Source organism: Oncorhynchus mykiss, chromosome 17 (genome assembly GCF_057628025.1).
Source record: "Oncorhynchus mykiss isolate SJ-2025 chromosome 17, ASM5762802v1, whole genome shotgun sequence".
Classification (NCBI taxonomy): Eukaryota; Metazoa; Chordata; class Actinopteri; order Salmoniformes; family Salmonidae; genus Oncorhynchus; species Oncorhynchus mykiss.
The window spans coordinates 11,256,430-11,317,377 of NC_143038.1; the positions used below are offsets into that span (position 1 = coordinate 11,256,430).

Sequence of the window (60,948 nt, forward strand, 5' to 3'; positions counted from 1 at the left end):
TAAAATATTGATGAACTTTAGAAGCATAAATCTTTGTATCTCTTTAAATTACTGTATTTAAATCAGTCTTCCTTTGAGACATTGACCGTTGCTATCACAGACAAAATTTGGCTTAATTAGTTACACCTGCTGTGAGAAGTCTAGGCATGCGCCACAAGCCTCGGTACTGTATGCAAATTAGCATCACCACGAGACAATAGGCTACCTTTCTCAACTGATAAGGTATTTAGCACAATATACTGCACTTGAGTGAGCCCATCTTGGGACCTTTTTACTTTACAAGGCATATCCCTTACAAAGTACTGTATTTCTGTCTTGTTTCGATAGCCTTACACCATAAATCAAATAGAAGCTCATTGTAATTGTGCATATTAGGAATGTTAAAAACACTGAAAGAAATATGTATGCAGATTTTCCCTATATGTCATGAACACAGACAACACGGTCACAGCTTTCCAACATAGAAGTAAAGTACAACACACTGTCTCCACCAATAGCTGTGGTTGGTCCATGTGCTTCCCCCTGTCCCCATCAGATGCATTGTTTCCTGTCTCATATGAGGAAGTGGCCGGTTGAACGTTAGGCCTGTAGTTCCTCTTTCTGTCCAGTTAAAACATTCTTCCGTACTCTCCCCCTAGTCATTCACAGAATGGACTACTGGAGAAGAGATCTCTATACACACACAGTCGAACAGGTACGTAGGCCTTTGAGAAACAAGTGTTATTCAATGACACATGACTGAGGCGTTTTAATTGTTATGCCTAAAATTGGTTCTCATATACAATAATTTTGTCTGTGATGAGTGATTACTGAATGCAGCCCTACAGCCTACTGTATTGAAATGACTTGGTTTATTTTGTAGAGAATCGAAATACGTTAAAAGTACATATCGTGTCCTCAGTTCAGATGGATTGTCCAGTGTCTCTGCCCCTAGACTTGGTCTAAGCTCCTCAGCAGTTATTTCAGAGAATCCTGAGGCGTTTAGAACAAGATCAGGGTCCCGGACTCTTTTTGACGACTACAATGCATCTCAAGTTAAAACATTTGCTATGAAATGTGATGTGTTCTGTGAAGACAGATAAACAAGCTGGTTGAGACAATACACAAACTCTCTTAATATACTGCTTGCACGACATAGTCGGTGCCGTTTGACTCCACATTCTATCCCATCCCCTGATCTCTCTTTTGAAGAACATATCAAGACCATTTCAAGGACAGCTTTTTTCCATCTACGTAACATTGCAAAAATCAGGAACTTTCTGTCCAAAAATGATGCAGAAAAATTAATCCATGCTTTTGTCACTTCCAGGTTAGACTACTGCAATGCTCTACTTTCCGGCTACCCGGATAAAGCACTAAATAAACTTCAGTTAGTGCTAAATACGGCTGCTAGAATCCTGACTAGAACCAAAAAATTTGATCATATTACTCCAGTGCTAGCCTCTCTACACTGGCTTCCTGTCAAAGCAAGGGCTGATTTCAAGGTTTTACTGCTAACCTACAAAGCATTACATGGGCTTGCTCCTATCTATCTCTCTGATTTGGTCCTGCCGTACATACCTACACGTACGCTACGGTCACAAGACGCAGGCCTCCTAATTGTCCCTAGAATTTTTAAGCAAACAGCTGGAGGCAGGGCTTTCTCCTATAGAGCTCCATTTTTATGGAACGGTCTGCCTACCCATGTCAGAGACGCAAACTCGGTCTCAACCTTTAAGTCTCTACTGAAGACTCATCTCTTCAGTGGGTCATATGATTGAGTGTAGTCTGGCCCAGGAGTGGGAGGGTGAACGGAAAGGCTCTGGAGCAACGAACCACCCTTGCTGTCTCTGCCTGGCCGGTTCCCCTCTTTCCACTGGGATTCTCTGCCTCTAACCCTATTACAGGGGCTGAGTCACTGGCTTTACTGGGGCTCTCTCATGCCGTCCCTGGAGGAGGTGCGTCACCTGAGTGGGTTGAGTCACTGATGTGGTCATCCTGTCTGGGTTGGCGCCCCCCCCCCCCCCCCCCTTAAGTTGTGCCGTGGCGGAGGTCTTTGTGGGCTATACTCAGCCTTGTCTCAGGATGGTAAGTTGGTGGTTGAAGATATCCCTCTAGTGGTGTGGGGGCTGTGCTTTGGCAAAGTGGGTGGGGTTATATCCTTCCTGTTTGGCCCTGTCCGGGGGTGTCCTCGGAGTGGGCCACAGTGTCTCCTGACCCCTCCTGTCTCAGCCTCCAGTATTTATGCTGCAGTAGTTTATGTGTCGGGGGGCTAGGGTCAGTTTGTTATATCTGGAGTACTTCTCCTGTCCTATTCGGTGTCCTGTGTGAATCTAAGTGTGCGTTCTCTAATTCTCTCCTTCTCTCTTTCTCTCTCTCGGAGGACCTGAGCCCTAGGACCATGCCCCAGGACTACCTGACATGATGACTCCTTGCTGTCCCCAGTCCACCTGGCTGTGCTGCTGCTCCAGTTTCAACTGTTCTGCCTTATTATTATTCGACCATGCTGATCATTTATGAACATTTGAACATCTTGGCCATGTTCTGTTATAATCTCCACCCGGCACAGCCAGAAGAGGACTGGCCATCCCACATATGCTCTCTCTAATTCTCTCTTTCTTTCTCTCTCTCGGAGGACCTGAGCCCTAGGACCATGCCCCAGGAATACCTGACATGATGACTCCTTGCTGTCCCCAGTCCACCTGACTGTGCTGCTGCTCCAGTTTCAACTATTCTGCCTTATTATTATTCGACCATGCTGGTCATTTATGAACATTTGAACATCTTGACCATGTTTTGTTATAATCTCCACCCGGCACAGCCAGAAGAGGACTGGCCACCCCACATAGCCTGGTTCCTCTCTAGGTTTCTTCCTAGGTTTTGGCCTTTCTAGGGAGTTTTTCCTAGCCACCGTGCTTCTTCACCTGCATTGCTTGCTGTTTGGGGTTTTAGGCTGGGTTTCTGTACAGCACTTTGAGATATCAGCTGATGTACGAAGGGCTATATAAAATAAATTTGATTGATTGATTGATAATGAACTGTGGTCTTTCTACTTTTAGCGATATACCGTAGTTGCTATTAATGCTGTATCCTCAGACAACCAGAAGTAAAATTGTGTGATATCACTTGCACACGTGGCAAAAAAATAAATAAAACTACACAAAATATACATGTCCTCACTTCTTTAACAGACTAGTTGCCTAGTTGATCCATGCACTTGCCTCATTGCCATACATTTAAGCCAGTACCACTTGCTTTCATGACACGGTTCACATGGAAAACAGACAGGCTTCATTTGAATTTATAGAGGAACCCAGATGTTACACACGCAACCAAAACCAGCGTCAACTTTGAGAGAGACAATGTTTCCATTGAGTCATTGAGTGTGTGGTAGATCATAAAAGATGAGAGAAGTAGGCCTATTGAATAAGCTGGCAGAAAGAGACAACTGACAGAGCTATTCAGCTTGACCCTTCAACATCAGCTCGACAGGCTTATGAACATTGGATTTCATTCCACGGATGGTAAACACTTCGCTGTGTGAGGGAGACAAAAGGAGAGGCACGCAATATCTAGAAACCGAACAGGCCAACTCAATGCACCTCTGCAGAACATAGAGCCAGTACTTCACAATTCAGACTATTGTTTGCTCATGACAGACTTCAGCAGAACACAAAGCTTCAGGGGAACGAGAGAGAAGAGATTATCGCTACACGTGAAAGCATGTAAGAGCAGATTTAAGCGTTTGTTCTCTTCAAAGGCTTAGCCTCGTCTACTTCCGTGTGGTTAATGGGTTCAGTAAATTCCTTGATGTGCATATTCCCTGTTTAAATCTATGAGCAAATGGAGATCAAATCCCCATGAAAGCTGACAGACTGAGGTCCTCGTGATTTGTCCAATCATCATTTGCAAAGTGGCAGATTAAATAACCTATTCATGTTTTTTTGTGTGCAGAAAACAGACTGTGTTGCAAGTGTCTATTCTTGTCCGATATCAGTTAGAGGTATCAGTCTCTGTGACTAAAATAGGCATTGCCACTTGTTACAATACTGTGCTCTAGTTCAATGGCTGCAAAGGGCTTTGGGCCATGGGCATGTAACTTCAAGCCAATTCAGTAACCCTTCGAAAAGACTAACCATGTACCAGTCTTGCTTCAATATTGAAGTTCAATTGATCGCAAATACATATTAAATCAAAAAGGCTTAATTAACCAAATGCTATGCTGTAAAAGTTGCATACAATACACACAATATGGGATTAAATGAAATGAATCCAAGATATATGTGCAGTTTGTGCTTCATGAGAGTCTGCATGGGTGATGTATTTACCATCCACATAGTATAGCAGAGTACAGTAAAGGACTAGTGGTATGCATGAACAGTAGACATTTATTGAGAATGCAAGATATTTTGTTTTACATAGGAAGTCAATTAGAATGAAAAGAAACAAGTTCCTATGTAACGGAAGTGAACATCCTTGGTCTCACGGTGTGAACGCAAGGTGTTTGTGCATGTAGCTCAGTCATCTACTGTGATGTTACGGAACAGGTAAGCCATGGACTCTCCATTGTGGATGCGTCGGATGGCCTCGGCCAGGATCATACTGACGTCCACTGTCTTGATCTTGGGACACTGGAGCTTCTGGACCTCATGAGGGACTGTATTGGTCACCACTACCTGGGGGGGGGCACAAGGACACAAAATAGAGAGCTAGGTTACAGCAGGCACTATGCTTAAGAACGCAAAGTTTTTTTTTGTTGCATATGCATTGCATATTACTGTATTTGGGTATCGGTGTGTGAAAGCATAGATTTGTTTGATTTATCCAGCAAATAGACATAATTCCGACCCTTGTGCAGCTTCAAGTATCGGAGCAGCACAGACTACCTACAAAAATTGTCACCTGTGTCGATGTTTGAAAAAACAGCAATTTCAGGCTTAATAAAAGCCTGTGCGAGTACAGCCTGTGTCCTTCCTCTTACCTCATCGATGGCGGATTCCTCTATGAGTCGCGGGGCCTCTGCTGAGAGCAGGCCGTGTGTCGCCATGATATAGATCTTATAGGCCCCCCTCTCTTTCAGAATCTCAGCCGCCGCGACAAAGTCCTCCACGTCATCTATGATGTCATCCTGAGAGAGGGAAACGACAAGGAAGGACTTAGAACAAAATAACAGTTATTAGCATCTAAATAACACACGAGATCTGTATCATACAGTATGTCCAAATGCATCTTACATGAGAACTTCCTCAGAACAGTGAGTGTGAAACTTAAATAGTTTATATACAGTTGAAGGCAGAAGTTTGCATGCATTTAGGTTGGAGTCATTAAAACTAATTGGGAGTCATTAACTCCACAAATTTCTTGTTAATTAACAAACTATAGTTTTGGCAAGTCGGTTAGGACATCTACTTTGTGCATGACACAAGTAATTTTTTCAACAATTGTTTAGATAGATTATTTCACTGTATCACAATTCCAGTGGATCAGAAGTTTAAAGGCACAGGCAACTTAGTGTATGTAAACAGCTTGGAAATTCCAGAAAATGTAGTCATGGCTTTAGAAGCTTCTGATAAATGATGTCAATTAGCCTGAGTCAATTGGAGGTGTACCTGTGGATGTATTTCAAGGCCTACCTTCAAACTCAGTGCCTCCTTGCTTGACATCATGGGAAAATCTAAATAAATCAGCCAAGACCTCAGAAAAAAATGGAAGACCTCCACAAGTCTGGTTCATCCTTGGGAGCAATTTCCAAACACCTGAAGGTACCACGTTCATATGTATAAACAATAGTACACAAGTATAAACACCATGGGACCACACAGCCGTTATATCGCTCAGGAAGGAGACGCGTTCTGTCTCCTAGAGATGAACGGACTTGTGCGAAAAGTGCAAATCAATCCCAGAACAGCAGCAAAAAACCTTGAAGATGCTGGAGGAAACCGGTACAAAAGTATCTATATCCACAGTAAAACAAGACCTATATCGACATAACCTGAAAGGCCGCTCCGCAAGGAAGAAGCCACTGCTCCAAAACCGCCATAAAAGCCAGACTACGGTTTAAAACTGCACATGGGGACAAAGATTGTACTTTTTGGTGAAATGTCCTCTGGTCTGATGGAACAAAAATAGAACTGTTTGGCCATAATGACCATCGTTACATTTGGAGGAAAAAGAGGGAGGCTTGCAAGCCGAAGAACACCATCCCAACCGTGAAGCACGGGGGTGGCAGCATCATGTTGTGGGGGTGCTTTGCTGCAGGAGGAACTGGTGCACTTCACAAAATAGATAGCATGATGCGAAAGGAAAATTATGTGGATATATTGAAGCAAGATCTCAAGACATCAGTCAGGAAGATAAAGCTTGGTCACAAATGGGTCTTCCAAATGGACAATGACCCCAAGCATACTTCCAAAGTTGTGGCAAAATGGCTTAAGGACAACAAAGTCATGGTATTGGAGTGGCCATACAAAACACTGACCTCAATCCCATAGAAAATCTGTTGGCAGAACTGAAAAAGCATGTGCAAGCAAGGAGGCCTACAAACCTGACTCAGTTACACCAGCTCTGTCAGGAGGAATGGGCCAAAATTCACCTAACTTATTGTGGGAAGCTTGTGGAAGGCTACCCAAAACATTTGGCCCAAGTTAAACATACTAATTGAATGCATGTAAACTTCTGACCCATTGGGAATGTGATGAAATAAATAAATCACTACTATTATTCTGACATTTTTCATTCTTAAAATAAAGTGGTGATCCTAACTGACCTAAGACAGGGATTAAATGTCAGGAATTGTGAAAAACTGAGTTTAAATGTATTCGGCGAAGGTTTATGTAAACTTCCGACTTCAAATGTAATTATTGCTTATTAAAATAGCTTGAACAATGCACTTTTTTTGTCCCATAGGGGTCAAAGTTAAACATTGATAAGAGAGACGATAGAATCCTTACAACAATGATAGCGATGCGACCTCCCACATCTCCCACTACAGTGATAGGCGGTTTCTCCTTGGCCATCATTACTGAAAGAGAAAAGGAGAGAGGTTGATCATTACTTTCAAACCAGTGGTGCAGAGGAAATTAGGGGGAAAAAATGAGATTCAAATTATTGGGTTGAGGAGAACGAGTAAGAAGGGATCAAGTTCAACACCTGCAAAGACCATGCAAGACAGCTCTACCTCAATGTCCACAGACTGCTACAAGCGCTACAGAATAATCCTGAAAACTCTCATTTTGACAGAAGGGACAACAAGGTGAAATGATTTTGGCCACTGTAAGTATGGAGCCGCTTCAGGCATATTGGGATGGTAGCAACACATGGCTCACGAGTATAGAGCTGTCTTCCATTCCACAAATCAAACATCCGGTTTGGGATTTAGGGATCCACACAGCAACCCCATGCCATGCCAAATCACAACCAACTTCAAACCAGCGTCCTCATCGTCAGTCCAGAGGCGTCCAAACCAGATGTCTGTGTATTTAAAAACTCCCAGGGTTGAATCGTGAGGCTCTACACTTGGAACTCTGAGGTGTTGACATTAACAACAAAATAATTTTGTTAAAATATATATTTTTTAAAGGCTTCAGGGAGAGGGATGAGTTTTTAAATAAACAAGAATCATACCGTTGCTGAAACAGCAAGTTAGCTCAAAACATTTGAAACTAGGAATTGATCAAGAAAAAGGATGCAGGGGAACACAACCAAGCTTTTCATCATGCCTCACTGGGCCTCGGAGGTGCTTGCAATGTTTCCTTCATCTCCATTTGGAGTTATAGAGACATAGTTAAATTGCCCAAATGGCATAACGTTTATGGGGAAAGGATTGGCTCCATAAAATGTATGCCAATCACCAGCCTGGCAGTGGAATACAGTAGGTGCCCTCTGATAAGACATTTGCAGTAGCAGCCCTTTTGTTGGTTGCTTTGAAGAGGTCAAAGGTCAGATAAATGCTACATTTGAGGATGAGAGGCATGTTGAAGGGAATGTTGACAAGCCACACGGTTTCAAACGGGTATAAATTGTTGTGCAACTCCAAAGTATACATGGGAAGAGGCATGTATTTTTCCATGATGCTTGCATGAATGCATCCAGCAGATTCTTATTGCTATCGGTAGGGTTGAATGCAATGATTTTATTATTAGAATTTTGGAAGTTCACAGTTAAATTGTGTATTAGACCTAAAGGCATGTAAATGTCACAAATGTATCAAGTGAGGAATACCGTACAATGTAAACTTGGGATTCTCTCAAAGACCTTGACACCAATTTGGAGGTGAAGAAATCTTCTGTTTTACAGGAGGGGTCTTCAGGCTTCACTGAGGTCCGGAAGGCCGCACTTAAAATTGACTACATTTCCTCACCGTCCAAATTTTAAAAATAAAATAAATAGTCCTCTATCCATTGCTTTTGGAATTTCCGATGCTCCCACGACTGTCTGGCTTTCGTTTCGATGACTGCTAGCAGGCGGACTAAAAAGTGAAGAAACTATAATTGTAGGACCATTATCATCTCTACACAGTTCAGATGTGGTTTTAGTCATTCCAATGTCGACTGAGCTTTTCCCCTGACTGTTTGTTTGTTTTTGTTTTAACTCAAACCCCCACATATGTTCGCCCTCGGTCTAAACACTTAACTGAGATCTTCACAAAGGGGAATTTAGAAGGTCAGTGCTGCTAGAAATGGAAACTCCCTCAGTAGACATCAACATTACATGCCGGCAGGTATAAAAGATCAGATAGTATTGCAGGATAGGAGGTTAGAGCGTTACGGTCGTACTTGGGAGCTCTATGCCTGGGAATGAAGCCTGGTGCCTCCCTGTGTCTTCAAAAGATACATGGTATACGTCAACACTCATATACAGAGAGTATATAATAGACAGACAGACCAAGGCAGCATACAGACAATTCCAGAACTGAAGACAGGCCTTCTGGTCCTATTTATCCAAGGAACGCAATAAAATAAAAGTTTAATATAAAGAATAACACAGGGAAAAAAAGCAAAGATTAAACGTGTCACTTTGCTCCGTATCTGAATTTAGCTGCTGTTTTGATAATGTCCGTACCATGTTCCTGTATAAAGGAGGGGAGAAATGGAGAGGAGTATGAGAGAAATAAATACAGCCGCTGTATGAAAGGAGGATGAAGAAAGGAAAAGAGGGTGAGAAGAGAAATCCAGAGGCTCTGTGGAGGAGAGGAACGAGGAGGAGGTTAGAGGGGAATGGATGCCTGTTATTGCCTGCAGTATTTCACAGGCATCTGCAGTAGTGTCAGGCTGCTGAGAAGGAGTGCTTTGTTGCTGAACCAACACATACTACAGCCCTGACTGGCTGAACACTCCAGTTGTCCACTGTCAGCATGAGGACAATGTGTGGAGGTCCTCTTTGCTACTGGTGCCTTAGGGCATTCAGGGCTGGATATTTTTACAGCATTTCTGTGACAATTGGATTTGTAAAAAATGTACTTGCTATGGGTTGTTATTTGGAGAGATTCCCACTTTTCCAGTCCATAAATGCAAAATATAGTTTGTTCTCTTTTCTGTAAATACTGTTCCATTAGATCTCTGTAAAGCCGTTTGACCCAATGCCATGTTTTACAGTGGCTCTACAATGGATAGGATCAGAGTCTGGGTGTATGTCAGTTCACAAGTGTATGCATGCTACATGGGAGGCCCATCCCAGTGCCGTCTACTCCCATAAGCAGTGAGGATTTAGCCCTGCTGTTCAGACTCATTACGTCTCTATGGATTCCTCAGATAGACAGCAGTCAGGGCTCAACTCATCCTGTCCTGTGACACTAGTGGTTACATACCACTGTATGCTGATTAGGCAGATTATATACGAGAGCAACGCAACAGTGATTTTTGTGTGTTAGGGTCAAAGGCAGGGGTATTTTCTAGTGTGTGTGTGTGTGCACATGTGTGTGTGTCTGGGGGAGGGTATCTTACATGGCAGCTCCAGACCAGGGTGGCCAGAGGTGGTGCGTCCTGAAGACATTGGAGGGGGTGAGTGTGTGTCTGGGGGGGGGGGGGGGGTGTATCTTACATGGCAGCTCCAGACCAGGGTGGCCAGAGGTGGTGCGTCCTGAAGACATTGGAGGGGGAGAGTGTCTTCCGTCGGCCATGTCAGACTCTGAACACTGGGCCTCCCCGTGCATCACCGCCAGGCCCAGCCGCAGCCGCTCAGCATAGGATTGAGCTCTGGAATGAACGCACACACAAAAAAGGATTTAAATACATACAGAGCAAACAGTTACCCACAAATCTGCAGCCACAAACACACTTCACATCATTCGCTATCCATCTTGCTGGAAAACTCCCAACCTTTATGTTACCTCTTGGCCGCCGAAGGAGACTTTGCAACGATAATGGCATTTCTGTAGTCTGGAATCTAGAAACAAATAAACATTATCCAACATGATTTCACAGTTCAACACCACATTAAAACTAAACTTTAGTCAACAAATGCATGATATAATGATTGAAATGATACAAGTGACTGGAGGGTTCTGGGTAATGTAGTCTTACTTCCTCCTGGATGTACTGTAGCAGGAAGGGCGAGGCACGCAGGTTATCAACAGGGAAACTGAAGAAGCCCTGGATCTCCTTCTGGTGTAGGTCCATGGTGATGATATGAGTCAGCCCTGTGATAACACCAGTGGGTCAAGCCAGTGGTCTAAAATACTTAAGTAAAAATACTTGGGGGGGGGGGTGTACTTTACTATTTATATTTGACAACTTTTATTTCACTACATTCCTAAATAAAATTCTGTACATTTTACTCCTTACATTTTCCCTGACACCCAAAAGTACTCGTTACATTTTGAACGCTTAACAGGACAGGAAAATGGTCCAATTCACGCAAATATCAAGAGAACATCCCTATTCATCCCTACTGCCTGTGATCTGGCAGACTCACTGAACATAAATGCTTTGCTTGTAAATGATGCATGTTGTCTTGTGACCCTGGTTATCCTTACATAATAATAAACAACTCAATTGTGCCGTCTGGTTTGCTTAATAAGCCATTTGAAATGATTTATACTTTTGCAATTCCATTTACTTTTGATAGCTAAGTATAATTATAACCAAATACTTTTAGACTTACTCAAGTAGTATTTTACTGGGTGACTTCCACTTGAGTAGTTTCCTATTAAAAGGTATCTTTACTTTTACTCAAGTATGACAATTGAGTACTTCATCCACCACTGGGTCAAGCAACACCCCGGCTAGACTGGCTTGCGTAGGTTCTGTGTGCGAACTATAATTTTGTCCATCCCCACCCGACGTGTGTGAAAACCAAGTGTGAATCAATTATATTAATGATGTCGGGGCAGATCAAAACAAAAACATTCAGACATTTATCTAGCCAGCTGTTTACAGCTAGTTTACCTGGGAGATGAACATTCAGACATGTATCTAGCCAGCTGTTTCCAGCTAGTTTACCTGGGATATGAACATTCAGACATGTATCTAGCCAGCTGTTGCCAGCTAGTTTACCTGGGAGATGAACATTCAGACATTTATCTAGCCAGCTGTTTACAGCTAGTTTACCTGGGAGATGAACATTCAGACATGTATCTAGCCAGCTGTTTACAGCTAGTTTACCTGGGAGATGAACATTCAGACATTTATCTAGCCAGCTGTTTACAGCTAGTTTACCTGGGAGATGAACATTCAGACATGTATCTAGCCAGCTGTTGCCAGCTAGTTTACCTGGGAGATGAACATTCAGACATGTATCTGGCCAGCTGTTGCCAGCTAGTTTACCTGGGAGATGAACATTCAGACATGTATCTAGCCAGCTGTTGCCAGCTAGTTTACCTGGGAGATGAACATTCAGACAATTATCTAGCCAGCTGTTTACAGCTAGTTTACCTGGGAGATGAACATTCAGACATGTATCTAGCCAGCTGTTTACAGCTAGTTTACCTGGGAGATGAACATTCAGACATGTATCTAGCCAGCTGTTTACAGCTAGTTTACCTGGGATATGAACATTCAGACATGTATCTAGCCAGCTGTTTACAGCTAGTTTACCTGGGAGATGAACATTCAGACATGTATCTAGCCAGCTGTTTACAGCTAGTTTACCTGGGAGATGAACATTCAGACATGTATCTGGCCAGCTGTTGCCAGCTAGTTTACCTGGGAGATGAACATTCAGACATGTATCTAGCCAGCTGTTGCCAGCTAGTTTACCTGGGAGATGAACATTCAGACATGTATCTAGCCAGCTGTTTACAGCTAGTTTACCTGGGAGATGAACATTCAGACATGTATCTAGCCAGCTGTTTACAGCTAGTTTACCTGGGAGATGAACATTCAGACATTTATCTAGCCAGCTGTTTACAGCTAGTTTACCTGGGAGATGAACATTCAGACATGTATCTAGCCAGCTGTTTACAGCTAGTTTACCTGGGAGATGAACATTCAGACATTTATCTAGCCAGCTGTTTACAGCTAGTTTACCTGGGAGATGAACATTCATACATGTATCTAGCCAGCTGTTTACAGCTAGTTTACCTGGGAGATGAACATTCAGACATGTATCTAGCCAGCTGTTGCCAGATAGTTTACCTGGGAGATGAACATTGGATTGTTATTTAACCGGACATGCATATGGTCCTCTTTTTAGATGTTAGACTCCGGGTTATGCAAAATTGTGTTTCTCTACTCTGACGATTAATCCACAGATCAAAGATAACCAACTGTTTCCCTTCTATTATTCTCTCCTCGTTAGTCTTTCAAGCACCCACGTGGGTTTGTAAACTTGTGAGGACCAACCCAAGTTCTATTTTGGCGTTCGGCAACCCAGTCGCTCGTTGACGCACAAGTGCAATGTGGATGAAATTATTGAATAACATGCGTGTACATTTGAGAGGACTTTTTTTTTGCTGAGTTTATATGTCAGCATAGCTCAAGCAATAGGAAGCGCTCTCATCCATTTATATGCAGACGATAGTCTTAATCTCAGCTGGCCCCTCCCCGGATTGTGTGTTAAACGCTCTACAACAAAGCTACCTTAGTGTCCAACAAGCTTTCACTGCCCTTAACCTTGTTCTGAACACCTCCAAAACAAAAGGTCATGTGGTTTGGTAATAAGAATGCCCCGCTCCCCACGCGGTGTGATTGCTACCTCTGAGGATTTAGAGCTTGAGGTACAAGTACTTAGGAGTATAGGTAGATGGTACACAAAGCTGGAGGCTATCGTAGTCGCTCCTCTTTCACCCCAGCTGCCAAACTAACTCTGATTCAGATGACCATGCTACCCATGCTAGACTACGGAGATGTAATTTATAGATCGGCAGGTAAGGGTGCTCTCGAGCGGCTAGATGTTCTTTACCATTCGGCCATCAGATTTGCCACCAATGTCCCTTATAGGACACATCACTGCACTCTACACTCCTCTATAACCTGGTCATCTCTGTATACCCATCGCAAAACCCACCCCAGCCCTATTTATAAAAACACTCTTAGGCCTCACTCCCTACTGAGATACCTCCTGCAACCCTCATCCTCCACATACAACACCCGTTCTGTCAGTCACATTCTGCTAAAGGCCCCCATGCAAACACATCCCTGAGTCGCTCCTCTTTTCAGTTTGCTGCAGCTAGCGACTGTAACGAGCTGCAAAAAACCCTCAAACTGGACCGTTTTCTCTCCATCTCTTCATTCAAAGAGTCAATCATGGACACTTACTGACAGTTGTGGCTGCTTCGCATGATGTATTGTTGTCTCTACCTTCTTGCTGTGCCCAATAATGTTTGTACCATGTTTTGTGCTGCTACCATGTTGCTCTGCTGCAATGTTGTTGTCATGTTGTGGCAGCACCATGATGTGTGTCCTATATTTTATTTTTTAATCCCAGCCCCCGTAGGAGGCCTTTTTGTAGGCCGTCATAGTAAATAAGAATTTGTTCTTAAGAGACTTGCCTAGTTAAATTAAAGGTTGAATAAAAAATAAGTTACAAATTTGCAAAACGTATGATGCGGTTAAGGATAGCTAAAAGGGTTAAGGTTAGCTAACATGCTAAGTAGTCGAAAAGTAGCTTAAATGCTGAAGTTATCCGTGATGAAATTCAAACTCGCAACCTTTGGGTTGCTAGACGGTCGCCTTATAAGCCCACCCACCCGACTTCAAATTTTAGCCTGAGACCATCTGTCTTATGTAAGCATACGTAACATATCATTCAATTTCCGTGTCCAGGATTTACATTTCCTGCTACGTCTAATAGATCATCAAGGACAACAACCACCCGAGCCACTGCCTGTTCACCCAGCTATCATCCAGAAGGAGAGGTCAGTACAGCTGCATCAAAGCAGGGACCAAGAGACTGAAAAACAGCTTCTATCTCAAGGCCATCAGACTTAAATAGCCATCACATTAGAGGCTGCTGCCTAAATACATATACTTGAAATCATTGGCCACCAATAATTGGAACACTAGTCACTTTAATAATGTTTCCATATTTTGCATTACTCTTCTCATATGTATATACTGTATTTTATTATACTGTATTTTATTATACTGTATCTTAGTCTAAGCCGCTCTGACATTGTTCGTCCATATATTTATATATTCGTAATTCCATTCCTTTACTTATTTGTGTGTATTGTTGTGATATTGTTAAGATTTACTTGTTAGATATTATTGCATTGTTGGAACTAGAAACACAAGCATTTTGCTACACCCACAATAACATCTGCTAAATATGTGTATGTGACCAATCCAATTTGATTTGAGACCAGGCTGCGTTACCTCACAGTATGTGGTAAAGCATTTTTTTCTCTCATAATAACTGTGTATAACTCCTACCAAATTATCCATTTGTGTACAACTTATCTTAGCAGAGTTTCAACCATCTTCCTACAACATTGTAATCATTTACACAATAACAAAAATGATTGGTATCACAACAACGAGAAAATACAGTAGCCATATAGTAACATACCAGCTTTAGCGAGCATGGAGGCCAGCAGCTTGCAGACAATGGAGCCCCTCTTCCTCATCTTGCACTGCTTGCTGTAAGGGAAGTAGGGGATGACCCCAATGATGTTCTTGGCACAGTTAGTCTTGAGAGCATAGGCCATGACCAGCAGCTCCATGATGGCCGTGTTCACGTCTCTGGGTAGGACAAAATAACCATTCAAAAAAGGCAAAGGAGACAGATGGATAGAGGTAAGATAAGTAAGATAGAGTCAAGAGTAGTTATTGTAGATATTACTGGGGCGAGATTACGCATATATTCATTTTGGGGGTGGGTAAACAGTAGTCACCAAGTTCCTGACATCTATTGCCACTTGTGGTTTAAGATCAAATCCCCCTTGGGATGCAAAAAATATAGATTTTAAAATGTGGACTCACATTTATTGCAGTATTGTGTTGGGGGAAAATGCAATCGTCACCTTGAAAATTAAGATTAGGGGCTCAATTCAATCCAACCTGTATTGCATTATTTACGCAGTAGCTCTTTTTCCAATGGTCAAATTAACTCACAGATTGTTCTTGGGTACCAGGGCCGGCCCGCTCATTAGGTAGGATTAGGTGGCCGCCTATGTTGGCAGATTGACTAGAGCGCTATTTTCGGAGCTAAATTGACCAAGATTCACCTCCAACAACATCAGTAATTCTACCCAAAAACAATGACAATTTCTCTCAACCTGTGGCATTTGGGCTTTTAAAGTGAGCGCTGATGCTGCCCTATGATAAGCAGTGCAAACTTTGTCAAAAGCAGGGACACAAAATATTTATCTTGTCCATTCCAAGTGCACCTCTCCAGGGCGCTGTTGGAGAGAGACAGCGCTGTGGAGTTCCACCAACATACCATCAAAAGAAATGACATAAATCATGTAGCATATGGTAGAAAGAGTATGTGGCATTTTCTGTAGCCTACAGGCTTTTTATTTTTTACATCATACAGGTTTCTCCAATCAAATAGCCTAACCTAAACGGTGTTCCAATCAAATAGCCTAACCTAAACGGTGTTCCAATCAAATAGCCTAACCTAAACGGTGCTCCAATCAAATAGCCTAACCTAAACGGTGTTCCAATCAAATAGCCTAACCTAAACGGTGTTCCAATCAAATAGCCTAACCTAAACTGTGTTCCAATCAAATAGCCTAACCTAAACAGTGTTCCAATCAAATAGCCTAACCTAAACGGTGTTCCAATCAAATAGCCTAACCTAAACGGTGTTCCAATCAAATAGCCTAACCTAAACGGTGTTCCAATCAAATAGCCTAACCTAAACAGTGTTCCAATCAAATAGCCTAACCTAAACGGTGTTCCAATCAAATAAAGAATGTACTGACATTATCAAACATATCCTAACGACAGGACAGGTCAAATTAAAATAGACAGTCAGGCTCCTCAGAATTGCTGTCCAGGACATTCATCCCGTGGGATACATTTCATGATCAGTGGTTTCAAGTTTGTATACGTACATTTTTTACAAGCTGATATTAGTGAAAAAGAAAATCCTCTATTTCTCGCTGTGTAAACACATTGCAAATAGGCTCAGGATAACTCCTACTGATAAAATTGGATAGGCGATACAGCTTAAATAGCCAAATTGATTTGTCACAGGAATCTGGACTAATAAAGCCAATGCAACTGCAAATTTGTTTCATCAGCTGTGTTGACTAGGGATGTAGAAAAAGTTTGACTCCCCTCCCACCCCCAAGGACTGGAGTTCCCCATCCCTGCAGTAGGCTATACCTCAGTAAGCACAGACCGGACAAAAAAATAAGTCCAAAAGGCGTCAGCATCGGTCTGGACCAGCCTTTATTTGGAACAAACAGACCTCTATGAATTACATCTAGTCAACTTTCATTCAGAACCGAAAACGAACATCATTTCAACGTCCGGAATAGATGTATTTTTACCTTTCATTCAGAACCTAAATTGAACGTCTTTCCAACATATTTTTGCTTACTGGGACTATTCTTGAAGGGGCGGCAATTTTTATGTCTTGCCTAGGGGTGCAGAACCGGCGAGTAAAATCCTACAACTACTACCAGGGATAAATATTGTAAATTAAAGGTTTGAAATAAAAATTTATATCTTGCTCATGTGGGATTAGAACTCCAAACCATTGAACGATGAGCCACAAATTAGTCATAGCAGTTGGGAGAAAATATGAGTTGACATGGCCACCATTGTCACCCATTTCTCGTATGATGGATATACCTACGAATATTAAAATGTAGAATCCTCATAGCCCCCGTTTTTATTCTTCGTAAAAGCACATAAGTGTATGAAACAGTAATCAAAAACATTGAATTTGGTCATATGTGGAAATGTGCCTTACTGCCTTTTGAATTTTGTGTAACGTCAGTAGTTTAGTCAAGGAAGCCTCATGCAAAATATATTGGCACACTCCACTTACCAAGACCAATGTAAATAAGGAGTGCTGTCACCTGCTTTAATAGTGAGCCTTGAGGTGGTACCACCCAGCACATCTAGAAGGGAGTGGATTTCATACCAAACACCACCCTTGAGAAGCTGAAGAGGCACCCTCTCAAGTTGTGCACCGGAGCCTCCCACCCTCTCAAGGTGCCTTCTTTACATTATGATTTCAAATGGTTGAATTTAACAGCTAGGGACAAAAAGAGTTAGATTTACTACTAAAATACCTAAACATATCCCTTCTGCAATGAACTGTCAAAATGAAGACCAGAATTGATGTGTTTCACTATAAATAAGCCAAAAACATCTGGTTTTCGATTAAAATAAATAAAAAGTTCAGGAAAGTTACTCTTTACAGGTCAGTGCCCCCTAGCTGGCTGTTAATATTGCTCTCTCACTTCACCAGGCAGCTCCTGCCAACCAATGAATGACATAACCACTGGATGAAAAGATGTTGGTGGAGACAAGAGACCCACGGGGGTACTTCTGACTGATCAGCAATGTCTGCCTAATTTCACACGGGAATACATTTACTTTCCTCTCATCTAGTTTCTAATGATCCATTTGGTTCTGTGGCGATACTGCCTATCCCACCAACGAGAATATACACACTCATTTCAGATGGTGTAAATGAAAATGACACCTGGATCCTCTCACCTTGGAATGGTCTGAATGATAAAGATGTCTTGACCACGAACAGACTCTTTCACATCCACCCTAGTTTCTGGAAATAAAAAAAACAAAGCAAATCAGTTTCAGGAGCAAGTAACCCAACCTACAGTATGCCGACCATCATCTACGGTGCATTCGGAAGGTATTCAGACCCCTTGATTTTTTCATGTTACAGCCTTATTCTGAAATGGATTAAATAAAAAGGTTTCTTCAATCTACACACTACACCCCATAATGATAAAAGTAAAAACTGTTTTTTTTTTTTAATTGCACAGTTATATAAAAATATTATTATTATTACTAACATAAGTATTCAGACCCTTTGCTATGAGACTCAAAATTGAGCTCAGGTGCATCCTGTTCCCAATGATCATCCTTGAGATGTTTCTACAACATGGTTGAAGTCCACCTGTGTTCAATTCAATTGATTGGACATGATTTGGAAATAAACACACCTGTCTAGATAAGGACCCACAGTTGAGAGTTCATGTCAGAGCGAAAACCAAGTCATGAGGTCGAAGGAATTGTCCGTAGAGCCCCGAGACAGGATTGTGTCAAGGCACAGATCTGGGGAAAGGTACCAAAAAAATGTTGGCAGCATTGAAGGTCCCCAAGAACACAATGGCCTCCTTCATTCTTAAATGGAAGAAGTTTGGGAACCACCAAGACTTCCTAGAGCTGGCCGCCCTTGGTCAGGGAGGTGACCAGGAACCTGATGGTCTCTCCGACAGAGCTCCAGAGTTCCTCTGTAGAGATTGTCCTCCTTCTGGAAGAGCCTTTATGGTAGAGTGGCCAGACGGAAGCGACTCCTCAGTAAAATGCACGTTGACAGCCTGCTTGGAGTTTGCCAAAAGGCACCTAGACTTTCAGACTATGAGAAACAAAATTCTTTGGTATGATGAAACCAAGATTGATCTTTGGCCAGAATGCCAAGCATCATGGTGGGGGCGGCAGTGTAGCCTAGGGGTTAGAGTGTTGGACTAGTAACCGGAAGGTTGCAAGTACAAACCCCTGAGCTGACAAGGTAAAACTCCTGTCGTTCTGCCCCTGTTCCTAGGCCGTCATTGAACATAAGAATTTGTTCTTAACTGACTTGCCTAGTTAAATAAAGGTAAAAAAAATGTTTAAACACAGCCAACAACGCAAGAGTGGCTTTGGGACAAGCCTCTGAAAGTCATTGAGCCAGAGCCCGGACTTAAACCCGATCGAACATCCCTGGAGAGACCTGGAAATAACTGTGCAGCGACGCTCCCCATCCAATCTGACAGAGCTTGAGCCGATCTGCAGAGAAATATGAAAGGAACTCCAAATACAGGTTTACCAAGCTTGTAGCATCATACCCAAGAAGACTTGAGGCTGTAATCGCTGCCAAAGCTGCTTCAACAAACTACTGAGTAAAGGGACATAAATACGTGATATTTTTGCCATTTTTGTCATTGTGGTATTGTGTATGGATTGATGAAAGAAAACCATTTAATCAATTTTAGAATAGGGCTGTGGAAAAGGTCAGGGGTGTGAATACTTTCCGAATGCACTGTATACCAGGGACATTTAACTCTTACACTATGAGGTCCAGAGCCTGCTGGTTTTCTGTTCTACCTGATAATTACTTGCACACCTAGTGTCCCAGTTCTAAATCAGTCCCTGATTAAAGGGGAACAATGAAAAGATGCAGTGGAGCTGGCTTCAAGATCCCGATTTGAGTTTGAGGGATCTATACTATAGTAATATATTAGGCCTGTAGATTTTATATACACTGTGTGTACAAAACATTAAAGGACATCTGCTCTTTCCATGACAGACTGACCAGATGAAATCTATGATCCCTTATTGTTGTCAGTTGTTAAATCCACTTCAAAATCAGTGTAGATAAAGGGGAGGAGACAAGGGTTAAAACCCTTCTTTACCTAAGACAATTGAGAGATGGATTGTGTATGTGCGCCATTCAGAGGGTGAATGAGCAAGAAAATATTTAAGTGCCTTTGAACAGTGTATGGTAGCAGGTGCACCGGTTTGTCAAGAACTACAACGTTGCTGGGTTTTTCACACTAAAGAGCTTCCCTGTGTGTCAAGAATGGTCCACCACCCAAAGAACATCCAGTCAACTAGACATTGAAATCAACATGGGCCAGCATCCCTGTGGAATGCTTTTGACCCCTTGTAGAGTCCATGCCCCACGAATTGAGGCTGTTCTGAGGGCAAAAGTGTGGGGGTGGGTGCAACTCAATGTGACTCGTTTCAGGAAAACTCCTGTCGCGTGTCACTAATTTCACATGAGGTATTTGAACGTAAACATATTTTTAAAATCAAAATGCTTATTTTTGGAATGTGAACTCTCAAGTGCCTTAATAACAAAATTGTATGCCATCTGTAAATACAAATAAAATAGTTAAATTACGAGCCTAGTTGGTTTAGCCATGGAAAAAGACCTTTCCGCTAGCCATGAAAATAATTTTCATTGCAAGTTAAAGCGTACTGCTAGCTAACGTTAGCTGGCTGTCTCGGTAGCTAACATTACGTGTATGATCTGTGTATACCAGTAATGTTAAGAACAACATGACCTGCGTTAGGCCAACGAGACAGTGTCCAAGTTCTAAAATGATTTTATTTAGTCACAATCACAACCTTAAGATATTTTATGTAATTAGCTTGCCATTAACTTGTAAATAATGATCTTGTTGTGAGTTTATTTTCCTATAATAAAGAATACAAATTAGCTAATTTTTTTTATATATATATATATATATATATATATATATATATATATATATATATATATATATATATATATATATATATATATATATATATATATATATATATATATATATATATATATATATATATATATATATATATATATACACACACATACATATATATATATACATTTTTTTTTTTCTAGCTCCAAGTCTGCTTTTATCCCATCGAGCTGGTCGTTAAGAATATGTCCTTAATGTTTTGTACACTGTGTATACTGTATGAATCTGAAACGGATAACTTGGCATCTCACCTCTGTTGGACTCTTGGTAAACAACTGACTTTCCCAAGTCTACGCCAAGCCGTCTGCAAGGAGAGAAGGAATATGTTAGACAGTAAATAAACACACAACTACATTATCCACACACAGGAGGAATGCCCGCCTTGTAAGTAACATGCCCAACTGTCATTCATCATTATTATTAATAAGAATAATAATTATTATTGTGGAGGCTTATATTTGTCCTATTTCATAATACAAGTGTATTATGCACGTGTGAATTGGAAATGTGTTTTTTTGCATATTCAAACTCAACGAGAGACAATCAGAGAGTGGGGTCACACCCAGGGTCTGCCATTAGCAACAGTGACCCTGGAGCATTTAGGGTTAAGTGCCTTGCTCATGGGGACATCGGCAGATTTTTCACTTTGTCAGCTTGGCGATTTGAACTAGCAACATCTGTTAATGGCCCAACAGTAACTGCTAGGCTACTTAACTAGTCCACTCTCATTTCTCAAATGCCCTGACCGTACATAAACATTGAGTGAGAACAGTGAGAATGGCAAACGAAGTGGTTTATGACATGGCTACTCGCCATCCGCTGAAGTGAAAGCACTGATGTTGGGCGACTAGGCCTGGCTCGCAGTAGGCGATCCAATTAATCCCGAAGGTGTTCAATTGGGTTGAGGTAAAGGGTTCTATGCAGGCCAGTCAAATTCTTCCACACCGATCTCAAACTATTTCTGTATGGAACTTGATTTGTGCATGGGGGCATTGTCATGCTGAAACAGGAAAGGCAGAGCCAGAACCATGACAAACAGCCCGAGACCATTATTCATCCACCAAACATTACAGTTGGTAGGTAGGTAGTGTTCTCCGGGCATCGGCCAAACCCAGATTCGTCTGTCGGACTGACAGATGGTGAAGCATGCTTCATCACTGCAGATACCCAGATTCCACTGCTCCAGAGTCCAATGGCGGAGAGTTTCACACCACCCCCAGTCGACACTTGGCATTGTGCATGGTGATCTTAGGCTTGTGAGGGGTTGGGTTAAATGCAGAAGACACATTTCAGTTGTCCAACTGACTAGGTATCCCCCTTTCCCTTGTGTGTGGTGAACGGTTCTTGTGCTGACGTTGCTTCCAGAGGCAGTTTGGAACTCGGTAGTGAGTGTTGCAACCAAGGACAGACGATTTTTACACGCTACGCGCTTCAACACACGGCGTTCCTATTCTGCGAGTTTGGGTGGCCTACCACGTCGCGGCTGAGTAGTTGTGTTTTAGATGTTTCCACTTCACAATAACAGCACTTACAGTTGACTGGGGCAGCTCTTGCAGGGCTGAAATTTGATGAACTGACTTGTTGAAAAGGTGGCATCCTATGACGGTGCCACGTTGAAAGTCACTGAGGTCTTCAGTAAGGCCATTCTACTGCCAATGTTTGTCTATGGTGATTGCATGGCCGTGTGCTTGATTTTATACACCTGTCAGCAATTGGTATGTCTGAAATAACCAAAATCCACTAATTTGAAGGGGTGTACACACACTATATGCAGTTGAAGTCGGAAGTTTACATAGATCTTAGCCAAATACATTTAAACTCAGTTTCACAATTCCTGACATTTAATCCAAGTAAAAATTCCCTGTTTTAGGTCAGTTAGGATAACCACTTTATTTTAAGAATGTGAAATGTCAGAATAATAGTAGAGAGAATTATTTATTTCAGCTTTTATTTCTTTCATCACATTCCCATTGGGTCAGAAGTTTACATACTCTCAATTAGTATTTTGTAGCATTGCCTTTAAATTGTTTAACTTGGGTCAAATGTTTTGGGTAGCCTTCCATAAGCTTCCCACAATAAGTTGTGAATTTCACCCGCCTTTTCAGTTCTGCCAACAAATGTTCTATGGGATTGAGGTCAGGGCTTTGTGATGGCCACTCCAATAATTTGACTTTGTTATCCTTAAGCCATTTTTCCACAAATTTGGAAATATGCTTGGGGTCATTGTCCATTTGGAACACCCATTTGCAACCAAGCTTTAACTTCCTGCCTGACTGATGTCTTGAGATGTTGCTTCAAGATATCGACAAAGTGTTCCACCTCATGATGCCATCTATTTTGTGAAGTGCACCTGTCCCTTCTGCAGCAAAGCACCCTCACAACATGATGCTGCCACCCCTGTGCTTCACAGTTGGGATGGTGTCTTCAACTTGCAAGCCTCCCCCTTTTTCATTCTAACATAACAATGGTCATCATGGCCAAACAGTACTATTTATGTTTCATCAACCTAAGTGTATGTAAACTTCCGACTTCAACTGTAGTAAGTACACATCATGCTTTCGGGATAATTATCTTTTCAGATTCCACAATGATTCTTTAGTTGTTGACACTACATCACCAGACTTCTTCTCTTACTCCTCATAAGTAAGTCATCTTGATTTCGCACCTGTGTTTTATCAGTTTCTTTATGAAAATATTTAGCGAACTTTCGCTACTGTCATGAGTAAAGGGCTGTAGCAGCACACAAGTAGGCTACAAATGCATGCTGGGCCGGGCATGCCCTGAGCTCGTGAAGTGAGCACTACTGGAGCAGGCGAGAAGGCCAAACGCTCCAGCCTTTGAGAATCTTGCTCCAACCCCGGTCCGCTTACATACTCTGCAACTGATGAGTCCTCTCCTTCAGTGACGAACTGCAGTGACGTGTGTTGACCGTCATTGAGCTGTCATTTTGCATGCCGAGAAATCTCAGGCAATATTTTTTTTATTTAACCCTTATTTTATTTAGCCTAGTCAAATTCATACTCTGCCCAGCTTCGCACGCTGACCAACGCGAGGTCGGCTGCCTGTTCCGGATTTTGCTCATTAGCATGGCACTTTCAGCATTCAAATTCTAAAATAGCTTGCATGATATTAGGCTTAATTAGATGAGTGACAATCTATGTCATTTGCTTGGTTATTTAACGAGGCAAGTCAGTTAACCGGCCAAACCCGGACGACGCTGGGCCAAACCAGGGTATCTGTAGTGACGCCTCTAGCACTGAGATGCAGTGCCTTAGACCGCTGCGCCACTCGGGAGACCCATCTATGTGCTGTTGAAAATGTTTTTACCGGAATAAAAGTAAATTACCGGAGAGAACTCATTTGATCTAACTTAGGCAAGTCAGATAAGATGAAATTCTTATTTACAATGACTTCCTACCCCGGCCAAACCCGTATGACTACCCCGGCCTAACCCGGCCTAACCCGTATGACTCTGGGCCAACTGTGCGCCATTATTGGGACTCCCGATCACGGCTGGTTGTGATACACCCTGGGATCGAACCTGAGTCTGAAGTGATGCCTCTAGCACTGCAATGCAGTGCCTTAGACGGCTGCGCCACTCAGGATCCCAAACGGACTCATCTGGCTATAACTGCTGAACAGGCCTTACAATAGATTTTATTTAGATTGTTTAGGTTCACGATCAGCAATAGTTTTGGTCATTTTGCATTAAACAATCAGTGTATATGCTCATTTTTAGATATACAGGGTAAAGTTGATAAATTCATAATAAGGACAGCAATCACTTGAGGTGCACTGCATGGCCAAAGCGAGAAGAGAACTCTGGAACAAACCATTCGATTTTGAGATGGGTGGAATTCCAGCTGTGCGATACACTAAGTGTACAAAACATTATGAACACCTGCTCTTTCCATGACAGACTGACCAGGTGAATCTTATTGATGTCACTTGTTAAATATACTTTAATGAGTGTAGATAAAGTGGAGGAGACTGGTTAAAGAATGATTTTTAAGCCTTGAGACTATTGAGACATGGATTGTGTGTGTGCCATTTAGAGGGTGAATGGGAAAGACAAATATTAACAAACCATTGCTCTAAATTTTTTGTACATTCAGTATATATATATTCATTGACTCATAATTTGTAAACAATAAATATTTAAATATTCCTAGCTCGGACACTTAATCTTAAAAAATGACAAGTTTGATTAGTGGGTGATGGTGATTTCAGAACCAAAGTGTGTGTGTGTGTGTGTGTGTGGGGGGGGGGGGGGACGACGACAAATAATAGGCTACAATGTCCCCCCTAATCTGATAGGTAATGTAGATAGATGCCTTGTCTCCCTTATGGGTCAGCTCAGGTGCCTACATAGTACATACACCATAGACATACATTATTTACACACACAGTCAGCTGATATAGATAGTTACACTTAACTACACAATTTTCCCAAGAGAACGCCCTTCCTTTTAACTTACATTTTGACATCAGAAGCCCTCAAAGATAAGATGCAGTCTTTGTGAGCCAGCGGCGTCTGCCTTCACTGCCCATTCTTCCTTGCTATGCTTGCTGACTATTGACCCATCGCTAATCCCAGACCCCCTTGGTTACTGTTGTGGACAACATTTTCCCAGGAAGCCCAATTTCCCCCTTCTAGCCACTGGCAAAATCTCACAATTATCTCACTGTGTTTTTAATACACAATTAAATTAAACACACACCGCCCCTTCCTAATCGAGAAACTCTTGGGTATGTTTTGGTGGACTGTTATAATTGCTTATTGGGAACCTTGTAAAATATATTTGTAGTGTGGCTAGCCACTGAATGGCTCTGAATTCATTGTCAACATACTGTCAAAGCTATAACCACTTGGCACAAACTAGTTCACTCAAATTGTATCCTATCAATCTAGTCTCATCGCTGCAACTCCCCAACATGCTCGATAGAGATGACGGTTGAGTCATGCATCCTCCAAAACATGACCCGCCAAACTGCGCTTCTTAACACCCGCCCGCTTAACCCAGAAGCCAGCTGCAGCAATGTGTAGGAGGAAACACAGCACAACTGAAGACAGCCTGCAGGCGCCCGGCCCGCAACAAGGAGTCACTAGAGCGCAATGAGCCAAGTAAAGCCCTCCCGCCGGCTAAACCCTCCCCTAACCCGGACGACGCTGGACGCAGCCTTATGGGACCTTAGGTAACGTCCGGTTGTGACACAGCCTGGGATCGAACACAGGTCTGTAGTGACGGCTCAAGCACTTTGACGCAGTGTCTTTGAACACTGCGCCACTCAGGAGGCCATGGAAGTGTACATTTAACTATAAACGTAATTGTTTAAAACCTGTACTTTTTGACATTTTATGAGGCATGTCTTACCGCGTTCCCGACCATAAGAATGTTAAGGGGATCCTTTCATAAACACTTCCTCATATGCCATTGAAACCAGTATTTCTTTCATCTTCTCAACATACTTTTGCTGTCAAGTAGCCAAAGACACAATTCTAGTCACAGTAACAACCCATGTGGTGTGCTTTGGAGAGTGGGGTTTTACCGCTAATTGCATTTTTGGAACGTTTATGCTTATAGCTTGTGTGCATTGCTGCGCTTATAATGGACGAATAGTTCATCAACATTTTAAGTTAAACGTTCCACAAATTTCTTGTTAACAAACTATAGTTTTGGCAAGTCGGTTAGGACATCTACTTTGTGCAAGACAAGTCATTTTTTAACAATTGTTTACAGACAGATTATCACAATTCCAGTGGGTCAGAAGTTTACATACACAAAGTTGACTGTGCCTTTAAACAGCTTGGAAAAGTCCAGAAAATAATGTCATGGCTTTAGAAGCCTCAGATAGGCTAATTGACATAATTTGAGTCAATTGGCAGTGTACCTGCGGATGTATTTCAAGGCCTACCTTCAAACTCAGTGCCTCTTTGCTTGACATCATGGTAATATCAAAAGAAATCAGCCAAAACCTCAGAAATAAAATTGTAGGACTCCACAAGTCTGGTTCATCCTTGGAAGCAATTTCCAAATGCTTGAAGGCACCACGTTCATCTGTACAAACAATAGTACGCAAGTATAAACACCATGGGACCAAGCAGCCATCATACCGCTTAGGAAGGAGACGCATTCTGTCTCCTACAGATGAATGTACTTTGGTGTGAAAAGTGCAAATCAATCCCAGAACAACAAAGGACCTTGTGAAGACACTGGAGAAAACTGGTACAAAAGTATCTATATCCACAGAAAAAGGAGTCCTATATCGACATAACCTGAGAGGCTGCTCAGCAAGGAAGAAGCCACTGCTCCAAAACCGCCATAAAAAAAGCCAGACTACGGTTTGCAACTGCACATGGGGACAAAGATCGTACTTTTTGGAGAAATGTCCTCTGGTCTGATGAAACAAAAACTGTTTGGCCAAAATGACCATCGTTATGTTTGGAAGAAAAGGGGGAGGCTTGCAAGCCAAAGAACACCATCCCAACTGTGAAGCACGGGGGTGGCAGCAACATGTTGTAGGGGTGCGTTGCTGCAGGAGGGACTGGTGCACTTCACAAAATAGATGGCATCATTAGCAAGGAAAATTGTGTGGATATATTGAAGCAAGATCTCAAGACATCAGTCAGGAAGTTAAAGCTTGGTCGCAAATGGGTCTTCCAAATGGACAATGACCCCAAGCATACTTCCAAAGTTGTGGCAACATGGCTTAAGGACAACAAAATCAAGGTATTGGAGTGGCCATCACAAGCCCTGTCCTCAATCCCATAGAAAATCTGTGGGCAGAACTGAAAAAGCATGTGCGAGCATGGAGGCCTACAAACCTGATTCAGTTACACCAGCTCTGCCAGGAGGAATGGGCCAAAATTCACCCAATTTATTGTGGGGAAGCTTAAACAATTTCAAGGCCATGCTACCAAATACTAATTGAGTGCATGTAAACTTCTGACCCACTGGGAATGTGATGAAAGACACAGCCACACCAATGTGTCAGAGGAAACACCGTACACCTAGCGACCTTTTCAGCATGCATGTGCCCAGCCTGCCACAGGAGTCGCTAGAACGCGATGGGACAAGGACATCTAGTGGCACAGCTGGTACTGCGATGCAGTGCCTTAGACCACTGTGCCACTCGGGAAGCCAGAAAGAATGTAATTGAATGAATTTTCTGACCAATGCATGTTACATTTGTATCGGTTTGGGGTCTGCGGACCGATGCACTTGTAACTTAAAACATGTGAATCGGAAACACGGGGCAGTCTGGGGCCAGGGCAGCAGCTCTAACTGCTCCTATGTTTGAAATACTGTTTGCCGAGAATGGGATCTGTTTGTTAGCCAAGTTTGCTTGAAGTCTCTTAAAGTTATGTGAGACATCATCCTCTCTCACCCTTGCCATTTTGAGTGGCAGATTCTCTGGAGACTAGCGACCTAAAAGTAGACTTAATAGGCTACTTTTACACAGACAGCCCAATTCGGATATTTTCAAACTACTTTTTTATTTTTTTTAAGGAGTGGGGCAGTCCTGTCCCAATTTTATTGTTTATTGGATATGAGAGAGGAACATTTTTGCTGAAAGAGCACTGGGACGGATTCAAACCCACACTGGCAGCGGTACGTGTTCTCTAGAAGCAGCGGCCTAAACGCTAGACCAGTTGTTCCCAGGGGTACTTGGCCTATCCACAGGGGGTACTTGAGAAGACTCATGAGACCATAGGCCTACTGGTAAAATGCACGAGGGGGTACTCCGGCAGAGCAAAACTCAGTTGGTGGTACAGTAACTGAAATGGTTTGGGAACCACTGCGCTAGGACATCACTAATTTGTATTTTAACTACGTTCAAATTTCAGTTGAAGAGAAAAAAAAATGTAATTTGAGTGAGTTGCAAGAGATTCATGTGAATGCGTAGCATATACTTACTCTGTGATCTTCTTGGCGAGCTCTGTGCATGCGGTGGTCGAGTTGGCAGAAAAGACACGGTACCCACTTTTTGAGATATTCATTGTTGAGTGACTATAGGAAAACGTTGAAGTGTGAGAATGACAGACGAGACTTGAGGCTCAATAAAAGTCAATGACCACGTATTTTGCCTACTCACATTGACAATATCGACTATAAATTCAGGATTTAAGAACACGGAAACGTCGAATGAGTGCGGAATGTTACAAAATCTCAAAGCAAAAACACCGGCCTACATGTAGCTAACCTACATAACTGGCGTAAGTAAACAAGTCTATTTATCGATCGCAATATGACTGGTCTAACAAACTAGAAACGGATAAACTGAGTTGTTCCACATTCGCACATAGATCTGTAGGCTACTCTATGAAAAACGCGCTCCACCTAATTCTTCAATTCGAAAAATATTTTGCAATAGAAGTACACTATAGCAGACTCGTATAATTTCAAAAAGTGTATACAATGTTGCTTCTAGCGTAGCTAATGTAAACTTTGTAGCAATGAGGTTGCATCAAAGAGAAGAAAACGAGTAATTTCATTGGGTAGCCCAGGATTAACCTATTGGCAGTAGAATAATCCAATGCGAGTGCTGCTTTAGAACAGAGGAGGGTGGTTTGTGCGAATTTTCAACCACTCAGAGCACTTCAATCAGGCGCGAGGTCAAAGAGTAATCTTACGTAGCAGGCGTCAAAAGGCGTAAAGAGTCGCTAAAGTAATAAGTTATTATGAAGAAGAAACATGTAGGTAACATATTCTGTTTTAAATGCTTAAAAAGTGGTATTTCAAGGGAAACGGTAGGTCATATGTAATTCAATACAATACAAATAAGTAAAACATTGTTACACAACTTTGTCATATTTCCTAGAAATCTAATTAGCCGACATACAGTATTTAAACTTTTCTTCACTCTTTCCTCAATTGACAAATACAGTTTCTAAATTGCTTGCAGCAATCCATATCATTAGTAGGTTATGTAAGTACTTTCTTGGAATTTTCAGCAGGAACAGCTTCATAATAATGACCATAAAGTCAGAATTGACTGAAGAGTTAATTGACATTGGGAGAATTGTTGGCAATTTGTCTTTTCACTTTAAAAAAATACTTTTGATGAACAGCTTGTTATTCTATCACCAAAGGGTTTGTTTAATAAGATAATGTATGGGTATGTACAGTGTGAGGATGTGCTACCTATTTTTTAGTCACAGTGTCCTTGTGGAACACGGTCATCCAGCTTAGCTCAATGCTAGGCATGGATCTCCACACTTGGATATGGGTGTCACAGCAGATTCCTTCACTAAGGCCATTGGCGTAGAACAAAGGACCGAGGGTGCAATCCAGAGGTAGGTACCACCCTCCCAATGTCTTAATGTTATGTCCACACCATACACCTAGGGTTATATCAGCCCCTCACCTGCCCCCCGCCACCAGCCCACCAATCCTCTCATCCTTTGAGCACCTTCTCCTTTAGCAGGTCCAATATGACCTGTCTTTCCTGGCTCTCCAGCTCAAACCTCCTCTCCCTCTCCTTCCTCTCCGCCCCCAGCCTCTCTCTCTCCAGCATGATCTTACTCCTCTGGATCTCTAGCTCCTCCCTCCTCAGCGATAGCTCCTCCTCCCGCAGTCGTTGTTCCGCCTCCGAGCGCTTCTCCAGGAAGCTGAGGATCTCTGAGTAGGTCTGGCAGCAGCATTGGCAAGGCTGCTTGGCCATGGGCGCCGCCGAGACTAGCGAGAGCTCCGCCAGGTCCTCCTGCTCCTCCTCGGGCTCTGGGGTCATGGGGACTGAAGGGGGCAGGGAGGGGAGAGAATAGAGAGGGACATAGTTGAGATGGGGAGGATAAAGTCTAAAAAGGTCAACGTTTTTTGGTGATCATTACTTTGGTCTGTAGTCATTCTTAACATTTTTGGAGGAGCAAACATGTCACTGTGAGAGTCTCTTGAGTACAGACAGAGGTGGGGCAAGGGCAGGCCACCTAAAACAGGGGAATACTGTTTTAGGTGGGGCAAGGGCATTCTAAAACAGGAGAATACTGTTTTAGGTGGGGCAAGGGCAGAGCATTCTAAAACAGCAGAATACTGTTTTAGGTGGGGCAAGGGCAGAGCATTCTAAGCAATTGCAGGAGAACCACTGGTTTGGTCACAGTAGGGCTATAATAACAGTATTCTCTTCAGGTGTGTGTCCTATTTCCTTCCCCCCTTTGGATATGATCACAGATCTAAGTTATTCTCTCACCTCACAGATCTTAACAGACTTGGATGGGGTTCTTACCTTTGGGTTGTCCTGTTTGTGTGGAGATAATGATGGGTTTGTCCTGCTCTGGTAGACTAGCCAGCTCTTCCAGGGCTCGTTTCCTGAGTTCCTCATCCTGGTACTTACTCTCCCCGCTGGCCAGAAGACCCTTCTCTGCCTCCAGCTCCAACACCTCATGGAGTAGGTCTTCTTTCTGGGCATACAGCCTCTCTGTCCCAAACCTGAACACATACAGGCACATAAGCATGAACAGACACAGACACACAGGGTTGGGTATCAGCTTCTAATACATACCTCCTATTAAGCCTTGTGTAGACTCTTGTGTATGCATGTCTAATGTCAACTTCTGGCCAGTCTTGACCAACCTGCGTAGGCTGGGGAAGTCCTGCTTCTTGTAGTAGTCCAGCAACAGCATGGTCCTCTCCCTGCAACGCCGGGCGTCCACCTCAAAGCTCTCGTCCTGCAGGGCAGCAGTGATGATCTCCCCGACACGGGCCCAGATACGACCCGACTCCTTGGAACAGAACGGGTTCTGAGCAATGACCTCACGGAGCAGCAGGATGTCGTGGCGGGCGGAGAATCGCACCTGTCGCTTGCGGGGAGTGGTGGAAGGACCGGCGAGGGAGAAACCTGGGGAGAGGAAGGGGGACGGAAAAAGTGAGAGGCGATATCTAAGTCGTAGACTATTGGTATAGAATCCTCATATGACCTTTGCCAAGAGGTTTGGGCCTTAGTATACTTATCCTGTAACACTCGTTCAAGCTTCACTGACTGTTCCTCCTCAATTGCTACATCAGAAATTAGATAGACAATCCAGATGGTAAGGAAATAACTCCACTGGTAGGCCGCCTAGTTTATACAATCTTGATGCATAGGCTAGGAAGTTCAACATGATGTTTCATAGGGAGCTGCAAGATAAACTACTGGGCTGAATATAAGGGGTTCACATTGGTGAATGTTAGGGAAACATACCTGGGTTGTATACATTTTGGAAACCGATTCCGTTTAAGAAGGAAGCGTAAAGAAAACGGGTGGGGCTCTATTTGAATTTGTCCAAGAGAAGCTCTCGTTTGCGGTTCCGTTTGGAGTAAACGGTTTTGCAACAGGGCGAAACGATGTGTAACAGAATAGGCTATAATGATTACAACCCTGGCAAAGTATTTAATCATAAACGTAATTTAACTGTGAACGGCCTGTAGGCTATTTGTTGACGATTGGGGATCAGCTGTCATACAAAGCAAAGCCGATATTATCACTTTCACAGTCAAAGCAAAAGCCGAAGCCCCCTATTTGCCTGGTGATGTAGGATAGTTGCTAAAATGCTTTGCCATTCCAGGCACAAGTGCAAGCAGCACGGGTACCCATGCAGAGGCAACACAGTTAGAATATTAAAGTATACATGTTGCATTGTTTATTATGGGCCAGCGCGCGCACAGGAAAATCACACGAGCCGCATAAAAAAATGACAAATGCTGGTTATGGATTTATGAACAATAAAATATGTAATGTCAGACGTAGCAGTTTATGTCGGGCTCACCACCGTTATTTGCCATCTCCACCACACGTTCCATATCTGCATATATCCGGGATCAGCTGATACACACAAAATGTTGAGGTCACAGTACACGTCCACTCACCAGTACCGGTTCCATTCTGACGTGTAACTCAACTTCTCTGGAAATCTGGCAAAACTGGCGAGTCGAAATTTGTGCAGGACCGCGGAGTGTCCACAAGATGGGGTCAAAGTACCGCGCGTAAAGTTTCTGGTATGTTCTGACAAGTGAAGTCAATTCCATCAGAGAAAAGGGTCTGGATGCTCTGTGCAATCCATGATACAAAACATATTCACTTGTGGCATGGTAACAGGCAATCTGGAATACATGGTTGACCTACATAAGATTGTTCTATTCTGCATCTGATACATTTTTATTGACCTTAAACAGTCAGAGTGAGTGTCACTTCAAATGTCATAATTCACCCTCCAGGTCAAGAGCTACTGAAATTATGTGTTGAATAATTACATTTGAATATCATCATTATTCAGGTGGTCTCTTACCTCCCACCTTTTGACCCCATCCACCTCGCTTACTTACACACACACACACGTCACTCTGCCCCCTGCAACTCTCTCACATTTTAGTCATGTGACAGGCGCTCTTAACCAGAGCGACTTACAGGAGCAATTAGGGGGAAGTGCCTTGCTCAAGGGCACATTGACCGATTTGTCACCTAGTTTGCCTGGAGATTCGAACAAGCGACCTTTCAGTTACTGGCCCAACGCAAGGCACTTGTCTTGTCACAGTGACTTGGAGCTAATGAAATCTACTGAGGTATTGGACAGGCTTAATGTGCTGTGTATAACACATCACCATAATAGTTATGCAATAGTCATTATAATGGTCTCTTCCCCATCAGACCAGAGTAGGCACACTCCTAAAAACACACATCTAGGATAGGCTCCCTACATATAGTGCACTACTTTTGACCAGTGCCCATCGGGCTCTGGTCAAAAGAAGTGCTCCCTGGTCAAAAGTAGTGCAAAAGTAAGGAATTAGGGTGCCATTCAGGACACTTAGAGATGACCTACTTGACCAGTGTCTCATTGAAGAAGACAAACGTACATCTACACTGAGTGTACAAAACATTAGGAACACCTAATATTGAGTTGCATCCCTTTTGCCGTCAGAATAGCCTCAATTCGTCAGGGCATGGACTACAAGGTGTCGAGTACTACTGCAATACCCATTCAAAGGCAGTTAAATCTTTTGTTTTACCCATTTACCCTCAGAATGGAATACGTACACAATCCATGTCTCAGTTGTCTCAAGGCTTAAAAATTATTCTTTAACCCGTCTCCTCTTCATTTAAACCAGCGATTTCCAACAGGTCGATCATAAGCTACCAGTAGCTCGTAGCCCACCTATGAGTAGCTCGCCAAACAATTCTGAAAGTACATGCAATTTTTACGTGTTCCACCGCAAACTGTCATAAACAAATCTCACAAGTATCAGACCCCTTAAGCTCCCCGCTACTATTTAATCAACACAACTTGACATTATCCCACCCCTGGATAGCCACTATTGGCTTAAAAAGCCAAACCTAACACAATATCTTCCAATTAATTTCTCCAGCAATATTGCCCCTGTCTGTCTGTGTGGTGCGCTCATGTGTCTATCACTCTGTGATAACCATCTTGTAGGTTGACAGAAATACTTTCTCCCAAAACCTTTTCAATGAATTAAGAATCTGACCCTTTTTTAAAAATGTACGCCTATAATGACATACCCAAATCTGACTGCCTGTAGCTCAGGACCTGAAGCAAGGATATGCATATTCATCAAATCAAACTTTATTTGTCACATGTCCCGAATACAACAAGTGGAAACTTTACCGTGAAATGCTTACTTACAAGCCCTTAACCGACAGTGCGGTTCAAGTAGACTCAAATAAGAAGTAATAATAAAGTCACACAATGAGAATAACAATACTGAGGTTATATACAGGGTGCACCGGTACCGAGTCAGTGTGCGGGGGTACAGGCTAGTAAAGGTAATCTGTACATGTAGGTGGGGGTGAAGTGACTATGCATAGATAATAAACAGCGAGTAGCAGAAGTGTACAAAAGGGAGGGGGGTCAATGTAAATAGTCCGGTGGCGATTGTATTAATTCTTCAGCAGTCTTATGGCTTGGGGGTAGAAGCTGTTGAGGAGCCTTTTGGTCCTAGACTTGGCGCTCCGGTACCGGGTAGCAGAGAAAACATTCTATAACTTGGGGGACTGGAGTCTCTGACTATTTTCTGGGCTTTCATCTGTCACTGCCTATTGTATAGGTCATGGATGGCAGGAAGCTTGGCCCCAGTGATGTACTGATTCCTTGATTCCATTTGAAAGGAAACACTTTGAAATTTGTGGAAATGTGAAATTAATGTAGGAGAATATAACACATTAGATCTGGTAAAAGATAATACAAAGAAAAAAACATGCATTAGTTTTTTTGTTTTTTGTTCCATCTTCTTTGAAATGCAAGAGAAAGGCCAAGCTTTCTGCCCATATCAGGTATGTCTATGTCCTGGGAAATGTTATTGTTACTTACAACCTCATGCTAATCACATTAGCCTACATTAGCTCAACCGTTATGCGGGGGGACTGATCCTGTAGAGGTTAAATGTTAACTGCAAAGTAGGCTTACCTGGCAAAAGTATATAATTTGTATCTATTATTCGTTAGTTGCAAACTTTGCCATGAAATGTGCAGCAGCAGTAGAGAACCACTGCTACACAAGCACATTAGATGGCACATTCATCACAAAATGTGTTAGTGTTCTTCCAGACCCATTTGTTTTCCTTCTGATGTGATTTAAGCATTGACATGGACTCAGAACATCCAATTTAGTTGTTTCTCTATCAACAATTGTCATTTTAAGAGTGAAAAAAAACAAAATCTAATAATAATAAAACAACAGTAAAAAATACATTTGAAAATAAGAGTAGCAAGGCTATATACAGACACCGGTTAGTCAGGCTTATTGAGGTAGTATGTACATGTAGGTATGGTTAAAGTGACTATGCATATATTATGAACAGAGAGTAGCATTAGCGTAAAAAGGACCCAGGGAAGAGTTGCATGGAGGAGTAGAGAAGAATGAGCAGCAAGCAACAACAACAAAAAAATGTGTCGCTCGCGATATGTTAAACATTTTAAAATGAGCTCTCATGCTAGAAAAGGTTGGGGACCCCTGATCTACACTAATTGAAGTGGATTTAACAGGTGACATCAATAAGGGATCAGAGCTTTCACCTGGTCAGTCTATGTCATGGGAAGAGCATGCCTTCCTAATGTTTTTTTACACTCACGCTTCGATCACACCGACAGCATCATTGCATTTTGGTACACCCCAATTTCCAATGAAACGCTGCGTTTGCCTTGCGTTGATGAGCGTTCTGTGTTGTGCATACGTTGGATTTATCGAACGTATGCGTCAAACTGTATGCGTAGACGGATTGACAGAAATGGTAGCAGAAGGTGAATGTTGAACTTTTGTTGCGACACATATCCAGATGCTGCGTACTATTTTTCCCAATGACGCCTGTCGGTGTGTTCGAAGCGTCAGTGTACATGTTGCTTACTTCCTGCAAGGTCTGAGATGGAGAGGCGATAATATGAATACTATCATACACCATCATCATAGACGCTAACTTGGCAAAAGCTACATTTGCACAGTACAAATGCTTTATACAGTACATGTATGAGTAGTCTGTGACTTGGTCTTCATAATCTAGTGAGATTTTGAACAAACCTTTGCCAATTGGCAATATGCTTTGTGTTACAGTAGATGTTAGTGTCCAATAACTTTATATTCCCACAGTAGAAAATTCTTTATACGCATACTATGCTATGAACAGTGTATTCTGTATGTATATGAGACGGTGGTTATTTAATTATGTCCATATAGGTTTTGACAAAGCCCTATATCACAGACTTATATTTGCTCACCCTAAGGCTGCATTTACACAGGCATCCTACTTCGGATCTTTATGACCAATCAGATCAGAGCTTTTGCTAATCAATCAATCAAATTTATTTTATATAGCCCTTCGTACATCAGCTGATATCTCAAAGTGCTGTACAGAAACCCAGCCTAAAACCCCAAACAGCAAGCAATGCAGGTGAAGAAGCACGGTGGCTAGGAAAAACTCCCTAGAAAGGCCAAAACCTAGGAAGAAACCTAGAGAGGAACCAGGCTATGTGGGGTGGCCAGTCCTCTTCTGGCTGTGCCGGGTGGAGATTATAACAAAACATGGTCAAGATGTTCAAATGTTCATAAATGACCAGCATGGTCGAATAATAATAAGGCAGAATAGTTTAAACTGGAGCAGCAGCACAGTCAGGTGGACTGGGGACAGCAAGGAGTCATCATGTCAGGTATTCCTGGGGCATGGTCCTAGGGCTCAGGTCCTCCGAGAGAGAGAAAGAAAGAGAGAATTAGAGAGAGCATATGTGGGATGGCCAGTCCTCTTCTGGCTGTGCCGGGTGGAGATTATAACAGAACATGGCCAAGATGTTCAAATGTTCATAAATGATCAGCATGGTCGAATAATAATAAGGCAGAACAGTTGAAACTGGAGCAGCAGCACAGCCAGGTGGACTGGGGACAGCAAGGAGTCATCATGTCAGGTAGTCCTGGGGCATGGTCCTAGGGCTCAGGTCCTCCGAGAGAGAGAAAGAGAGAAGGAGAGAATTAGAGAACGCACACTTAGATTCACACAGGACACCGAATAGGACAGGAGAAGTACTCCAGATATAACAAACTGACCCTAGCCCCCCGACACATAAACTACTGCAGCATAAATACTGGAGGCTGAGACAGGAGGGGTCAGGAGACACTGTGGCCCACTCCGAGGACACCCCCGGACAGGGCCAAACAGGAAGGATATAAGGTAATATAATATAATAATATATAAGCTAATAATTGGGCAAAAGATCAGAATTGGGCTGCCTGTGTAAAAGCAGCCAAAGTGGCACGTGGAAAGTCTGACAGACATTAGTGTGCAATTCAGTGTAGTGTTGATGGATGCCACACTTGGCTTTGTGCATACATCTGTCACCTTTCAAATGCTGTGACAGCTCTATCTCAACGGCAGGCAGGCTTTTTCTATAGACTCCATGGCACAATAAAACTGTCACCGTAGCCCCCCCCCCCCCCCCCCTTTTGTCTAGCCAGCAGTTTATCAACCGTCTCTGGCTATGGCGAGCCACTGAGAGAATGTCAAATGTGGAATTCTCAATATCTTCAACGCAGATTGACCCCTTCAGTAGCAGGTTTCTTCAATCGTCTTGTGTTGGTCTGTCTGCATTGCACAAATCAAAGTGTAATTTCAAACCAGGCGATCCAAGGCTTTTGTTGAATTTACTTTTGAATGGTTTCATCAAGTTTTTTTATGAATCATTACATCCAATACAATTGAATCAGCGAGAAGTAAATACTCTATGACATATCATTTTAATTCATGTTTAACCTCCCTTATCAGGGAGTCCTCATAGGTTTGTGTAGCTGGTGGGACCGGAGGGCGGGGGGGGTCCTCAGAGATGGGAATGGGGGTCTACAATTTTAGTGGAGTACAATTTAAAAAATGACGTTCTCATGTGCAGCATCTTATCAGGCATAGAAAAGTTTGGGCAAAAAAGTTGTGAGTGGAGATTTCTTGACCTCCATTATTTATTTCATATCTTTCTCAATAGCCTGAATGCAAATGGTAACTTCTCTTTTTTACTCTCTCTCTCTCTCTCTCTTCTATCTGCTTTACCTGTCAAATGGTCAGGCACAATGTCCTGTGAGAGTCTGTGGAGAGACAGATGCTTCCTATAGCTTTTTCTGTCACAGTTTATACAGGCTCTCTCAGGAGACGACACAGAACCCCACCACGAGCGCACACGCACACACACACTCTTCGTTTCTTTGTTTCTTTCCTTCTCTGGTACTGGAACTGTCTTCTCTCTGAACCTCTGTGTTTGTGAGGACCTGATGGAATGATGGAGAGAGTGGGAGACAGGGGTGGAGAGAAAAGAGAGGAGGTAGAATAGAGATCATCTAGGACCTGTGTGCGTGTGTATGTGCATGCATGCACGTGCATGTGTGTGCATACATGTGTGTGTGTGTGCGTGCATGTGTTTGCGTGTGCGTGCACATTAGGTAGACAAAATGAAAGCGAGAAAGAGAGAGAGAAAGGGGGGGGGGAAGGAGGGAGAGAGAGGAAAGTGTGTGAGAGGAAGGCGGGAGGACAATACAGAGATCCTAGATGCTCTCTATTCTACCCCCTCTCTCTGTCTCTCCCCACCCCCTCTCTTTTCTCTCCACCCCTCTCTCCCACTCCCTCCGTCATTCCATCAGGTCCTCACAAACACAGAAGTTCAGAGGGAAGACAGCTCCCCTACTAGAGAAGGAAAGATACAAAGAAACAAAGAAAGAGAGAACCAGTGAGGGGCATAAAAAGAAGAATTGGTATTAACAGTGGAGGAGTTTTGGAGGAGAGGAGAGCGAAGGGAGAGAGTGGTGGTTTTGGTGGGGGGTGGGTGGGTAGCGTTCACGGCTGCTCCGTCTCTCTCTCTCCTCCATCCCTCCGTCTCCGTCGCCGTGGGTTCACAGCTCTCCCTCTCCCTCCCCCCCTCCCTTGCTCCCTACCTCCCCCGCTCGCTGCTGCCGGGAGCCTCCGAGCTGCTGCGGCGGAGGTCGTCTCGGATGGAGTCGCCAAGAGACGTAGGAGGAGAGACGATGGAGCGCGGGGAGCGGGCCGAGCCACTGACCGATCCCGAGCGGGAGATCATCCAGAACACCTGGGTACACGTATACGAGAACTGCGAGGACGTGGGCGTGTCGGTCCTCATAAGGTATGTGGTCAGGTGGGGGGGGGGGGTCCTCATAGTGGTGGGGTTGTTGGTCTCCACAGTGATGGGGCTGTTGGTCGCCATTGTGGTGGGGCTGGAGGTCCTCCTCAGGCACATTAAGGGTTGATGGTCCTCATTAAGTACGTGGGGCTTAGAGTCCTCATAGTGTTGTGGCTGGTGGTCCTCATAAGGTACGTGGAGTCCTCTTAAGGTTTGTGTAGCTGGTGGGACCAGATGGGAGGGGGGGGGGGGTCCTCAGAGATGGGGTCTACAATTTTAAAAAAGTACGTTCTCATGTACAGCATCTTATCAGTCATAGAAAAGTTTGGGCAAAAAAAGTTGTGAGTGGAGGGTGATTGGGGTTAATTGGGACTAGACTTGACCAACAAAGAGACACAGATTTCCATTGATGTTTACTGCACCTGAGCACGGCTGGATGTGTGGTTTCCATAGATTTGTGCAGATTGGAGGGGGCTCATACATTTCTATGAAATCCCACAGCAGGCTCTGGAAAAGGCAGGGAGATTGAGTCCACACTGCACAGACCACATACACACAGAGACAATTCTGCTCTCATTCACTCACCTCTGTCCTCATTAAAAAGCAATTTCTCAGAAGCACTCTTCATTCAACGGGCTATTATTGTAAGACACTATAATTGAGGGAGAGCACACGTTTCTGCTTAAATGTCATTCTGTCTGAGGCAGACATTCCTGTTCTAGCTATTCAGTTGATGCTTTACACCTATTTCACATCTTTTACCTGTCACATCTTCACTCTAGACTTGAAGCACCAGTTTAGCAGGTACCCTTCTGTGGCACCTGGATGACTGCTTATTATTCTTTATTTATTGAATTCTAATATTACAAGTTGTCTGTCACTTTGTTTGTATGTCTGTGTTGGTCTTAATGCTGAGGCTCTGCGTCTGAACAAAGAGTCGCTGTGTGACTGAGCTGGGATGCGTTTGACTTTCGTCTCAGTGTTGTCTCAGTGTTGTCCCAGTGTTGTCTCCGTGTTCCACATGGAATACCGAGAGGGCTCGTTAAAACGGACAGCGTGGCGTCGCTAAGGCAGGGATGTGCTCTGATTTTGGGTGGGAGCGACAAGATAGTCCCTTAGGGAAAGCTCTGAGGGCAGAGAGTGTGTAGAGTTGTCTCTTTCTCTCTCTCTCTCCCCGTGTGTGTGTGTGTGTGTGTGTGTGTGTGTGTGTGTGTGTGAGTGTGTGAGTGTGTGAGTGTGTGAGTGTGTGAGTGTGTGAGTGAGTGAGTGAGTGAGTGAGTACATACGTGCATGTGTGTGGCATTCTTATCTGTGGTTAACAGCAACAAGCTTTGGCACTTCACTGTCTCTCTCTCATTCTCCATATCTGTTCCTCTATCTCCCTCACTTTCTTTCTCTTGCTTTCCTCAGTCTCCCTCCCATTCCCTATTCCCTATGTCTCTTTCTTTCTATCTTTCATTTCTCTCTGTCCCTTGACATCAAGATCACAGGCTCTCTTGACATGCCCAGGCTTGAATGCTCTGCTGGGTCTGATGATCCTCCTGAGTGCAAAGCTTCTCATCTGCACCTACAGTACCAGTCAAAGTTTGGACACACCTACTCATTAAAGGGTTTTTCTTTATTTGTATTATTTTCTACATTGTAGAATAATAGTGAAGACATCAAAAATAATAACACATGGAAATAACACACATGGAATCATGTAGTAACCAAAAAAATATGCTTTATTTGAAGGTAGCCACTTCAAGGTAGCCACCCTTTGCCTTGATGACAACTTTGCACACTCTTGGCATTCTCTCAACCAGCTTCATGAGGTAGTCACCTGGAATGCATTTCAAATAACAGGTGTGCCTTGATAAAAGTTCATTTGTGGAATTTCTTTCCTTCTTAATGCATTTGAGCCAATCAGCTGTGTTGTGACTATGTAGTGGTGGTATACAGAAGATAGCCCTATTTGATAAAAGATCAAGTCCATATTATGGCAAGAACAGCACAAATGAGCAAAGAGAAACAACAGTCAATCATTACTTTAAGACATGAAGGTCAGTCAATGTGTAAAATGTCAAGAACTTTTAAAGTTTCTTCAAGTGCAATCGCAAAAACCATCAAGCGCTATGATGAAACTGGCTCTCATGAGGACCACTACAGGAAAGAAAAACACAGAGTTACCTCTGCTGCAGAGGATAAGTTAATTAGGGTTACCAGCCTCAGAAATTGTAGCCCAAATAAATGCTTCACAGAGTTCAAGTGACAGACACATCTCAACATCAACTGTTCAGAGGAGACTGCGTGAATCAGGCCTTCATGGTGACACTTTCTGTGATTTATTTAGAATTCAAGGCACACTTAAGATACCACAGCATTCTGCAGCAATATGCCATCCCATCTGGTTTGCGCTTAGTGGGACTATCACTTGTTTTTCAACTGGACAATGACCCAACACACCTCCAGGCTGTGTAAGGGCTATTTGACCAAGTAGGAGTGTGATGGAGTGCTGCATCAGATGACCTGGTCTCCACAATCACCCAACCTCAACCAATTGAGATGGTTTGGAATGAGTTGGACCGCAGAGTATGTGGGAACTCCTTCAAGACTTTTGGAAAAGCATTCCAGGTGAAGCTGGTTGAGAGAATGCCAAGCATGTGCAAAGTTGTCATCAAGGCAAAGGGTGCCTACCTTGAAGAATCTCAAATCATGTATACATTTTGATTTATTGAACACTTTTTTTGGTTAGTACATGATTCCATATGTGTTATTTCATAGTTTGGATGTCTTCACTACTATTCTACAACGTAGAAAATAGTACAAATAAAGAAAAACCCTTGAATGAGTAGGAGTGTCCAGACTTTTGACTGGTACTGTATGTCACACTCCCTAACATCCCTCTGTAACCACTAATTGGCCTGCTCCTATTAACAAGCAGATGGCCCGAGTAAGCAGGTCATCTGTGTGGAATGGATAATGGTCTAATAGCTATCCTGAAAACACGTTGAAGAGTGGATGGATACTGCGTCAAAGCCTTCCACTTTTCGGTTGACTTCCATGGTTCGCCATGTGAACGCGGCGCTATTTGCATTTCTATCCTTTTGCTTGGATGGTCGGAAAGAATAGACAGTGACAATAGCCTGGGCTAATGTCATCATCAATGCGCACAAATGCAATTTCACCAATGAGGAGGCCACCTCCGGCCATTTCGAGTACTGTACAAATGGCAGCTCAATGAAATCGCCAAACATCGAGCAAAAGTATTGGGCTGTGACTGGATGCTTCTGATACTAGCATGATGGATACATCTCCAAAGTGGTCCATCTTAATGACCGAGGAGATGTGACTTGATTTGATTTCACGGAGGTGCTTTGAATGACCATAAAGAAAAACCACCTCTCTGTGTCTAATGCTCGCACAGGTTTGTCAAGGTCGTTTTTCTCAGTACTCCAAGCGTGTTGCCTTCCTGAAAAGAACCCTTCAAGACTAATTAGAACGTGACTAACAAACCACTAATGGTGCTGCTTTGATGACTTCATTGAAATGCAGCGACAGGTTGGGGGAATTCAGTGTGAGAGCATCTTTGACACTCCAGACACTCCACTCTCACTCTCTGGTTCTGGTTGTGTTAGGCGTTCAGGGCAAATGTTTTAACAGTCTTGCATTATAGAGATGTAGAAATATACATGCAGATATAAAAGTGGATATACACCGTTTGTATATTTAACAGTATATTGCACAGTACTCTTGTACCTATAAAGTGGTCCCTGAAGAGGATTGGCAAGGTATACGAAAAAAAGTCCTTAATTTCTGACTTCTAAGAAAAAAAGTCCTTTCCTCACACAGCTCTAAGGGACTTTCATGTTTATCTGCAAGGAACAACACGCTAGTGTCCCTTGTTGTTTCAAAGACAAAGTGAAGCAGCGACAGCTGGGAGAGCTTGGCTTGGGGACAGCTATGGGCAAGCAGGCGCCTCTTTAGCGTAGCATAGCATAGCATAGCATGTCACAGGATCTGCGGGGATGCAGTGTAGTGTAGTGTAGCGCTGCTGCCAGGGGCCAAACCTAACCAACGCTGAATAACTAAACCCTCGTACCCAGTCAGCCGCACTGGTGTAAAGCAACTACACGAGTCAAATTGGGTCAGGGGTGAAACAAGATGAGAGTGTATGTGTGTGTGTGTGTGTGTTTCAATTATTCATTTGTTTACATATACAGCATGCTGTGCTTTCGCCAGAAAGGGTGAGAGCAGAGTCAAAAATCTAAAAATATCCCCCACATATCTCCCTGTACGAGCAGTGCACCGCTTTGTAAGCTTGTGGAAACTTCATTATAGTCTTGTCGGCAAAAATACACAGCCGCTAATTGAGGTGCCCTGACGTGGTCAGTCTCAGCGGTGGGGACGTAAAAACTGTAGACCTCAATCATAACAGAGCTGGGCGATTCCCATTCTCTCAGCTTACATTTTAGGGTGGTTGGAGAAATGGGCCCTAAATAATAACGTGCAGTTCAAATGAGTCCATAGACGGCACACACATCAGTCATAGTACCCTGTGTGAAGTCAAGTAATCCTCAGAGAGGTGCTCTTCCTTTTGAAGTTCCATTATTTTCCATTCAGGACAAGTGTGTAGTTCTGCAGGATATAGAGTATCAGTGACTAGGGAGGGAAGGACTTGACAAAAGCACTTTAGGACATGCAAGGCTGGTATCTACTGTCACTTTTGTAGATGACAAAGCAGTCACAGGACATTGAGTTAAAAAAAAAAAAATCATCTTTCATCGCTGTGTATGGCAGGTATTGTTATGTGGCTCATAATCAATGCCAAAGCATTCAGGCAGAGGAAACCTCCTACGCACAGTCACCGCGGGTGAATTGCTCCGAGAGGAACATCGACTGCCACCCGTCTCGCTCCTCCGGTCCCCAGCAGGACCTGCCTCTAATTGTACTCAAAGAAACGTAAATATCTTAATGCTCCTCGCCTCATCAGCACCACTGTACCGCTCCCGCCTGTCAATCATCCCGCGTTGCGTGTTGTTGGCGCCCGGAGCAGATTCTCCAAGGCTCCAAGTAGTTGGGAGAAGTCATGAGAAGCACACTCCACTGGCAGGACGTAAACACTCCACTGGCAGGACGTTAACACTCCACTGGCAGGACGTTAACACTCCACTGGCAGGACGTAAACACTCCACTGGCAGGACGTAAACACTCCACTCGCAGGACGTAAACACTCCACTCGCAGGACGTAAACACTCCACTCGCAGGACGTAAACACTCCACTCGCAGGACGTAAACACTCCACTCGCAGGACGTAAACACTCCACTCGCAGGACGTAAACACTCCACTCGCAGGACGTTAACACTCCACTCGCAGGACGTAAACACTCCACTCGCAGGACGTAAACACTCCACTCGCAGGACGTAAACACTCCACTCGCAGGACGTAAACACTCCACTCGCAGGACGTTAACACTCCACTCGCAGGACGTTAACACTCCACTCGCAGGACGTAAACACTCCACTCGCAGGACGTCAAAGAGACCTGAGTCGTAAGCCCAAGTCGTGACACGTGATAAGTAAACCCAATCACCTAGGTGCAGATGAGGCTATGTTAACGAGGCTGATTACAACTTGAGGCACATTGTGCACTTTGAAAACTTTGGGTAGTTTTCATTAGCTCTAGGTCACACATTACAATGAGCGATAATGTCTCTGGAAATGTTTTATTAACTCGCGTGACTTTATGGCCGCAGGGCGTCCCATTCAATGACCAGATTCAGAAATCTTCACGCTTGAACGCTTCGATCAAATGTTATGAAGCGTACATATTCCCCACTAGTGCCGATTCCAGCCATTTCAGTGACTTTTGCCGAGGGTATTAACTGACATATTATTCATCCTTCATTTGTGCACTGACATCATTCGATTGCCTGTAGGCATGTTGATGTCTTCTGCTTTGCTCTGTGTGGATGATGAGGACATTCAAATAAGAGTGTTATTGTCTTACTAGAATATCATTGTCCTGGAACAACTGAAACCAGCATGGATGATATCCACGTAAGCTGTGCTTGCTTCGTACCACCATGGCTCTGTACAAACTCTAACCCGGTCTCTTTTGTCCCCCAGTTTCTTGGACTTCCCCTGATATTGTTTGATTGCACGGTCGTTCTGTGGGTATTATGAGTACACTAACTTTTACCCAGAGCCATAGATACACCTTGTCACTAGAAGTTCCAGGAAAGTCACAGAGTATGAATGTTATTGCTCTTCTGTCCTCCAGGTTCTTTGTGAACTTCCCATCGGCCAAGCAGTACTTCAGCCAGTTTCAGGACATGGATGACCCAGAGGAGATGGAGCGCAGTGTCCAGCTGAGGCACCACGCCCGCCGGGTGATGAGCGCCATCAACACGGTGGTGGAGAACCTCCACGACCCAGAGAAAGTGTCCTCTGTTCTGGCTCTGGTGGGCAAGGCGCATGCTGTCAAACACAAGGTGGAGCCTATGTACTTTAAGGTGAGGGCCTGGCTTGTTTGTGTTAATGGTCCCCAATGACCCTCTGAAAGGTTTCGAGTGGAGAGGACGGAAGTTGCGTTGCTCTCTGTTTCAAGTTGAGGCCAACTGGAAAGGCTTTGAGGGTGTTTTTTTAGATGAGATTGCTCTCCTCCATTTTAACTCCTCTCTCTTTCTTCATCTACCAATTTTTATTTTTACTTACATCTTACCATCCTCTTCCTCTTACTTTTTTCCTCATTGTCGATCTCACTTCCTCCCTTTCTCCATCTCTCAGATCCTGTGTGGTGTAATGCTGGAGGTGTTCTCGGAGGACTTCCCAGAGTTCTTCACAGCAGAAGTGCAAATGGTGTGGACCAAACTGATGGGGACGGTGTACTGGCATGTGACGGGTGCCTACACAGAGGTTGGCTGGGTGCAGCTCTCCAGCTCGGCAGTGTGAGGGGCGATAGCAGGGGAGTGCAGGGCTGTGACGGTCTGTATGGATCCTGAAGGGGAAGTTTGGTCTCTGTAATGCCCCTGTCCAAGAAAAAATGAAAGGAACAGGGATGGAGGAAGGTGATTTTTAGGGCTGAGACTGTTCATAGAATATCTTGTTGTGTTCAACTTTTGGGGGAGTCGTTCCCCTCTCCCTACTGACTCGTTGTGTGTACTTTACTGTATAGCCCCTGAGGTGTTGTCTGTATAGCTCCTGGGATGTTGTCTGTATAGCGTACAGTAAGTGAGTGTGTGTATTCTCTTATGCCCTCATTCAACACTCATTGTAGTATTGTAAATCTTCAATGTTTTCAAGGGAACTAAGGGCTCCATTTTAGGGAGTTTTGTTGCTCACTGAAAGTATGCCACCTTGGATTCCCAAATACACGTCTCTTTCCATGCCCATCTCATGCACTATACAAACACAACCATCTGCTAACATCTGCTAACACCCTGTCCATACGGCAATTGGCTATTTTAAACAGTTTCAAAGTGATGGGATAGAGCCACTGGCTGACAGACCACTGTTAGAGTATCATCTCCTCTTTATAAGCATGCATGCACGCACGAGCACACACATACAATCACACACATACACTGCTCTGCCAACTTTGACCCCCCGTATGCTAATATTTACAGAGCATTTACTTGGTTTACATTTCCTCATTAAGAAACTGACTCCGGAGGTCTCTGGAAATACAACGTAGCATCAGTATATCTTTTACCTCTGAACCACTGGGGTAAGAAAAAATATTCATATCGACCAAATCTAATATACTAAGCACTCTACAACCCTACCAAGAGGTCTAGACACTTTGGTACAGTTTAAACCATGTTGGGTTGGCATGTACAATACGATGACACAAGTTGGAGCCCTGCTCCCGACTTTTCCCTGAATACACTACAAATGGATTTTGAATGTCACTTTAGATCCAATCTCCTCTGTGTCTCTGATGGTAACTCCTGCGCTCTGGTCCCTCTCGGCTTTGTCATTTACCATTAATGAGGAAGTAATGGGGCTCCGCTCTTCCTCTTCTGGTCATTCATCAAATATCTCCCCTACTCTCTCATCCTTTCTTTCCCCTGGCCAAATTCTGAGAGAAATCATCCCTCTATCTGCTTTGCTACCATGGCTACTTGGGTAATAATATAATATAATTCTACTGCCTTCTCCTTTGTTGTTCCTTTGGAGGCCAGCAGTAATGTTACGAGATGAAGGATATACAGTAGGCTTACATGGCTGATAAATAACCGCCACAGGAAGTCGAGCTAACACAACATGACAAACTCATTCAGCAAGAGACAAGTGGCTGTAGATGAGAGGAAATGAGGTGGATTACTGTAGAAGTTGTTGTATATAATAAAGTCTCTCTCCCATTACACCTACAGTACGATACACGCACCAGTCTCACACTGTTAGCAAAACATTTGACGTCAGATCTTGAGTACAACCCCGTTAGAGGTCAGGCTCCTCTGTTCCTCCGAGTAGCTCGGGATGGAGGAGTATTTGTGTTAGGCCTGAGTCACCCCGACAGGTTGTTTATTAAACCCTTGTCACCCATAATTCACAAAATGGCTACATAATCTTTTTTCTCCCTTCAGCTATAAGCTCGTACCCTCCATCTGCAGAGTTTTCCTCCCTGACAGTCTCTCGTGAACACACACACACACATACACACACACACACACTTAAGCATTTGTAGACATCATATACGACATCTGGGACTTTGTGACGTTTGTGATTTTCTTTTTTTGTCATTCAGTTTTAAAGCTTGGACTTTATATTTTTCTAAATATAGAAAACAAAATGATTATCTGTATATGTATTTGGAATACTGTGTATGACTGAGATTATATACATTTGTTGACTGGGGGAGTGGGAGTGGTTTTGTGCTGTTTTAGCATGTTTGCACAGCCTACTACAGACGTGTACCTTTGCAGACCTGTGGAAATGAACTATCAATGACTGTCAATAAAGTGATAATTACCTACACTTGTTTCAGGGGGGTGACCTGTCTTTTAATGTGTGACCATATACTGTAGGTTTTATGTATTTGAATGTGTCTGGAATATATCTACCAAGAGTGTACAGTTGAAGTCGGAAGTTTACATACACCTTTGCCAAATACATTTAAACTCAGTTTTTCACAATTCCTGACATTTAGGGACGACGTCGTCGATGCACTTATTGATGAAGCCGATGACTGAGGTGGTATACTCCTCAACTGCCATTGGATGAATCCCGGAAAATATTCCAGTCTGTGCTAGCAAAACACTCCTGTAGTGTAGCAGCCGCGCCATCTGACCACTTCCAAGTCACTGGTACTTCCTGTTTTAGTTGTTGCTTGTAAGCAGAAATCAGGAGGATAGAACTATGGTTAGATTTGCCAAATGGAGGGCGGGGGAGAGCTTTGTATGCATCTCTGTGTGTGGAGTAAAGGTGGTCTAGAATTTATTTTTCTCTGGTTGCACATGTGACATGCTGGTAAAAATTTGGTAAACTAATTTAAGTTTGCCTGCATTAAAGTCCCCGGCCACTAGGAGTGCCGCTTCTGGGTGAGCATTTTCTTCTTTGCTAATGGCCTTATAGAGTTGGTTGAGAGCGGTCTTAGTGCCAGCTTCGTTCTGTGGTGGTAAATAGATGGCTACGAATAATATAGATGAGAACTCTCTTGTTAGATAGTGTGGTCTACAGCTTATCATAAGGTACTCTACCTCAGGCGAGCAATACCTCGAGACTTCTTTAATATTAGACATCGCGCACCAGCTGTTATTGACAAATAGACACACCACCCACCCCTCGTCTTACCAGAGGTAGCGTCTCTGTTCTGACAATGCATGGAAAATCCCACTAGCTCTATATCGTTCATATCGTTGTTCAGCCAAGTCTCGGTGAAACATAAGATGTTAGTTTTTGATGTCTCGTTGGTAGGATAATCTTAATTGTAGGTCATCAATTTTATTTTCCAATGATTGCACGTTAGCAAAAAGAACGCTGTCAGTGGCAGTTTACTCGCTTGCCTACGGATTCTCAGAAGGCTGCCCGATCTGCGGCCCTGTTCCAGTGAAAGCAGGATATCCTTCTCATCTGACTCTTTAAAGCAAAAAGTTTATTCCAGTCCGCGGTGAGTAATCACTGTTCTGATATCCAGAAGTTGTTTTCGGTCATAAGAGACGGTAGCAGTAACATTATATACACAATAAAAATGAACAAAATAGCCCATTTGGTTGGGAGAATGTAAAACGTCAACAATGTTCTTCGGCGCCATCTTCCAAGATTGTGCAGCATTTCCTATGAGTTTGTCAATTCTACTCAGTTCTCTATTCTCTTCTCTTAGAGCGCCAGTCTAAGAGAAGTAGCCTGGTCCCAGATCTGTTTGTGCTATCATGTCAACTCCTTGTCACCCATTGACAATGAGCAATTTAATTCGCAAGAGCAAAAACAGATCTGGGACCAGGCTAGGCTATTTCTCTTCCCTCCCCTTCTCTCCTATGGTGCAGAAGACTGAAATAGCACACAGGACCTCTTGCCTACAGGTGCCCAGAGGTACTGGGTTTGCGAGTCCCTCTGTTTCACTCTGCTAATTCAATAATGAGATGTAAATGTCATTTATCAATGATTAACGGACGTGCCTGTTCGCTGGTTGATGCTCAGAGCAATGTTCTTTATCAAAAGGGCACCAGTGGGAGCTTCAAAAAGAAGGCATCCTTTTTTAAATTCCACATGGTAATGTATTTCGGGTCTCTTGCCGATATATCATCCTGTACTGTATCATCAGATGTGGTTATAACTTTGTTTTATTGTACATTTATGCAAATCCAATGACTGCTCGGAGTCTTACAGTGTTGGCGGGAAGAATTCTTAATATCATGGAAACTTCCAGATGTTGGTTTTAATTGAATGATTAAGCCCTGTAGTATATTCTACATCTCCCACCTCCTACTGTATCTGCAGAGGAATAACTCCAGTGGTATTTAGCAGTGTGTGTGCTCCCCTGTGTGCTGTGTTGACAGGATGGTGACGTTTCACCATGGCGACCAGTCTCTTGTCACCCAGCTTGACATTCTAGCCAGCGCTGGTGACAGTCAGGGACTCATTTGGCCAGGTTCCCATGGTGATAACAAAGACACAAACACACATGTGCACCTACATCAACATTTCAAGCTGTACAGTAAGGTGAGAAGTACCGGTGAATGAAAAGGGAACACACACACACGCATGTGAACACACACACACACACACACACACACACATGTGAACACACACACACACACACACACACACACACACACCTGCCTACCTATCTGACTCAGCAGTGTCAGGGACAAGAGAACAGCATTTGGCAGCAGATCAATAATGCATCACCTATGTGGCTATGTAACCTCCTCATGGTACAACAGGTAATGTCAACACATAACTCATCCAGAGACCCTGTTGGTACTTACTTGAACTCCTAGCAGCATACAGGTCCTCTCTAGTCATGAGAGGAGAGGACTTAATAAGCATTGTTCTTACTACCATGGCTACCTAATCATCCACAGCCTCCAATTGATTCATAGAAACACTCTCTTCTCCACCGTAACTCATGACCAGGTCGTTGCTGCAACTTGGTAAAATAAGGGTTAAATGTACCAGGTTATGATATATGTCACGTCCTGACCTTAGTTCCTTTTTTATGTCTCTGTTTTAGTTTGGTCAGGGCGTGAGTTGGGGTGGGCATTCTATGTTTTGTGTTCTATGTTTTCCATTTCTATGTGTTTGGCATGGTATGGTTCCCAATCAGAGGCAGCAGACAATCGTTGTCTCTGATTGAGAACCATACTTAGGCAGCCTGTTTTTCCCACTTGAGTTGTGGGTAGTTGTTTTCTGTGTCTCTACCAGACAGGGCTGTTTTGGTTGTGCTTTTGTTTACGTTGTGTTTCAATGTTCAGCTTATTGAATAAATCTAACATGGACACTTACCATGCTGCATCTCCTTCCAACACCCGTTACAATATATTTTTACCATGTCATAGAACAGGAGTGTGAAACTCATTCCACAGAAGGCGGCGGGTTTTGGGTTTAAGACCTAGACAACGAGATGAGGGGAGTTCCTTACTAATTAGTGAACTTAATTAATCAATCAAGTACAAGGGTGGAGGGAAAATCCACAGACTCGTGGCAGTGGTTCTTAGATACATATCTCTTGGTGATTTATGGATCCAAGAGGCTCTCCATCATGACAGGGCTATGGAGGAGAAACCTGAGGAATCCACAATTAGGAACACTTCCCCAAGCCAGAGATGAGATGCGCACATAACTTGTACAATTCACATTCCTGGCGCTGCTCCTGTGGATCCAAAACCATCCGATACCCATGCTTCAGAACATTCGTGACAGGCGCGAGGAGTTTCATGTCTCCGTTGCTGACAGAATTCCATGAGAATGGCCATGTCGAGATGCCAGGGTCACATTCACAATCTCCTCACTCTAACAAGACAGGGGAGGATGGCATTCATTGACATCTGGAATCATGAAGAGACAGAAAGCACCCATTCCTTCTTTGTGCCTTTCCCTGTAATAGTTCATTAGTTTGCCACGGGTCTGGCATTCAGGGGCCTATGAAAAGTATTCCATAAGGGAAGTCGTCAATATAGGCTTCTGTGGGGCACATCATGGTAGTAGCATTGATAGCCAGTGATAATGCTGGTTGATAAACAGGAAGATGATTCATCTTGAGACTTTTTCTAGTCCAGAACCTGAAGCAGAAGTTCCATATGTAACTGGTATACGTGTCTAATTAGAGATTAATGAGAAAGTGCGTACACATCACATAGTGGCTTACGCTAGTGCAGTATCAGTGATCTCATCTGGTCTAATCCCCATCTGCTAATCCAGCCAGGTTTTAGCAGGGGTCTAGGAAAGACATACGGGCAGCGGACTGGAACAGGCTAACAGGCTAACGCTACGCTAACTTGGCCCCTCCGGATTGTGGGACAGGGAGCCCCCATGAGCTGTTCATGCTGACCCGGCCTGCTTGCTGGGTGCGTGGGCCAGGTTGATCATGTGCACCACGATCCTGATCATCTCGACCCTGTCAGTCATTCTGCGCAGACGATTCAACAACCGAGTCAAACCGTGAGTACATCCAAGCCTAACCACCGATAAACCATTCATCCCTTTTACAGTCCCTGCTTGCCCGTGTCTGGCATAGAGAAAGTTAACTGGTCTAGACGGAGAGCTCCGATCCCTATCATGCTCTGGTTGGGGGCTCTAAGTTTGATGTCTGAGGGCTCTAGTCTTGTTTGATGGATTTATTCTTGTGTGGGATTTGCAATGAGAAAGATTCCGTTTTGCCAGCACTTGGGCTCTTCAGTTCGAATCATGTGTTAGAATAATTTGTCATCTCCCAATCATTTGTCGTCTCCACTCTCTATCTCTATTATGTGTGATGAGTATAATGCCAGTACGGAGTACACCAGATGTATTTGTTCTAGTTCCCCCCAGCCTTAAGGCTCTCCCTGTCCTTGAATGTCATCTCACTGTGACTGTCTGGGAAAAGAGGCAATTATGTGGTGTGAAAAACACCAGGGGTCGAGGGTTGAATTGATTCAAGGTGATTTTGTGCTGCGAAGCTGGCATCGTTAGTGTGAAGTGTGCTCAGTTAGTTCCCTGCTGAATGTTATGTTGAAGGACAGATCTTGGAACAACCATTCTGGGAGAAACCAGACGTTTCTAGTAAATATGAATTGTTAACGCCATGGTGGCCATAAAACTCAAGATCATGGGGAGGACATCAATTGCGGTACTACAGCATGATACCTAAATAACAGACGATCTCTTCATGCCAAGGTGAGAGAGGAAGTAAAGTTCAGTATGTGAGGTTATTTTGTTTTGAGGAATGTAAAAACACCACTATGATGGATGGAGGCTTGGGTGTGGTGGTTTGGATGTCAAGCTGATGCCAAATACCAGCCTGTACCCGGTGTGCCAGCCTCCCAGTCAACTCTGAACTCAAGTTGGGCTATAAGATTGTTTACAACAAAAAAACGACCCAAGCTTCCATCGCCTCACGTGTTGTTTTGTACCATTATGACTCATGGATTACTGTCAAGCCATTTAAATCCATCCTTAAAATGCTTGTCAGGATAATCTTTGAGATAATCTTTCTCTGCTCACATTTGTCTAACTCTGCGCAACAAGAGAACAGGCTGTGATCGGGTTGAAAAGTTTGAGTTCAAAGGTTGAGGGTAGACATTATGGCGTTATTGGAGTTAAGGCCAGTTTGCCAGGGAGGAGATGGGACAGCCTGTTCTTTCGCCATGAGATTTACAACCAATGTGAGCATTCTATTGTGTGATCAATTTGACTGGGTGAGACAGTGCTACTGTAGTGTTTCACCATCAGCTCTGACAGTCAGTCTTAGATTGGTCTGATACACTATTGGGTAACACTTTATTTGAATAGGCCATCTGTAGATGATCTACAGACTATCAGTAACATTTGAAATAACTATCTACTAACCCTAGCCCTAGACGTACCCCTAACCTTAACCCTTATCCAGGCTGTATCACATCTGGCCGTGATTGAGAGTCCCATAGGGCAGCACACAATTGGCCCAGCGTTGTCCGGGTTTGGCCATCGTGTAGGCCGTCAATGTAAATAAGAATTTGTTCTTAACTGACTTGCTGAGTTAAATAAAGGTTAAATACATTTTAAAAAATTAAAATAATTAATTAATTAATTAAATAATAATTATTCTAACCCTAAACTGAACCTTTACCCTGACCCTAGCCCTAACCCTTACCGTAACTGTAACCTTAGCAAGCAGTTGCTTATCAACAGATAGTTTGTTGGTAGTATGATCATCTGTAGAGCATCTACAGATGCACTATCCAGACTATCCAAATAAAGAGTGACACACTACTGTCCTTGGAGAGTTGAGTAGAGAGAGAGGCCACTGAGGACATTCCCCTGACCGTCCTTCCCACAAGCACATACTTACACAGACAACATTACAGACACTCCTCAGCCACCCACAGTATCACTCTCACACAGCCAGTCCAAAGAAATAACACACTTTAAGTAACAGTACCTCTTCAGCAATATACTTTTTTTTTTACCTTTATTTAACTAGGCAAGTCAGTTAAGAACAAATTCTTATTTTCAATGACGGCCTGGGAACAGTGGGTTAACTGCCTTGTTCAGGGGCAGAACGACAGATTTGTACCTTGTCAGCTCGGGGGTTTGAACTTGCAACCTTCCGGTTACTAGTCCAATGCTCTAACCACTAGGCTCCCCTACCAGATACACTGGATTTTTTAAATTATATGACGATCTACCAAAAGGCAAAAGGCCTCCTGTGGGGACGGGGGCTGGGATTCAAAAGAAATGTAGAATTAAATAAAAATGTAGTGAAATGTGTTGTTTTATAGGGTCAGCTGTAGTAGTATGACACCCCTGGAGCAAATGAGGGTTAAGTGTCTTGCTCAAGGGCACATCAACAGATGTGTTACAGGCCCAACACTCTAACCACTAGGCAACCTTCCGACCTGCCACCCAGTTTACTATGTAAGAGCATTCCCTATCAGCTCAGCACATGGAGATGCCACAGGGCTTGGGGTGGCAGGAGTGGTTTGAGTATATTCAAACATCTTCCGTGGGACTGAGACCCAACAACACAGATCTTCTGTTTACCCCTTGAGCTGATTAACACTCTCTCTATGAACCTCTGAGCTGCCGTACAATCTCTGGAGGCTTGTTTTAAATAATGTAAAACACACACGCGCACACACATACACAGGCATTACAAGCACAAACAGACTGCTTGACAGATATGCTCGGGTAGTAATTCTCTCCTCTGTATATTGAACACTGACTACATTACAAGCGCCAAACATGTTCTATGCAGATTGTGGAACACTGCTACCCACCAACCTGGAAACAGTGACACATTGCTTTGCATTGAACCAAACTGACTGTGCAGGCTTTGTGCTTGACCAGCTAAAAGGAGAATCCCCCTCAAAAACCAACAAAGCAACCAAAAATCATGTCCTCAGAGTAATCTGTCTCTCTCTTTCTGGCAGGAAGTCACTGAATCACTAAGGGATTGGTGACAGCCCATGCCAAAAAGGCGAGCAGTCACCATACTTACACTTAGAAATCCCAGAGTTATTCAGCTGTGGGAGTTTATCTGTCACACCCTCCTCTCCAGTGCTAATACGATCTTTCACCTGCTGTCCATCCACCTCTCCACCCCTGCTTTCCTCTTCTCTCCTCCTTCCATCCATCCTTTCAGCCATCCGGACGAGCTGGGGGAGAAAGAGATGGCATACGTGCAGAGAGAACTGCAGTCCATGGAGAAGTGAGGCTCACCGCGCTGTCAGGCATCAGTTGCAGGTACATTACTACAGTAAATTTGGATGTACTGCAGATCGAAATAGCCTTCAAAAACACACGCCTGTCATCCTCATGGGCTTCTAATGGAGTTTACTTGCAATTTGTGAGTAAAGAATACAGTTTGTTGTGTCGGTAGTAAAGTTGTAGTTCAACTGGTGCTGTGGGAAAGCATACCTACACCAAAGACCATGCAGCATAGTAGACATACTGTACAGCACCAGTCAAAAGTTTGGACACACCTACTCATTCCAGTGTTTTTCTTTATTTGTACTATTTTCTACATTGTATAATAATAGTGAAGACATCCAAACTATGAAATAACACACATTGAATAATGTAGTAACTAAAAAGAAAAATCAACAAATCAAAATAGATTTATGATTTTAGATTTTTCAAAGTAGCCACCCTTTGCCATTATGACAGTTTGCAAATTCTTGGCATTCTCTCAACCAGCATCACCTGGAATGCTTTTCTAACAGTCTTGGAGGAGTTCCCACATATGCTGAGCACTTGTAGGCTACTTTTTCTTCACTCTGCAGTCCAACTCATCCCAAACCATCTCAATTGGGTTGAGCTCGGGTGATTGTGGAGACCAGGTCATCTAATGCAGCACACCATCACTCTCCTTCTTGGTCAAATAGCCCTTACACAGCCTGGACTGTGGTAGCCATGCTGGTTAAGTGTGCCTTGAATTTGCAAATAAATCACAGAACGTGTCACCAGCAACGCACCCCCACAACATCACACCTCCTCCTCCATGCTTCACGGTGGGAACTACACATGCGGAGATCATCCGTTCAGCTACTCTGCGTCTGACAAAGATCTCAAATTTGGACGTATTTCTTGGCCCAAGCAAGTCTCTTCTTCTTATTGGTGTCCTTTAGTAGTGGTTTCTTTGCAGCAATTCAACCATGAAAACCTGATTCACACAGTCTCCAATTAAAACAGTTTATGTTGGGATGTGTCTGTTATTTGGGCTGCAATTTCTGAGGTTAGTAACTCTACTGAACTTATCCTCTGCAGCAGAGGTAACTCTGGGTCTTCCTTTCCTGTGGCGGTCCTCATGAGAGCCAGTTTCCTCATAGCGCTTGATGGTTTTTGCGACTGCACTTGAAAAAACTTTTAAGTTCTTCCATTTTTCTGCATTGACTGACCTTCATGTCTTAAAGTAATGATGGAAGGTAATTTCTCTTTGCTCATTTGAGCTGTTCTTACCATAATATGGACTTGGTCTTTTACCAAATAGAGCTCTCTTCTGTATACCACCCCTACTTTGTCACAACACAACTGATTGTCTCAAACGCACTAAGATGGAAAGAAATTCCACAAATGAACTTTTTACAAGGCACACCTGTTAAATGAAATGCATTCCAGGTGACTACCTCGTGAAGCTGGTTGAGAGAGTGCCAAGAGTGTGCAAAGCTGTCATCAAGACAGGGTGGCTACTTTGAAGAAACTCAAATATAAATATAATTGATGTCTTCACTATTGAGTGGGTGTGTCCAAACTTTTGACTGGTACTGTAAATAAGAGGTCAAGCTCTATAGATAAACTGACACGTTTAACCATATCTACATATCATTAGTTGCTCCAACATGTGGAGAAAGAGCGTGAGAGAGACACAGGCTTGTTATGGGAACGGGTTCAGGGAAAAGTATAAGACCTGCTCCCTCTGGTTTCATTCCAGTAAATTAGTCAAATTGGAATCTGGAGCCGCTCTTCCCCAAATGCATCTGGCTGGCTAGTCTTTGTGTTTCCATGGCAATACCAGTGAAGCTTCCTGGATGGTAAGCATCAATAACCACCCAATCAGAGTATAGGCTTAGTGCTAGTGAGGTGCCGTAGGCTCCGGGGCCCGCATTCACAAAGAGTCTGAGTAGGAGTGCTGCTAAAGGATCCGTTTTGCCTTTTAAATCATAATGCATATGATTATACGGGCAGGAGAGACCCTACTCTGAAACACTTTTTAAATACAGGCCCTGGATTACTACACAGAGACTTGGTATGACTATAGTAGTGGATACTTTAAACAAGTGTCCAGGAGTCGAGCCAAAAGCATTTTAGTCCCAGGTGGCAGTGCATCAGGCTAGCTAGGCAAGCTAAACTCCCATGGCTAACATGTGTTTTATAGTACAGAGTCTACCTATACAAGACAGTCTACTGGTTTAAACTTTCTGGTGGAAATTCCTCTTTTCAGATCCTCAGGCAGCAGCAACCAGTGGTGACCAGGCTGTATGGAAAGAAAAGGAACAGGTGAGAGACCAATTATTCTATTCTAGTCTTTTCTGATTTCTCGATATTATTCATCCATATAACCCCACTAATGGCTACAGTTTGTAATAATTATGATTCAGCAGCAGTGCTAGGACAGTAAATCATTAAATCTGTCTTCACATCAATAATGGCTCTTTCTTTTGTCAGATCGTTTATAATGCAGAGAGAAATGCATAGATAATCTTTCCCATTGATCAAAGCCCTCTCTCTTATATGGCCGGTCCAATTACACAGCTAATTGAGGTTGAAGTAGCTTTTCAGATATTTGAGGTTGACTAAGTCTGAGATGGTTTAGCCTTACAGGATCGTGACTAGGGGCAGGATGTACTGAATGGCAAGGAAAGAGCCTTGCCCTAACCAGAGGAACTCTAGCACACAGGGCAGAGTATCAATGTCTCGACTCAAGTTGCAAATACAGAAACAGTGTCAGTCACCTGAGACAGATAAGAGGGGGTGGTCTGGCCAGAAACACCCAGCTCTGTTTGGGCCAATTCCAAACACCAGTGGAGTGGGACTGTCTGGGAGTCAGAAAGGAGAGAGAGGACGCTTCTTCAGCATGCCTGGAGCAGAGGATAGTGCTCGCCTGCCAGGGCACTGGAGAGATGTGAGGGAGTGGAGCATAGAGAAGAGACCGAGCCACAGAGTAAGAAATATCTCACCTGAAACTCCCTTCATCCATCTCTCACCTGCACACTCTCTCTGTGTTTTGTCATATCAGGCAAACTACCAACACTAAATTGTTGTGTGTGTCTGCTACGACCTGGGGGGATCCACAAAGGTGAACTCTCTAAGGGTTATGACTATAGCTTGGAAGGGTTTTACTCTCATGCCACCTTTCCTGATGCCGTTGATCAGCCCCCGTACTGCATGCACTTCTATGTCGTTTTTGAATGTATATAGATGGATTGGATGGAGTGTGTGTATGTGACTGTGTGATGAGGCAACTTGGAAATGTCAATCCATCAAGACTTGAGACTTCTGGGTCACAAGAAAACCAAGGGAACACACAGTTCCTGGGGAGAAATCCAGCATGCTGCTAAATGTTTTATGGCAATGCGAGGCGGAAAACTGCTCCCTTAGCCTGAGAAAATGTGGCATAAAGACATTCTGCTTTGCAACAACGTCTCACTCTCTTTGAATGATTCATGTCCTTGCGTGTCAACTGCTTATCATCCCCTTGTCTGTCTGATCTCTTTTTTCCCCCCCTCTCTATCTCTACCTCTCTCTCTTTCACAGATGTGGGTCCAGGATGTAGAACATGTCCTCGGTTCAACGGCTAGGCAACTGGTGAGTCGATCCAAGTCTCTGTGTGATTTTGTGATTACCACCACTCTAGCGGACATCTGTGTTGTTTGAAGTTGAATTCTGGGAACGTGTTTCGAAGGACAACTTCGTCTTTGGCGATTCCCTGTACAGGAATATTTACACAGTGATTTATCCCGTCAGCTGATAAAGGCTTTGAACCATGTGCTAAAGGAGATACATCTACAGCCTGAAAACTCCATGCTCGATAAACAAAATGGTTACAGTTTGTAATAGTGTCCGAAAATGTGTTTTGGAGGATGGTCTCGTTGCTTTTAACCTGTGTCACACCATTGTTGCAGTAGCATTAGTAGGTTCGCTAGTCAGCAGCTAACTTACAAACTAACTGCCTCTCTCTTCCCCCTCCCAGTGTGCTTCCCAGGATAAATATCCTCACCACGAGCCTGGGGATGGCTCAAACCACTTCTCCCCTTCCTTCCAAGACTGGTTTCCCTCCCGTCATCCAGCCCTTACTTACAGACAGCTGTAGGTCCTTTGCACCCACAGACAGAAGAGCTAAGCCATGGACCACACTGCTCAGCAGCTAAAATGGACAATAGCAGCATGAAGCCTTCCTCGTTGATTGTTTTGAAATGCTTACTGGTGTGAATCATCTAGAAACCATCACAGGTAGCGCTGCCACAGAGAAGGAGTCAAAGATCTTCAGTTATATACCAGAGACACCAAAGCTCATGAAAATACATTTCTAACCTTGTCCGACTCTGCATTGAAAGCTAAGAGGAACAGAGGGGATGCAACCGTTCTAAAGCATGATGTCTACTCCTCTATGATAAGTTGCTGTTTGACATTCTGGAGAGGTGTAATCTTCTGAAGACACAGATGTCCTCCAAGAGTCTCACTCTAATAAAGGATGATGGAAAGTCAAACAGAGACCAGAGTTTACAGTCTGGCCTTCTGTGGTCCAAGAGGCTAGAGACCAATTCTTCCCTCACACCACCCTCCCCTCAATTAAATAAACAATATATTTGTCTGAGCTACTCTCTGTTGTATCTTTGTCTGAAAATGTTGGTAGAGTTCGAAGTCTGCCAGTGGAAACAGGAACACACAACATATCAGTATGTGCACCTACAGACCACATGACTAAGTATCCTTTTGAGAAGTTGTTGATTCTATTGGAGGTTCTGTGGCTTAGGAGGGAAATGGGACTGTGTGGTTGGTAGTTGAATGATTTCTTGGAAGCAGATATGATTTGGTGTCTATATATAGGGTCTCAACAGACGGAGCAGTGCGACCTGTACTGTGTCAGCTGACTTCCTGGTCCCTAGTCTCCTCAGCCCCCAAATGAGATCGAAGACGCCATGCTTCCTGGCTGATTAAATAAATGATTGAATCCTTGTTGTTGCTGTTGATTTTTCCCCTGTTGTCCTGGGGATTTCGTTGGCTTGTTTGTTTTCGTACGTCAGGGGCACAAAGTTTTTTTTTAACGAAAAAGTAAAAAAATGCATTGCCATAAAGGGAATTGGGCGGCATTGGATCCACTCTATTAAAGGGACATTTTCACAATCATCTCCAGTAAGTCGGACCCCAGTAAGACTGGCTGTCCCCAATGGCGTCGGCTAATGGGGATTCTAATTTTTTTTTAATCCAAGCACCACCCCAAC

General features: G+C 43.4%; 3 protein-coding genes and 1 long non-coding RNA gene across 10 annotated transcripts; 2 read left to right on the top strand and 2 right to left on the bottom strand.

The window, feature by feature from the left end:
- Positions 1-4,349: 4,349 nt before the first annotated feature.
- On the bottom strand, positions 4,350-29,419 carry LOC110493666 (phosphoribosyl pyrophosphate synthase-associated protein 1). 4 transcript variants are annotated; one of them, XM_090204799.1, is made up of 11 exons: positions 28,913-29,393; positions 28,735-28,827; positions 21,067-21,119; positions 18,039-18,105; positions 14,926-15,098; positions 10,500-10,615; positions 10,307-10,362; positions 10,018-10,172; positions 6,930-7,000; positions 4,961-5,107; positions 4,350-4,655 (listed from the first exon to the last, which is right to left on the bottom strand). In XM_090204799.1, the coding sequence occupies exons 2-11, from the start codon at positions 28,815-28,817 to the stop codon at positions 4,497-4,499; spliced, it is 1,080 nt and encodes a 359-aa protein (XP_090060925.1). In that variant the 5' UTR covers positions 28,818-28,827; positions 28,913-29,393; the 3' UTR covers positions 4,350-4,496. The 4 variants fall into 4 exon arrangements, 3 of the variants coding, with proteins under 3 accessions (XP_090060925.1, XP_036805561.1, XP_036805563.1); XM_036949666.2 differs by lacking the exon at positions 28,913-29,393 and adding an exon at positions 8,754-8,798 and having other exon boundaries at positions 28,735-28,869; XR_016487739.1 differs by having other exon boundaries at positions 9,921-10,172; positions 28,735-29,361.
- A 95-nt stretch (positions 29,420-29,514) lies between these two features.
- si:dkey-45d16.4 (uncharacterized) lies at positions 29,515-32,683 on the bottom strand. Its single transcript, XM_021568066.3, has 4 exons — positions 32,559-32,683; positions 31,387-31,651; positions 31,040-31,242; positions 29,515-30,552 (listed from the first exon to the last, which is right to left on the bottom strand). Exons 1-4 carry the CDS (start codon positions 32,590-32,592, stop codon positions 30,215-30,217), a joined length of 840 nt encoding a protein of 279 aa, XP_021423741.1. The 5' UTR covers positions 32,593-32,683; the 3' UTR covers positions 29,515-30,214.
- A 6,123-nt stretch (positions 32,684-38,806) lies between these two features.
- cygb2 (cytoglobin 2) lies at positions 38,807-48,367 on the top strand. Its single transcript, XM_021568067.3, has 3 exons — positions 38,807-39,406; positions 45,666-45,897; positions 46,172-48,367. The coding sequence occupies exons 1-3, from the start codon at positions 39,258-39,260 to the stop codon at positions 46,334-46,336; spliced, it is 546 nt and encodes a 181-aa protein (XP_021423742.2). The 5' UTR covers positions 38,807-39,257; the 3' UTR covers positions 46,337-48,367.
- A 3,820-nt stretch (positions 48,368-52,187) lies between these two features.
- On the top strand, positions 52,188-60,682 carry LOC118940394 (uncharacterized). Of its 4 annotated transcripts, none has more exons than XR_005036946.2 (6): positions 52,248-52,489; positions 55,650-55,750; positions 57,438-57,537; positions 57,948-58,003; positions 59,261-59,311; positions 59,697-60,320. It is a non-coding gene; the product is annotated as an uncharacterized LOC118940394 (long non-coding RNA). The 4 variants fall into 4 exon arrangements; XR_016487642.1 differs by having other exon boundaries at positions 52,254-52,489; positions 57,948-58,667; positions 59,697-60,682; XR_005036945.2 differs by lacking the exon at positions 57,438-57,537 and having other exon boundaries at positions 52,188-52,489.
- Positions 60,683-60,948: the final 266 nt, after the last annotated feature.

What these genes read in the sequence shown, in the direction of transcription:
- LOC110493666 (XM_036949666.2), bottom strand. Translation starts at nt 28,817, where the DNA reads ATGAATATCTCAAAAAGTGGGTACCGTGTCTTTTCTGCCAACTCGACC. An exon ending in TCTCCTTCGGCGGCCAAGAG is followed by an intron (nt 10,173 to 10,306) that starts GTAACATAAAGG and finishes CGTTCATTCCAG; the next exon opens with AGCTCAATCCTATGCTGAGC. An exon ending in CCCAGGCATAGAGCTCCCAA is followed by an intron (nt 7,001 to 8,753) that starts GTACGACCGTAA and finishes TTTCTCTTTCAG; the next exon opens with TAATGATGGCCAAGGAGAAA.
- si:dkey-45d16.4 (XM_021568066.3), bottom strand. Translation starts at nt 32,592, where the DNA reads ATGGAACGTGTGGTGGAGATGGCAAATAACGGTG. An exon ending in GACTTCCCCAGCCTACGCAG is followed by an intron (nt 31,243 to 31,386) that starts GTTGGTCAAGAC and finishes GTATGTGTTCAG; the next exon opens with GTTTGGGACAGAGAGGCTGT. An exon ending in ACAAACAGGACAACCCAAAG is followed by an intron (nt 30,553 to 31,039) that starts GTAAGAACCCCA and finishes TGCCCCCTTCAG; the next exon opens with TCCCCATGACCCCAGAGCCC.
- cygb2 (XM_021568067.3), top strand. Translation starts at nt 39,258, where the DNA reads ATGGAGTCGCCAAGAGACGTAGGAGGAGAGACGATGGAGCGCGGGGAG. An exon ending in GGCGTGTCGGTCCTCATAAG is followed by an intron (nt 39,407 to 45,665) that starts GTATGTGGTCAG and finishes TCTGTCCTCCAG; the next exon opens with GTTCTTTGTGAACTTCCCAT. An exon ending in TGGAGCCTATGTACTTTAAG is followed by an intron (nt 45,898 to 46,171) that starts GTGAGGGCCTGG and finishes TCCATCTCTCAG; the next exon opens with ATCCTGTGTGGTGTAATGCT.